Source organism: Pan troglodytes, chromosome 23 (genome assembly GCF_028858775.2).
Source record: "Pan troglodytes isolate AG18354 chromosome 23, NHGRI_mPanTro3-v2.0_pri, whole genome shotgun sequence".
Classification (NCBI taxonomy): Eukaryota; Metazoa; Chordata; class Mammalia; order Primates; family Hominidae; genus Pan; species Pan troglodytes.
Window position 1 is genome coordinate 10,216,284 of NC_086016.1, and position 72,089 is coordinate 10,288,372.

The following is a 72,089-nucleotide window of genomic DNA, read 5'->3' on the forward strand; positions in this document are numbered from 1 at the left end:
ACAGATTCTGTGTAAATATGTACCTGTTCATACAGATTCTGTGTAAATATTTACATGTTCATACACATTCTGTGTAACTATTTACATGTTTATGCAGGTTCTGTGTAAATATTTACATGTTTATACAGATTCTGTGTAAATATTTTCATGTTTTTACAGATTCTGTGTAAATATTAACATGTTCATACAGATTCTGTGTAAATATTTACATGTTTATACAGATTCTGTGTAAATATTGACATGCTCATACAGATTCTGTGTAAATATTTACATGTTTATACAGATTCTGTGTAAATATTGACATGTTTATACAGATTCTGTGTAAACATTTACATGTTTATACAGATTCTGTGTAAATATTGACATGTTTATACAGATTCTGTGTAAATATTGACATGTTTATACATATTCTGTGTGAATATTTACATGTTTATACAGATTCTGTGTAAATATTGACATGCTCATACAGATTCTGTGTAAATATTTACGTGTTTATACAGATTCTGTGTAAATATTGACATGTTTATACAGATTCTGTGTAAACATTTACATGTTTATACAGATTCTGTGTAAATATTAACATGTTCATACAGATTCTGTGTAAATATTGACATGTTCATACAGATTCTGTGTAAATATTTACGAGTTTGTACAGATTTTGTGTAAATATTGACATGTTTATACAGATTCTGTGTAAACATTTACATGTTTATACAGATTCTGTGTAAATATTGACATGTTTATACAGATTCTGTGTAAATATTGACATGTTTATACAGATTCTGTGTAAATATTGACATGTTTATACATATTCTGTGTGAATATTTACATGTTTATAAACATTCTGTGTAAATATTGACATGCTCATACAGATTCTGTGTAAATATTTACGTGTTTATACAGATACTGTGTAAATATTGACATGTTTATACAGATTCTGTGTAAACATTTACATATTTATACAGATTCTGTGTAAATATTGACATGTTTATACAGGTTCTGTGTAAATATTGACATGTTGATACAGATTCTGTGTAAATATTTACGTGTTTGTACAGATTTTGTGTAAATATTGACATGTTTATACAGATTCTGCGTAAACATTTACATGTTTATACAGATTCTGTGTAAATATTGACATGTTTATACAGATTCTGTGTAAATATTTACATGTTTATACAGATGCTGTGTAAATATTTACATGTTTATACAGATGCTGTGTAAATATTGACATGTTTATAGAGATTCTGTGTGAATATTTACATGTTTGTGCAGATTCTGTGTAAATATTTACATGTTTATACAGATTCTGTGTAAATATTTACATGTTTATACAGATTCTGTGTAAACATTTACATTTTTATACAGATTCTGTGTAAAGATTTACATGTTTATACAGATTCTGCGTAAATATTTACATGTTGATGCAGACTCTGTGTAAATATGTACCTGTTCATTCAGATTCTGTGTAAATATGTACCTGTTCATACAGATTCTGTGTAAATATTTACATGTTCATACACATTCTGTGTAACTATATACATGTTTATGCAGATTCTGTGTAAATATTTACATGTTTATACAGATTCTGTGTAAATATTTTCATGTTTTTACAGATTCTGTGTAAATATTAACATGTTCATACAGATTCTGTGTAAATATTTACATGTTCATAACGATTCTGTGTAGATATATACATATTCATACAGATTCTGTGTAAATATTTACATGTTCATACAGTTTCTGTGTAAATATTTACATGTTCATACAGAATCTGTGAAAATATCTACATGTTCATACAGATTCTGAGTAAATATTTTCATGTTCATACAGATTCTGTGTAAATACATACATGTTCCTACAGATTCTGTGTAAATATGTACATGTTCCTACGGATTCTGTGTAAATATTTACATGTTTATACACATTCTGTGTTAATATTTACATGTTCATACACATTCTATGTAAATATTTACATGTTCATACAGTTTCTGTGTAAATATTTACATGTTTATACGGATTCTGTGTATACATTTACATGTTTACACAGATTCTGGTAAATATTTACAAGTTTATACAGTTTCTGTGTAAATATTTACATGTTCATACAGATTCTGTGTAAATATTTAAATGTTCATACAGATTCTGTGTAAATATTTACAGGTATATACATATTCTGTGTAAATATTTACTGGTTTTTACAGATTCTGTGTAAATATTTACATGTTTATACACATTCTGTGTAAATATTTACATGTTCATATATATTCTGTGTAAATATGTACATGTTCATATATATTCTGTGTAAATATTTACATGTTTATACAGATTCTGTGTAAATATATTCATGTTTATATATATTCTGTGTAAATATTAGCATGTTCATAGAGATTCTGTGTAAATATTTACAAGTTTGTACAGAATCTGTGTAAATATTTACATGTTCATACAGATTCTGTGTAAATATTTACATGTTTATACAGATTCTGTGTAAATATTGACATGTTTACACAGATTCTGGTAAATATTTACATTTTTATACAGTTTCTGTGTAAATATTTACATGTTCATGCAGATTCTGTGTAAATATTTAAATGTTCATACATATTCTGTGTAAATATTTATAGGTATACACAGATTCTGTGTAAATATTTACTGGTTTTTACAGATTCTGTGTAAATATTTACATGTTTATACAAATTCTGTGTAAATATTTACATGTTTATTCATATTCTGTGTAAATATTTTCATGTTTATACAGATTCTCTGTAAATATTAACATGTTCATACAGATCCTGTGTAAATATTTATATGTTTATACAGATTCTGTGTAAATATTTTCATTTTTATACTGATTCTGTGTAAATATTGACATGTTTATACAGATTCTGTGTAAATATTGACATGTTTATACAGATTCTGTGTAAATATTTACAGGTTTTTAAAGATTCTGCATAAATATTTACATCTTTATACAGATTCTGTGTAAATATTTACATGTTTATACAGATTCTGTGTAAATATGTACCTGTTCATAAAGATTCTGTGTAAATATGTACCTGTTCATACAGATTCTGTGTAAATATTTACATGTTCATACACATTCTGTGTAAATATATACATGTTCATACGGATTCTGTGTAATTATTTACAAGTTTATATAGATTCTGTGTAACTATTCACATGTTTATACAGATTCTTGGTAAATATTTAAATGATTATGCAGATTCTGTGTAAATATTTACATGTTTATACAGATTATGTGTAAATATTTAAATGTTTATACAGATTCTGTGTAAATATTTACATATTTATAACGATTCAGAGTTTACATTTACATGCTCGTAGAGATTCTGTGTAAATTTTTACATGTTTATACAGATGCTGTGTAAATATTTACATGTTTATACAGATTCTGTGTAAATATTGACATGTTTATAGAGATTCTGTGTTAATATTTACATGTTTGTACAGATTCTGTGTAAATATTTACATGTTTATACAGATTCTCTGTAAATATTTACATGTTTATACAGATTCTGTGTAAATATTTACATGTTTATACAGATTCTGTGTAAATATTTACATGTTTATACAGATTCTGTGTAAATATTTACATTTTTGTACAGATTCTGTGTAAATATTTACATGTTTATACAGATTCTGTGTAAATATTTACATGTTGATGCAGATTCTGTGTAAATATGTACCTGTTCATACAGATTCTGTGTAAATATGTACCTGTTCATACAGATTCTGTGTAAATATTTACATGTTCATACACATTCTGTGTAACTATTTACATGTTTATGCAGGTTCTGTGTAAATATTTACATGTTTATACAGATTCTGTGTAAATATTTTCATGTTTTTACAGATTCTTTGTAAATATTAACATGTTCATACAGATTCTGTGTAAATATTTACATGTTTATACAGATTCTGTGTAAATATTGACATGCTCATACAGATTCTGTGTAAATATTTACATGTTTATACAGATTCTGTGTAAATATTGACATGTTAATACAGATTCTGTGTAAACATTTACATGTTTATACAGATTCTGTGTAAATATTGACATGTTTATACAGATTCTGTGTAAATATTGACATGTTTATACATATTCTGTGTGAATATTTACATGTTTATACAGATTCTGTGTAAATATTGACATGCTCATACAGATTCTGTGTAAATATTTACGTGTTTATACAGATTCTGTGTAAATATTGACATGTTTATACAGATTCTGTGTAAACATTTACATGTTTATACAGATTCTGTGTAAATATTGACATGTTTATACAGATTCTGTGTAAATATTGACATGTTCATACAGATTCTGTGTAAATATTTACGTGTTTGTACAGATTTTGTGTAAATATTGACATGTTTATACAGATTCTGTGTAAACATTTACATGTTTATACAGATTCTGTGTAAATATTGACATGTTTATACAGATTCTGTGTAAATATTGACATGTTTACACAGATTATGTGTAAATATTTAAATGTTTATACAGATTCTGTGTAAATATTTATATATTTATGAGGATTCGGTGTTAATATTTACATGCTCGTACAGATTCTGTGTAAATATTTACATGTTTATACAGATGCTGTGTAAATATTTACATGTTTATACACATGCTGTGTAAATATTGACATGTTTATACAGATTCTTGGTAAATATTTAAATGATTATACAGATTCTGTGTAAATATTTACATGTTTATACAGATTATGTGTAAATATTTAAATGTTTATACAGATTCTGTGTAAATATTTACATATTTATAACGATTCGGAGTTAACATTTACATGCTCGTACAGATTCTGTGTAAATTTTTACATGTTTATACAGATGCTGTGTAAATATTTACATGTTTATACAGATTCTGTGTAAATATTGACATGTTTATAGAGATTCTGTGTTAATATTTACATGTTTGTACAGATTCTGTGTAAATATTTACATGTTTATACAGATTCTGTGTAAATATTTACATGTTTATACAGATTCTGTGTAAATATTTACATTTTTGTACAGATTCTGTGTAAATATTTACATGTTTATACAGATTCTGTGTAAATATTTACATGTTGATGCAGATTCTGTGTAAATATGTACCTGTTCATACAGATTCTGTGTAAATATGTACCTGTTCATACAGATTCTGCGTAAATATTTACATGTTCATACACATTCTGTGTAACTATTTACATGTTTATGCAGATTCTGTGTAAATATTTACATGTTGATGCAGATTCTGTGTAAATATGTACCTGTTCATACAGATTCTGTGTAAATATGTACCTGTTCATACAGATTCTGTGTAAATATTTACATGTTCATACACATTCTGTGTAACTATTTACATGTTTATGCAGGTTGTGTGTAAATATTTACATGTTTATACAGATTCTGTGTAAATATTTTCATGTTTTTACAGATTCTGTGTAAATATTAACATGTTCATACAGATTCTGTGTAAATATTTACATGTTTATACAGATTCTGTGTAAATATTGACATGCTCATACAGATTCTGTGTAAATATTTACATGTTTATACAGATTCTGTGTAAATATTGACATGTTTATACAGATTCTGTGTAAACATTTACATGTTTATACAGATTCTGTGTAAATATTGTCATGTTTATACAGATTCTGTGTAAATATTGACATGTTTATACATATTCTGTGTGAATATTTACATGTTTATACAGATTCTGTGTAAATATTGACATGCTCATACAGATTCTGTGTAAATATTTACGTGTTTATACAGATTCTGTGTAAATATTGACATGTTTATACAGATTCTGTGTAAACATTTACATGTTTACACAGATTCTGTGTAAATATTAACATGTTCATACAGATTCTGTGTAAATATTGACATGTTCATACAGATTCTGTGTAAATATTTATGAGTTTGTACAGATTCTGTGTAAATATTGACATGTTTATACAGATTCTGTGTAAACATTTACATGTTTATTCAGATTCTGTGTAAATATTGACATGTTTATACAGATTCTGTGTAAATATTGACAAGTTTACACAGATTATGTGTAAATATTTAAATGTTTATACAGATTCTGTGTAAATATTTATATATTTATGAGGATTCGGTGTTAACATTTACATGCTCGTACAGATTCTGTGTAAATATTTACATGTTTATACAGATGCTGTGTAAATATTGACATGTTTATACAGATTCTGTGTAAACATTTACAGGTTTTTAAAGATTCTGCGTAAATATTTACATGTTTATACAGATTCTGTGTAAATATGTACCAGTTCATAAAGATTCTGTGTAAATATGTACCTGTTCATACAGATTCTGTGTAAATATTTATATGTTCATACACATTCTGTGTAAATATATACATGTTCATATGTATTCTGTGTAATTATTTACATGTTTATATAGATTCTGTGTAAATATTGACAGGTTTATACAGATTCTTGGTAAATATTTAAATGATTATACAGATTCTGTGTAAATATTTACATGTTTATACAGATTGTGTGTAAATATCTAAATGTTTATACAGATTCTGTGTAAATATTTACATATTTATAACGATCTGGAGTTAACATTTACATGCTCGTACAGATTCTGTGTAAATGTTTACATGTTTATACAGATTCTGTGTAAATATTTACATGTTTATACAGATTCTGTGTAAATATTTACATGTTCATACAGATTCTGTGTAGATATTTACATGTTTATACAGATTCTGTGTAAATATTTACATGTTTATACAGATTCTGTGTAAATATTTACATGTTGATGCAGATTCTGTGTAAATATGTACCTGTTAATACAGATTCTGTGTAAATATTTACCTGTTCATACAGATTCTGTGTAAATATTTACATGTTCATACACATTCTGTTTAACTATTTACATGTTTATGCAGGTTCTGTGTAAATATTTACATGTTTATACAGATTCTGTGTAAATATTTTCATGTTTTTACAGATTCTTTGTAAATATTAACATGTTCATACAGATTCTGTGTAAATATTTACATGTTTATACAGATTCTGTGTAAATATTGACATGCTCATACAGATTCTGTGTAAATATTTACATGTTTATACAGATTCTGTGTAAATATTGACATGTTAATACAGATTCTGTGTAAACATTTAAATGTTTATACAGATTCTGTGTAAATATTGACATGTTTATACAGATTCTGTGTAAATATTGACATGTTTATACATATTCTGTGTGAATATTTACATGTTTATACAGATTCTGTGTAAATATTGACATGCTCATACAGATTCTGTGTAAATATTTACGTGTTTATACAGATTCTGTGTAAATATTGACATGTTTATACAGATTCTGTGTAAACATTTACATGTTTATACAGATTCTGTGTAAATATTGACATGTTTATACAGATTCTGTGTAAATATTGACATGTTCATACAGATTCTGTGTAAATATTTACGTGTTTGTACAGATTTTGTGTAAATATTGACATGTTTATACAGATTCTGTGTAAACATTTACATGTTTATACAGATTCTGTGTAAATATTGACATGTTTATACAGATTCTGTGTAAATATTGACATGTTTATACATATTCTGTGTGAATATTTACATGTTTATACAGATTCTGTGTAAATATTGACATGCTCATACAGATTCTGTGTAAATATTTACGTGTTTATACAGATTCTGTGTAAATATTGACATGTTTATACAGATTCTGTGTAAACATTTACATGTTTATACAGATTCTGTGTAAATATTGACATGTTTATACAGATTCTGTGTAAATATTGACATGTTCATACAGATTCTGTGTAAATATTTACGTGTTTGTACAGATTTTGTGTAAATATTGACATGTTTATACAGATACTGTGTAAACATTTACATGTTTATACAGATTCTGTGTAAATATTGACATGTTTATACAGATTCTATGTAAATATTGACATGTTTACACAGATTATGTGTAAATATTTAAATGTTTATACAGATTCTGTGTAAATATTTATATATTTATGAGGATTCGGTGTTAACATTTACATGCTCGTACAGATTCTGTGTAAATATTTACATGTTTATACAGATGCTGTGTAAATATTTACATGTTTATACACATGCTGTGTAAATATTGACATGTTTATACAGATTCTTGGTAAATATTTAAATGATTATACAGATTCTGTGTAAATATTTACATGTTTATACAGATTATGTGTAAATATTTAAATGTTTATACAGATTCTGTGTAAATATTTACATATTTATAACGATTCGGAGTTAACATTTACATGCTCGTACAGATTCTGTGTAAATTTTTACATGTTTATACAGATGCTGTGTAAATATTTACATGTTTATACAGATTCTGTGTAAATATTGACATGTTTATAGAGATTCTGTGTGAATATTTACATGTTTGTACAGATTCTGTGTAAATATTTACATGTTTATACAGATTCTGTGTAAATATTTACATGTTTATACAGATTCTGTGTAAATATTTACATTTTTGTACAGATTCTGTGTAAATATTTACATGTTTATACAGATTCTGTGTAAATATTTACATGTTGATGCAGATTCTGTGTAAATATGTACCTGTTCATACAGATTCTGTGTAAATATGTACCTGTTCATACAGATTCTGCGTAAATATTTACATGTTCATACACATTCTGTGTAACTATTTACATGTTTATGCAGATTCTGTGTAAATATTTACATGTTTATGCAGATTCTGTGTAAATATTTTCATGTTTTTACAGATTCTGTGTAAATATTAACATGTTCATACAGATTCTGTGTAAATATTGACATGTTTATAGAGATTCTGTGTGAATATTTACATGTTTGTACAGATTCTGTGTAAATATTTACATGTTTATACAGATTCTCTGTAAATATTTACATGTTTATACAGATTCTGTGTAAATATTTACATGTTTATACAGATTCTGTGTAAATATTTACATGTTTATACAGATTCTGTGTAAATATTTACATTTTTGTACAGATTCTGTGTAAATATTTACATGTTTATACAGATTCTGTGTAAATATTTACATGTTGATGCAGATTCTGTGTAAATATGTACCTGTTCATACAGATTCTGTGTAAATATGTACCTGTTCATACAGATTCTGTGTAAATATTTACATGTTCATACACATTCTGTGTAACTACATGTTTATGCAGGTTCTGTGTAAATATTTACATGTTTATACAGATTCTGTGTAAATATTTTCATGTTTTTACAGATTCTGTGTAAATATTAACATGTTCATACAGATTCTGTGTAAATATTTACATGTTTATACAGATTCTGTGTAAATATTGACATGCTCATACAGATTCTGTGTAAATATTTACATGTTTATACAGATTCTGTGTAAATATTGACATGTTTATACAGATTCTGTGTAAACATTTACATGTTTATACAGATTCTGTGTAAATATTGACATGTTTATACAGATTCTGTGTAAATATTGACATGTTTATACATATTCTGTGTGAATATTTACATGTTTATACAGATTCTGTGTAAATATTGACATGCTCATACAGATTCTGTGTAAATATTTACGTGTTTATACAGATTCTGTGTAAATATTGACATGTTTATACAGATTCTGTGTGAATATTTACATGTTTATACAGATTCTGTGTAAATATTGACATGCTCATACAGATTCTGTGTAAATATTTACGTGTTTATACAGATTCTGTGTAAATATTGACATGTTTATACAGATTCTGTGTAAACATTGACATGTTTATACAGATTCTGTGTAAACATTGACATGTTTATACAGATTCTGTGTAAATATTGACATGTTTATACAGATTCTGTGTAAATATTGACATGTTCATACAGATTCTGTGTAAATATTTACGTGTTTGTACAGATTTTGTGTAAATATTGACATGTTTATACAGATTCTGTGTAAACATTTACATGTTTATACAGATTCTGTGTAAATATTGACATGTTTATACAGATTCTGTGTAAATATTGACATGTTTACACAGATTATGTGTAAATATTTAAATGTTTATACAGATTCTGTGTAAATATTTATATATTTATGAGGATTCGGTGTTAACATTTACATGCTCGTACAGATTCTGTGTAAATATTTACATGTTTATACAGATGCTGTGTAAATATGTACATGTTTATACACATGCTGTGTAAATATTGACATGTTTATACAGATTCTTGGTAAATATTTAAATGATTATACAGATTCTGTGTAAATATTTACATGTTTATACAGATTATGTGTAAATATTTAAATGTTTATACAGATTCTGTGTAAATATTTACATATTTATAACGATTCGGAGTTAACATTTACATGCTCGTACAGATTCTGTGTAAATTTTTACATGTTTATACAGATGCTGTGTAAATATTTACATGTTTATACAGATTCTGTGTAAATATTGACATGTTTATAGAGATTCTGTGTGAATATTTACATGTTTGTACAGATTCTGTGTAAATATTTACATGTTTATACAGATTCTGTGTAAATATTTACATGTTTATACAGATTCTGTGTAAATATTTACATTTTTGTACAGATTCTGTGTAAATATTTACATGTTTATACAGATTCTGTGTAAATATTTACATGTTGATGCAGATTCTGTGTGAATATGTACCTGTTCATACAGATTCTGTGTAAATATGTACCTGTTCATACAGATTCTGCGTAAATATTTACATGTTCATACACATTCTGTGTAACTATTTACATGTTTATGCAGATTCTGTGTAAATATTTACATGTTGATGCAGATTCTGTGTAAATATGTACCTGTTCATACAGATTCTGTGTAAATATGTACCTGTTCATACAGATTCTGTGTAAATATTTACATGTTCATACACATTCTGTGTAACTATTTACATGTTTATGCAGGTTGTGTGTAAATATTTACATGTTTATACAGATTCTGTGTAAATATTTTCATGTTTTTACAGATTCTGTGTAAATATTAACATGTTCATACAGATTCTGTGTAAATATTTACATGTTTATACAGATTCTGTGTAAATATTGACATGCTCATACAGATTCTGTGTAAATATTTACATGTTTATACAGATTCTGTGTAAATATTGACATGTTTATACAGATTCTGTGTAAACATTTACATGTTTATACAGATTCTGTGTAAATATTGACATGTTTATACAGATTCTGTGTAAATATTGACATGTTTATACATATTCTGTGTGAATATTTACATGTTTATACAGATTCTGTGTAAATATTGACATGCTCATACAGATTCTGTGTAAATATTTACGTGTTTATACAGATTCTGTGTAAATATTGACATGTTTATACAGATTCTGTGTAAACATTTACATGTTTATACAGATTCTGTGTAAATATTAACATGTTCATACAGATTCTGTGTAAATATTGACATGTTCATACAGATTCTGTGTAAATATTTACGAGTTTGTACAGATTCTGTGTAAATATTGACATGTTTATACAGATTCTGTGTAAACATTTACATGTTTATTCAGATTCTGTGTAAATATTGACATGTTTATACAGATTCTGTGTAAATATTGACATGTTTACACAGATTATGTGTAAATATTTAAATGTTTATACAGATTCTGTGTAAATATTTATATATTTATGAGGATTCGGTGTTAACATTTACATGCTCGTACAGATTCTGTGTAAATATTTACATGTTTATACAGATGCTGTGTAAATATTGACATGTTTATACAGATTCTGTGTAAACACTTACAGGTTTTTAAAGATTCTGCGTAAATATTTACATGTTTATACAGATTCTGTGTAAATATGTACCAGTTCATAAAGATTCTGTGTAAATATGTACCTGTTCATACAGATTCTGTGTAAATATTTACATGTTCATACACATTCTGTGTAAATATATACATGTTCATATGTATTCTGTGTAATTATTTACATGTTTATATAGATTCTGTGTAAATATTGACAGGTTTATACAGATTCTTGGTAAATATTTAAATGATTATACAGATTCTGTGTAAATATTTACATGTTTATACAGATTGTGTGTAAATATCTAAATGTTTATACAGATTCTGTGTAAATATTTACATATTTATAACGATCTGGAGTTAACATTTACATGCTCGTACAGATTCTGTGTAAATGTTTACATGTTTATACAGATTCTGTGTAAATATTTACATGTTTATACAGATTCTGTGTAAATATTTACATGTTTATACAGATTCTGTGTAAATATTTTAATGTTTATGCAGATTCTGTGTAAATATTGACATGTTTATACAGATTCTGTGTAAATATTTACATGTTCATACAGATTCTGTGTAGATATTTACATGTTTATACAGATTCTGTGTAAATATTTACATGTTTATACAGATTCTGTGTAAATATTTACATGTTGATGCCGATTCTGTGTAAATATGTACCTGTTCATACAGATTCTGTGTAAATATGTACCTGTTCATACAGATTCTGTGTAAATATTTACATGTTCATACACATTCTGTGTAACTATTTACATGTTTATGCAGGTTCTGTGTAAATATTTACATGTTTATACAGATTCTGTGTAAATATTTTCATGTTTTTACAGATTCTTTGTAAATATTAACATGTTCATACAGATTCTGTGTAAATATTTACATGTTTGTACAGATTCTGTGTAAATATTGACATGCTCATACAGATTCTGTGTAAATATTTACATGTTTATACAGATTCTGTGTAAATATTGACATGTTAATACAGATTCTGTGTAAACATTTACATGTTTATACAGATTCTATGTAAATATTGACATGTTTATACAGATTCTGTGTAAATATTGACATGTTTATACATATTCTGTGTGAATATTTACATGTTTATACAGATTCTGTGTAAATATTGACATGCTCATACAGATTCTGTGTAAATATTTACGTGTTTATACAGATTCTGTGTAAATATTGACATGTTTATACAGATTCTGTGTAAACATTTACATGTTTATACAGATTCTGTGTAAATATTGACATGTTTATACAGATTCTGTGTAAATATTGGCATGTTCATACAGATTCTGTGTAAATATTTACGTGTTTGTAAAGATTTTGTGTAAATATTGACATGTTTATACAGATTCTGTGTAAACATTTACATGTTTATACAGATTCTGTGTAAATATTGACATGTTTATACAGATTCTGTGTAAATATTGACATGTTTACACAGATTATGTGTAAATATTTAAATGTTTATACAGATTCTGTGTAAATATTTATATATTTATGAGGATTCGGTGTCAACATTTACATGCTCGTACAGATTCTGTGTAAATATTTACATGTTTATACAGATGCTGTGTAAATATTTACATGTTTATACACATGCTGTGTAAATATTGACATGTTTATACAGATTCTTGGTAAATATTTAAATGATTATACAGATTCTGTGTAAATATTTACATGTTTATACAGATTATGTGTAAATATTTAAATGTTTATACAGATTCTGTGTAAATATTTACATATTTATAACGATTCGGAGTTAACATTTACATGCTCGTACAGATTCTGTGTAAATTTTTACATGTTTATACAGATGCTGTGTAAATATTTACATGTTTATACAGATTCTGTGTAAATATTGACATGTTTATAGAGATTCTGTGTGAATATTTACATGTTTGTACAGATTCTGTGTAAATATTTACATGTTTATACAGATTCTGTGTAAATATTTACATGTTTATACAGATTCTGTGTAAATATTTACATTTTTGTACAGATTCTGTGTAAATATTTACATGTTTATACAGATTCTGTGTAAATATTTACATGTTGATGCAGATTCTGTGTAAATATGTACCTGTTCATACAGATTCTGTGTAAATATGTACCTGTTCATACAGATTCTGCGTAAATATTTACATGTTCATACACATTCTGTGTAACTATTTACATGTTTATGCAGATTCTGTGTAAATATTTACATGTTGATGCAGATTCTGTGTAAATATGTACCTGTTCATACAGATTCTGTGTAAATATGTACCTGTTCATACAGATTCTGTGTAAATATTTACATGTTCATACACATTTTGTGTAACTATTTACATGTTTATGCAGGTTGTGTGTAAATATTTACATGTTTATACAGATTCTGTGTAAATATTTTCATGTTTTTACAGATTCTGTGTAAATATTAACATGTTCATACAGATTCTGTGTAAATATTTACATGTTTATACAGATTCTGTGTAAATATTGACATGCTCATACAGATTCTGTGTAAATATTTACATGTTTATACAGATTCTGTGTAAATATTGACATGTTTATACAGATTCTGTGTAAACATTTACATGTTTATACAGATTCTGTGTAAATATTGACATGTTTATACAGATTCTGTGTAAATATTGACATGTTTATACAGATTCTGTGTGAATATTTACATGTTTATACAGATTCTGTGTAAATATTGACATGCTCATACAGATTCTGTGTAAATATTTACGTGTTTATACAGATTCTGTGTAAATATTGACATGTTTATACAGATTCTGTGTAAACATTTACATGTTTATACAGATTCTGTGTAAATATTAACATGTTCATACAGATTCTGTGTAAATATTGACATGTTCATACAGATTCTGTGTAAATATTTACGAGTTTGTACAGATTCTGTGTAAATATTGACATGTTTATACAGATTCTGTGTAAACATTTACATGTTTATTCAGATTCTGTGTAAATATTGACATGTTTATACAGATTCTGTGTAAATATTGACATGTTTACACAGATTATGTGTAAATATTTAAATGTTTATACAGATTCTGTGTAAATATTTATATATTTATGAGGATTCGGTGTTAACATTTACATGCTCGTACAGATTCTGTGTAAATATTTACATGTTTATACAGATGCTGTGTAAATATTGACATGTTTATACAGATTCTGTGTAAACACTTACAGGTTTTTAAAGATTCTGCGTAAATATTTACATGTTTATACAGATTCTGTGTAAATATGTACCAGTTCATAAAGATTCTGTGTAAATATGTACCTGTTCATACAGATTCTGTGTAAATATTTACATGTTCATACACATTCTGTGTAAATATATACATGTTCATATGTATTCTGTGTAATTATTTACATGTTTATATAGATTCTGTGTAAATATTGACAGGTTTATACAGATTCTTGGTAAATATTTAAATGATTATACAGATTCTGTGTAAATATTTACATGTTTATACAGATTGTGTGTAAATATCTAAATGTTTATACAGATTCTGTGTAAATATTTACATATTTATAACGATCTGGAGTTAACATTTACATGCTCGTACAGATTCTGTGTAAATGTTTACATGTTTATACAGATTCTGTGTAAATATTTACATGTTTATACAGATTCTGTGTAAATATTTACATGTTTATACAGATTCTGTGTAAATATTTTAATGTTTATGCAGATTCTGTGTAAATATTGACATGTTTATACAGATTCTGTGTAAATATTTACATGTTCATACAGATTCTGTGTAGATATTTACATGTTTATACAGATTCTGTGTAAATATTTACATGTTTATACAGATTCTGTGTAAATATTTACATGTTGATGCAGATTCTGTGTAAATATGTACCTGTTAATACAGATTCTGTGTAAATATGTACCTGTTCATACAGATTCTGTGTAAATATTTACATGTTCATACACATTCTGTGTAACTATTTACATGTTTATGCAGGTTCTGTGTAAATATTTACATGTTTATACAGATTCTGTGTAAATATTTTCATGTTTTTACAGATTCTTTGTAAATATTAACATGTTCATACAGATTCTGTGTAAATATTTACATGTTTATACAGATTCTGTGTAAATATTGACATGCTCATACAGATTCTGTGTAAATATTTACATGTTTATACAGATTCTGTGTAAATATTGACATGTTAATACAGATTCTGTGTAAACATTTACATGTTTATACAGATTCTGTGTAAATATTGACATGTTTATACAGATTCTCTGTAAATATTGACATGTTTATACATATTTTGTGTGAATATTTACATGTTTATACAGATTTTGTGTAAATATTGACATGCTCATACAGATTCTGTGTAAATATTTACGTGTTTATACAGATTCTGTGTAAATATTGACATGTTTATACAGATTCTGTGTAAACATTTACATGTTTATACAGATTCTGTGTAAATATTGACATGTTTATACAGATTCTGTGTAAATATTGACATGTTCATACAGATTCTGTGTAAATATTTACGAGTTTGTACAGATTTTGTGTAAATATTGACATGTTTATACAGATTCTGTGTAAACATTTACATGTTTATACAGATTCTGTGTAAATATTGACATGTTTATACAGATTCTGTGTAAATATTGACATGTTTACACAGATTATGTGTAAATATTTAAATGTTTATACAGATTCTGTGTAAATATTTATATATTTATGAGGATTCGGTGTTAACATTTACATGCTCGTACAGATTCTGTGTAAATATTTACATGTTTATACAGATGCTGTGTAAATATTGACATGTTTATACAGATTCTGTGTAAACATTTACAGGTTTTTAAAGATTCTGCGTAAATATTTACATGTTTATACAGATTCTGTGTAAATATTTACATGTTTATACAGATTCTGTGTAAATATGTACCAGTTCATAAAGATTCTGTGTAAATATGTACCTGTTCATACAGATTCTGTGTAAATATTTACATGTTTATACACATTCTATGTAAATATATACATGTTCATATGTATTCTGTGTAATTATTTACATGTTTATATAGATTCTGTGTAAATATTGACAGGTTTATACAGATTCTTGGTAAATATTTAAATGATTATACAGATTCTGTGTAAATATTTACATGTTTATACAGATTATGTGTAAATATCTAAATGTTTATACAGATACTGTGTAAATATTTACATATTTATAACGATTTGGAGTTAACATTTACATGCTCGTACAGATTCTGTGTAAATATTTACATGTTTATACAGATTCTGTGTAAATATTTACATGTTTATACAGATTCTGTGTAAATATTTACATGTTTATACAGATTCTGTGTAAATATTTTCATGTTCATACAGATTCTGTGTAGATATTTACATGTTTATACAGATTCTGTGTAAATATTTACATGTTTATACAGATTCTGTGTAAATATTTACATGTTGATGCCGATTCTGTGTAAATATGTACCTGTTCATACAGATTCTGTGTAAATCTGTACCTGTTCATACAGATTCTGTGTAAATATTTACATGTTCATACACATTCTGTGTAACTATTTACATGTTTATGCAGGTTCTGTGTAAATATTTACATGTTTATACAGATTCTGTGTAAATATTTTCATGTTTTTACAGATTCTTTGTAAATATTAACATGTTCATACAGATTCTGTGTAAATATTTACATGTTTGTACAGATTCTGTGTAAATATTGACATGCTCATACAGATTCTGTGTAAATATTTACATGTTTATACAGATTCTGTGTAAATATTGACATGTTAATACAGATTCTGTGTAAACATTTACATGTTTATACAGATTCTATGTAAATATTGACATGTTTATACAGATTCTGTGTAAATATTGACATGTTTATACATATTCTGTGTGAATATTTACATGTTTATACAGATTCTGTGTAAATATTGACATGCTCATACAGATTCTGTGTAAATATTTACGTGTTTATACAGATTCTGTGTAAATATTGACATGTTTATACAGATTCTGTGTAAACATTTACATGTTTATACAGATTCTGTGTAAATATTGACATGTTTATACAGATTCTGTGTAAATATTGGCATGTTCATACAGATTCTGTGTAAATATTTACGTGTTTGTAAAGATTTTGTGTAAATATTGACATGTTTATACAGATTCTGTGTAAACATTTACATGTTTATACAGATTCTGTGTAAATATTGACATGTTTATACAGATTCTGTGTAAATATTGACATGTTTACACAGATTATGTGTAAATATTTAAATGTTTATACAGATTCTGTGTAAATATTTATATATTTATGAGGATTCGGTGTCAACATTTACATGCTCGTACAGATTCTGTGTAAATATTTACATGTTTATACAGATGCTGTGTAAATATTTACATGTTTATACACATGCTGTGTAAATATTGACATGTTTATACAGATTCTTGGTAAATATTTAAATGATTATACAGATTCTGTGTAAATATTTACATGTTTATATAGATTATGTGTAAATATTTAAATGTTTATACAGATTCTGTGTAAATATTTACATATTTATAACGATTCGGAGTTAACATTTACATGCTCGTACAGATTCTGTGTAAATTTTTACATGTTTATACAGATGCTGTGTAAATATTTACATGTTTATACAGATTCTGTGTAAATATTGACATGTTTATAGAGATTCTGTGTGAATATTTACATGTTTGTACAGATTCTGTGTAAATATTTACATGTTTATACAGATTCTGTGTAAATATTTACATGTTTATACAGATTCTGTGTAAATATTTACATTTTTGTACAGATTCTGTGTAAATATTTACATGTTTATACAGATTCTGTGTAAATATTTACATGTTGATGCAGATTCTGTGTAAATATGTACCTGTTCATACAGATTCTGTGTAAATATGTACCTGTTCATACAGATTCTGCGTAAATATTTACATGTTCATACACATTCTGTGTAACTATTTACATGTTTATGCAGATTCTGTGTAAATATTTACATGTTTATGCAGATTCTGTGTAAATATTTTCATGTTTTTACAGATTCTGTGTAAATATTAACATGTTCATACAGATTCTGTGTAAATATTGACATGTTTATAGAGATTCTGTGTGAATATTTACATGTTTGTACAGATTCTCTGTAAATATTTACATGTTTATACAGATTCTCTGTAAATATTTACATGTTTATACAGATTCTGTGTAAATATTTACATGTTTATACAGATTCTGTGTAAATATTTACATGTTTATACAGATTCTGTGTAAATATTTACATTTTTGTACAGATTCTGTGTAAATATTTACATGTTTATACAGATTCTGTGTAAATATTTACATGTTGATGCAGATTCTGTGTAAATATGCACCTGTTCATACAGATTCTGTGTAAATATGTACCTGTTCATACAGATTCTGTGTAAATATTTACATGTTCATACACATTCTGTGTAACTATTTACATGTTTATGCAGTTTCTGTGTAAATATTTACATGTTTATACAGATTCTGTGTAAATATTTTCATGTTTTTACAGATTCTGTGTAAATATTAACATGTTCATACAGATTCTGTGTAAATATTGACATGTTTATACAGATTCTGTGTAAATATTGACATGCTCCTACAGATTCTGTGTAAATATTTACATGTTTATACAGATTCTGTGTAAATATTGACATGTTTATACAGATTCTGTGTAAACATTTACATGTTTATACAGATTCTGTGTAAATATTGACATGTTTATACAGATTCTGTGTAAATATTGACATGTTTATACATATTCTGTGTGAATATTTACATGTTTATACAGATTCTGTGTAAATATTGACATGCTCATACAGATTCTGTGTAAATATTTACGTGTTTATACAGATTCTGTGTAAATATTGACATGTTTATACAGATTCTGTGTAAACATTTACATGTTTATACAGATTCTATGTAAATATTGACATGTTTATACAGATTCTGTGTAAATATTGACATGTTCATACAGCTTCTGTGTAAATATTTACGAGTTTGTACAGATTTTGTGTAAATATTGACATGTTTATACAGATTCTGTGTAAACATTTACATGTTTATTCAGATTCTGTGTAAATATTGACATGTTTATACAGATTCTGTGTAAATATTTACATGTTTGTACAGATTCTGTGTAAATATTGACATGCTCATACAGATTCTGTGTAAATATTTACATGTTTATACAGATTCTGTGTAAATATTGACATGTTAATACAGATTCTGTGTAAACATTTACATGTTTATACAGATTCTGTGTAAATATTGACATGTTTATACAGATTCTGTGTAAATATTGACATGTTTATACATATTCTGTGTGAATATTTACATGTTTATACAGATTCTGTGTAAATATTGACATGCTCATACAGATTCTGTGTAAATATTTACGTGTTTATACAGATTCTGTGTAAATATTGACATGTTTATACAGATTCTGTGTAAACATTTACATGTTTATACAGATTCTGTGTAAACATTTACATGTTTATACAGATTCTGTGTAAATATTGACATGTTTATACAGATTCTGTGTAAATATTGGCATGTTCATACAGATTCTGTGTAAATAATTACGTGTTTGTACAGATTTTGTGTAAATATTGACATGTTTATAGAGATTCTGTGTGAATATTTACATGTTTGTACAGATTCTGTGTAAATATTTACATGTTTATACAGATTCTGTGTAAATATTTACATGTTTATACAGATTCTGTGTAAATATTTACATTTTTGTACAGATTCTGTGTAAATATTTACATGTTTATACAGATTCTGTGTAAATATTTACATGTTGATGCAGATTCTGTGTAAATATGTACCTGTTCATACAGATTCTGTGTAAATATGTACCTGTTCATACAGATTCTGCGTAAATATTTACATGTTCATACACATTCTGTGTAACTATTTACATGTTTATGCAGATTCTGTGTAAATATTTACATGTTTATGCAGATTCTGTGTAAATATTTTCATGTTTTTACAGATTCTGTGTAAATATTAACATGTTCATACAGATTCTGTGTAAATATTGACATGTTTATAGAGATTCTGTGTGAATATTTACATGTTTGTACAGATTCTCTGTAAATATTTACATGTTTATACAGATTCTCTGTAAATATTTACATGTTTATACAGATTCTGTGTAAATATTTACATGTTTATACAGATTCTGTGTAAATATTTACATGTTTATACAGATTCTGTGTAAATATTTACATTTTTGTACAGATTCTTTGTAAATATTTACATGTTTATACAGATTCTGTGTAAATATTTACATGTTGATGCAGATTCTGTGTAAATATGTACCTGTTCATACAGATTCTGTGTAAATATGTACCTGTTCATACAGATTCTGTGTAAATATTTACCTGTTCATACACATTCTGTGTAACTATTTACATGTTTATGCAGGTTCTGTGTAAATATTTACATGTTTATACAGATTCTGTGTAAATATTTTCATGTTTTTACAGATTCTGTGTAAATATTAACATGTTCATACAGATTCTGTGTAAATATTTACATGTTTATACAGATTCTGTGTAAATATTGACATGCTCATACAGATTCTGTGTAAATATTTACATGTTTATACAGATTCTCTGTAAATATTTACATGTTTATACAGATTCTGTGTAAATATTTACATGTTTATACAGATTCTGTGTAAATATTTACATGTTTATACAGATTCTGTGTAAATATTTACATTTTTGTACAGATTCTGTGTAAATATTTACATGTTTATACAGATTCTGTGTAAATATTTACATGTTGATGCAGATTCTGTGTAAATATGCACCCGTTCATACAGATTCTGTGTAAATATGTACCTGTTCATACAGATTCTGTGTAAATATTTACATGTTCATACACATTCTGTGTAACTATTTACATGTTTATGCAGGTTCTGTGTAAATATTTACATGTTTATACAGATTCTGTGTAAATATTTTCATGTTTTTACAGATTCTGTGTAAATATTAACATGTTCATACAGATTCTGTGTAAATATTTACATGTTTATACAGATTCTGTGTAAATATTGACATGCTCATACAGATTCTGTGTAAATATTTACATGTTTATACATATTCTGTGTAAATATTGACATGTTTATACAGATTCTGTGTAAACATTTACATGTTTATACAGATTCTGTGTAAATATTGACATGTTTATACAGATTCTGTGTAAATATTGACATGTTTATACATATTCTGTGTGAATATTTACATGTTTATACAGATTCTGTGTAAATATTGACATGCTCATACAGATTCTGTGTAAATATTTACGTGTTTATACAGATTCTGTGTAAATATTGACATGTTTATACAGATTCTGTGTAAACATTTACATGTTTATACAGATTCTGTGTAAATATTGACATGTTTATACAGATTCTGTGTAAATATTGACATGTTCATACAGATTCTGTGTAAATATTTCCGGGTTTGTACAGATTTTGTGTAAATATTGATATGTTTATACAGATTCTGTGTAAACATTTACATGTTTATTCAGATTCTGTGTAAATATTGACATGTTTATACAGATTCTGTGTAAATATTTACATGTTTGTACAGATTCTGTGTAAATATTGACATGCTCATACAGATTCTGTGTAAATATTTACATGTTTATACAGATTCTGTGTAAATATTGACATGTTAATACAGATTCTGTGTAAACATTTACATGTTTATACAGATTCTGTGTAAATATTGACATGTTTATACAGATTCTGTGTAAATATTGACATGTTTATACATATTCTGTGTGAATATTTACATGTTTATACAGATTCTGTGTAAATATTGACATGCTCATACAGATTCTGTGTAAATATTTACGTGTTTATACAGATTCTGTGTAAATATTGACATGTTTATACAGATTCTGTGTAAACATTTACATGTTTATACAGATTCTGTGTAAACATTTACATGTTTATACAGATTCTGTGTAAATATTGACATGTTTATACAGATTCTGTGTAAATATTGGCATGTTCATACAGATTCTGTGTAAATATTTACGTGTTTGTACAGATTTTGTGTGAATATTGACATGTTTATACAGATTCTGTGTAAACATTTACATGTTTATACAGATTCTGTGTAAATATTGACATGTTTATACAGATTCTGTGTAAATATTGACATGTTTACACAGAGTATGTGTAAATATTTAAATGTTTATACAGATTCTGTGTAAATATTTATATATTTATGAGGATTCGGTGTTAACATTTACATGCTCGTACAGATTCTGTGTAAATATTTACATGTTTATACAGATGCTGTGTAAATATTTACATGTTTATACACATGCTGTGTAAATATTGACATGTTTATACAGATTCTTGGTAAATATTTAAATGATTATACAGATTCTGTGTAAATATTTACATGTTTATACAGATTATGTGTAAATATTTAAATGTTTATACAGATTCTGTGTAAATATTTACATATTTATAACGATTCGGAGTTAACATTTACATGCTCGTACAGATTCTGTGTAAATTTTTACATGTTTATACAGATGCTGTGTAAATATTTACATGTTTATACAGATTCTGTGTAAATATTGACATGTTTATAGAGATTCTGTGTGAATATTTACATGTTTGTACAGATTCTGTGTAAATATTTACATGTTTATACAGATTCTGTGTAAATATTTACATGTTTATACAGATTCTGTGTAAATATTTACATGTTTGTACAGATTCTGTGTAAATATTTACATGTTTATACAGATTCTGTGTAAATATTTACATGTTGATGCAGATTCTGTGTAAATATGTACCGGTTCACACAGATTCTGTGTAAATATGTACCTGTTCATACAGATTCTGCGTAAATATTTACATGTTCATACACATTCTGTGTAACTATTTACATGTTTATGCAGATTCTGTGTAAATATTTACATGTTTATGCAGATTCTGTGTAAATATTTTCATGTTTTTACAGATTCTGTGTAAATATTAACATGTTCATACAGATTCTGTGTAAATATTGACATGTTTATAGAGATTCTGTGTGAATATTTACATGTTTGTACAGATTCTGTGTAAATATTTACATGTTTATACAGATTCTCTGTAAATATTTACATGTTTATACAGATTCTGTGTAAATATTTACATGTTTATACAGATTCTGTGTAAATATTGACATGCTCATACAGATTCTGTGTAAATATTTACATGTTTATACAGATTCTGTGTAAATATTGACATGTTTATACAGATTCTGTGTAAACATTTACATGTTTATACAGATTCTGTGTAAATATAGACATGTTTATACAGATTCTGTGTAAATATTGACATGTTTATACATATTCTGTGTGAATATTTACATGTTTATACAGATTCTGTGTAAATATTGACATGCTCATACAGATTCTGTGTAAATATTTACGTGTTTATACAGATTCTGTGTAAATATTGACATGTTTATACAGATTCTGTGTAAACATTTACATGTTTATACAGATTCTGTGTAAATATTGACATGTTTATACAGATTCTGTGTAAATATTGACATGTTCATACAGATTCTGTGTAAATATTTTCGAGTTTGTACAGATTTTGTGTAAATATTGACATGTTTATACAGATTCTGTGTAAACATTTACATGTTTATTCAGATTCTGTGTAAATATTGACATGTTTATACAGATTCTGTGTAAATATTGACATGTTTACACAGATTATGTGTAACTATTTAAATGTTTATACAGATTCTGTGTAAATATTTATATATTTATGAGGATTCGGTGTTAACATTTACATGCTCGTACAGATTCTGTGTAAATATTTACATGTTTATACAGATGCTGTGTAAATATTGACATGTTTATACAGATTCTGTGTAAACATTTACAGGTTTTTAAAGATTCTGCGTAAATATTTACATGTTTATACAGATTCTGTGTAAATATGTACCAGTTCATAAAGATTCTGTGTAAATATGTACCTGTTCATACAGATTCTGTGTAAATATTTACATGTTCACACACATTCTGTGTAAATATATACATGTTCATATGTATTCTGTGTAATTATTTACATGTTTATATAGATTCTGTGTAAATATTGACAGGTTTATACAGATTCTTGGTAAATATATAAATGATTATACAGATTCTGTGTAAATATTTACATGTTTATACAGATTGTGTGTAAATATCTAAATGTTTATACAGATTCTGTGTAAATATTTACATATTTATAACGATTTGGAGTTAACATTTACATGCTCGTACAGATTCTGTGTAAATGTTTACATGTTTATACAGATTCTGTGTAAATATTTACATGTTTATACAGATTCTGTGTAAATATTTACATGTTTATACAGATTCTGTGTAAATATTTTCATGTTTATGCAGATTCTGTGTAAATATTGACATGTTTATACAGATTCTGTGTAAATATTTACATGTTCATACAGATTCTGTGTAGATATTTACATGTTTATACAGATTCTGTGTAAATATTTACATGTTTATACAGATTCTGTGTAAATATTTACATGTTTATACAGATTCTGTGTAAATATGTACCTGTTCATACAAATTCTGTGTAAATATGTACCTGTTCATACAGATTCTGTGTAAATATTTACATGTTCATACACATTCTGTGTAACTATTTACATGTTTATGCAGGTTCTGTGTAAATATTTACATGTTTATACAGATTCTGTGTAAATATTTTCATGTTTTTACAGATTCTTTGTAAATATTAACATGTTCATACAGATTCTGTGGAAATATTTACATGTTTATACAGATTCTGTGTAAATATTGACATGCTCATACAGATTCTGTGTAAATATTTACATGTTTATACAGATTCTGTGTAAATATTGACATGTTAATACTGATTCTGTGTAAACATTTACATGTTTATACAGATTCTGTGTAAATATTGACATGTTTATACAGATTCTGTGTAAATATTGACATGTTTATACATATTCTGTGTGAATATTTACATGTTTATACAGATTCTGTGTAAATATTGACATGCTCATACAGATTCTGTGTAAATATTTATGTGTTTATACAGATTCTGTGTAAATATTGACATGTTTATACAGATTCTGTGTAAACATTTACATGTTTATACAGATTCTGTGTAAATATTGACATGTTTATACAGATTCTGTGTAAATATTGACATGTTCATACAGATTCTGTGTAAATATTTACGTGTTTGTACAGATTTTGTGTAAATATTGACATGTTTATACAGATTCTGTGTAAACATTTACATGTTTATACAGATTCTGTGTAAATATTGACATGTTTATACAGATTCTGTGTAAATATTGACATGTATACACAGATTATGTGTAAATATTTAAATGTTTATACAGATTCTGTGTAAATATTTATATATTTATGAGGATTCGGTGTTAACATTTACATGCTCGTACAGATTCTGTGTAAATATTTACATGTTTATACAGATGCTGTGTAAATATTTACATGTTTATACACATGCTGTGTAAATATTTGCATGTTTATACAGATTCTGTGTAAATATTTACATGTTGATGCAGATTCTGTGTAAATATGTACCTGTTCATACAGATTCTGTGTAAATATGTACCTGTTCATACAGATTCTGTGTAAATATTTACATGTTCATACACATTCTGTGTAACTATTTACATGTTTATGCAGGTTCTGTGTAAATATTTACATGTTTATACAGATTCTGTGTAAATATTTTCATATTTTTACAGATTCTGTGTAAATATTAACATGTTCATACAGATTCTGTGTAAATATTTACATGTTTATACAGATTCTGTGTAAATATTGACATGCTCATACAGATTCTGTGTAAATATTTACATGTTTATACAGATTCTGTGTAAATATTGACATGTTTATACAGATTCTGTGTAAACATTTACATGTTTATACAGATTCTGTGTAAATATTGACATGTTTATACAGATTCTGTGTAAATATTGACATGTTTATACATATTCTGTGTGAATATTTACATATTTATACAGATTCTGTGTAAATATTGACATGCTCATACAGATTCTGTGTAAATATTTACGTGTTTATACACATTCTGTGTAAATATTGACATGTTTATACAGATTCTGTGTAAACATTGACATGTTTATACAGATTCTGTGTAAATATTGACATGTTTATACACATTCTGTGTAAATATTGACATGTTCATACAGATTCTGTGTAAATATTTACGAGTTTGTACAGATTTTGTGTAAATATTGACATGTTTATACAGATTCTGTGTAAACATTTACATGTTTATACAGATTCTGTGTAAATATTGACATGTTTATACAGATTATGTGTAAATATTGACATGTTTACACAGATTATGTGTAAATATTTAAATGTTTATACAGATTCTGTGTAAATATTTATATATTTATGAGGATTCGGTGTTAACATTTACATGCTCGTACAGATTCTGTGTAAATATTTACATGTTTATACAGATTCTGTGTAAATATGTACCAGTTCATAAAGATTCTGTGTAAATATGTACCTGTTCATACAGATTCTGTGTAAATATTTACATGTTCATACACATTCTGTGTAAATATATACATGTTCATATGTATTCTGTGTAATTATTTACATGTTTATATAGATTCTGTGTAAATATTGACATGTTTATACAGATTCTGTGTAAATATTGACATGTTTACACAGATTATGTGTAAATATTTAAATGTTTATACAGATTCTGTGTAAATATTTATATATTTATGAGGATTCGGTGTTAACATTTACATGCTCGTACAGATTCTGTGTAAATATTTACATGTTTATACAGATGCTGTGTAAATATTTACATGTTTATACACATGCTGTGTAAATATTGACATGTTTATACAGATTCTTGGTAAATATTTAAATGATTATACAGATTCTGTGTAAATATTTACATGTTTATATTGATTATGTGTAAATATTTAAATGTTTATACAGATTCTGTGTAAATATTTACATATTTATAACGATTCGGAGTTAACATTTACATGCTCGTACAGATTCTGTGTAAATTTTTACATGTTTATACAGATGCTGTGTAAATATTTACATGTTTATACAGATTCTGTGTAAATATTGACATGTTTATAGAGATTCTGTGTGAATATTTACATGTTTGTACAGATTCTGTGTAAATATTTACATGTTTATACAGATTCTGTGTAAATATTTACATGTTTATACAGATTCTGTGTAAATATTTACATTTTTGTACAGATTCTGTGTAAATATTTACATGTTTATACAGATTCTGTGTAAATATTTACATGTTGATGCAGATTCTGTGTAAATATGTACCTGTTCATACAGATTCTGTGTAAATATGTACCTGTTCATACAGATTCTGCGTAAATATTTACATGTTCATACACATTCTGTGTAACTATTTACATGTTTATGCAGATTCTGTGTAAATATTTACATGTTTATGCAGATTCTGTGTAAATATTTTCATGTTTTTACAGATTCTGTGTAAATATTAACATGTTCATACAGATTCTGTGTAAATATTGACATGTTTATAGAGATTCTGTGTGAATATTTACATGTTTGTACAGATTCTCTGTAAATATTTACATGTTTATACAGATTCTCTGTAAATATTTACATGTTTATACAGATTCTGTGTAAATATTTACATGTTTATACAGATTCTGTGTAAATATTTACATGTTTATACAGATTCTGTGTAAATATTTACATTTTTGTACAGATTCTGTGTAAATATTTACATGTTTATACAGATTCTGTGTAAATATTTACATGTTGATGCAGATTCTGTGTAAATATGCACCTGTTCATACAGATTCTGTGTAAATATGTACCTGTTCATACAGATTCTGTGTAAATATTTACATGTTCATACACATTCTGTGTAACTATTTACATGTTTATGCAGGTTCTGTGTAAATATTTACATGTTTATACAGATTCTGTGTAAATATTTTCATGTTTTTACAGATTCTGTGTAAATATTAACATGTTCATACAGATTCTGTGTAAATATTTACATGTTTATACAGATTCTGTGTAAATATTGACATGCTCATACAGATTCTGTGTAAATATTTACATGTTTACACAGATTCTGTGTAAATATTGACATGTTTATACAGATTCTGTGTAAACATTTACATGTTTATACAGATTCTGTGTAAATATTGACATGTTTATACAGATTCTGTGTAAATATTGACATGTTTATACATATTCTGTGTGAATATTTACATGTTTATACAGATTCTGTGTAAATATTGACATGCTCATACAGATTCTGTGTAAATATTTACGTGTTTATACAGATTCTGTGTAAATATTGACATGTTTATACAGATTCTGTGTAAACATTTACATGTTTATACAGATTCTGTGTAAATATTGACATGTTTATACAGATTCTGTGTAAATATTGACATGTTCATACAGATTCTTTGTAAATATTTACGAGTTTGTACAGATTTTGTGTAAATATTGACATGTTTATACAGATTCTGTGTAAACATTTACATGTTTATTCAGATTCTGTGTAAATATTGACATGTTTATACAGATTCTGTGTAAATATTTACATGTTTGTACAGATTCTGTGTAAATATTGACATGCTCATACAGATTCTGTGTAAATATTTACATGTTCATACACATTCTGTGTAACTATTTACATGTTTATGCAGGTTCTGTGTAAATATTTACATGTTTATACAGATTCTGTGTAAATATTTTCATATTTTTACAGATTCTGTGTAAATATTAACATGTTCATACAGATTCTGTGTAAATATTTACATGTTTATACAGATTCTGTGTAAATATTGACATGCTCATACAGATTCTGTGTAAATATTTACATGTTTATACAGATTCTGTGTAAATATTGACATGTTTATACAGATTCTGTGTAAACATTTACATGTTTATACAGATTCTGTGTAAATATTGACATGTTTATACAGATTCTGTGTAAATATTGACATGTTTATACATATTCTGTGTGAATATTTACATATTTATACAGATTCTGTGTAAATATTGACATGCTCATACAGATTCTGTGTAAATATTTACGTGTTTATACACATTCTGTGTAAATATTGACATGTTTATACAGATTCTGTGTAAACATTGACATGTTTATACAGATTCTGTGTAAATATTGACATGTTTATACACATTCTGTGTAAATATTGACATGTTCATACAGATTCTGTGTAAATATTTACGAGTTTGTACAGATTTTGTGTAAATATTGACATGTTTATACAGATTCTGTGTAAACATTTACATGTTTATACAGATTCTGTGTAAATATTGACATGTTTATACAGATTATGTGTAAATATTGACATGTTTACACAGATTATGTGTAAATATTTAAATGTTTATACAGATTCTGTGTAAATATTTATATATTTATGAGGATTCGGTGTTAACATTTACATGCTCGTACAGATTCTGTGTAAATATTTACATGTTTATACAGATTCTGTGTAAATATGTACCAGTTCATAAAGATTCTGTGTAAATATGTACCTGTTCATACAGATTCTGTGTAAATATTTACATGTTCATACACATTCTGTGTAAATATATACATGTTCATATGTATTCTGTATAATTATTTACATGTTTATATAGATTCTGTGTAAATATTGACATGTTTATACAGATTCTGTGTAAATATTGACATGTTTACACAGATTATGTGTAAATATTTAAATGTTTATACAGATTCTGTGTAAATATTTATATATTTATGAGGATTCGGTGTTAACATTTACATGCTCGTACAGATTCTGTGTAAATATTTACATGTTTATACAGATGCTGTGTAAATATTTACATGTTTATACACATGCTGTGTAAATATTGACATGTTTATACAGATTCTTGGTAAATATTTAAATGATTATACAGATTCTGTGTAAATATTTACATGTTTATATAGATTATGTGTAAATATTTAAATGTTTATACAGATTCTGTGTAAATATTTACATATTTATAACGATTCGGAGTTAACATTTACATGCTCGTACAGATTCTGTGTAAATTTTTACATGTTTATACAGATGCTGTGTAAATATTTACATGTTTATACAGATTCTGTGTAAATATTGACATGTTTATACAGATTCTGTGTAAATATTGACATGTTCATACAGATTCTTTGTAAATATTTACGAGTTTGTACAGATTTTGTGTAAATATTGACATGTTTATACAGATTCTGTGTAAACATTTACATGTTTATTCAGATTCTGTGTAAATATTGACATGTTTATACAGATTCTGTGTAAATATTTACATGTTTGTACAGATTCTGTGTAAATATTGACATGCTCATACAGATTCTGTGTAAATATTTACATGTTCATACACATTCTGTGTAACTATTTACATGTTTATGCAGGTTCTGTGTAAATATTTACATGTTTATACAGATTTTGTGTAAATATTTTCATGTTTTTACAGATTCTGTGTAAATATTAACATGTTCATACAGATTCTGTGTAAATATTTACATGTTTATACAGATTCTGTGTAAATATTGACATGCTCATACAGATTCTGTGTAAATATTTACATGTTTACACAGATTCTGTGTAAATATTGACATGTTTATACAGATTCTGTGTAAACATTTACATGTTTATACAGATTCTGTGTAAATATTGACATGTTTATACAGATTCTGTGTAAATATTGACATGTTTATACATATTCTGTGTGAATATTTACATGTTTATACAGATTCTGTGTAAATATTGACATGCTCATACAGATTCTGTGTAAATATTTACGTGTTTATACAGATTCTGTGTAAATATTGACATGTTTATACAGATTCTGTGTAAACATTTACATGTTTATACAGATTCTGTGTAAATATTGACATGTTTATACAGATTCTGTGTAAATATTGACATGTTCATACAGATTCTGTGTAAATATTTACGAGTTTGTACAGATTTTGTGTAAATATTGACATGTTTATACAGATTCTGTGTAAACATTTACATGTTTATTCAGATTCTGTGTAAATATTGACATGTTTATACAGATTCTGTGTAAATATTTACATGTTAGTACAGATTCTGTGTAAATATTGACATGCTCATACAGATTCTGTGTAAATATTTACATGTTTATACAGATTCTGTGTAAATATTGACATGTTAATACAGATTCTGTGTAAACATTTACATGTTTATACAGATTCTGTGTAAATATTGACATGTTTATACAGATTCTGTGTAAATATTGACATGTTTATACATATTCTGTGTGAATATTTACATGTTTATATAGATTCTGTGTAAATATTGACATGCTCATACAGATTCTGTGTAAATATTTACGTGTTTATACAGATTCTGTGTAAATATTGACATGTTTATACAGATTCTGTGTAAACATTTACATGTTTATACAGATTCTGTGTAAATATTGACATGTTTATACAGATTCTGTGTAAATATTGGCATGTTCATACAGATTCTGTGTAAATATTTACGTGTTTGTACAGATTTTGTGTGAATATTGACATGTTTATACAGATTCTGTGTAAACATTTACATGTTTATACAGATTCTGTGTAAATATTGACATGTTTATACAGATTCTGTGTAAATATTGACATGTTTACACAGAGTATGTGTAAATATTTAAATGTTTATACAGATTCTGTGTAAATATTTATATATTTATGAGGATTCGGTGTTAACATTTACATGCTCGTACAGATTCTGTGTAAATATTTACATGTTTATACAGATTCTGTGTAAATATTTACATGTTTATACACATGCTGTGTAAATATTGACATGTTTATACAGATTCTTGGTAAATATTTAAATGATTATACAGATTCTGTGTAAATATTTACATGTTTATACAGATTATGTGTAAATATTTAAATGTTTATACAGATTCTGTGTAAATATTTACATATTTATAACGATTCGGAGTTAACATTTACATGCTCGTACAGATTCTGTGTAAATTTTTACATGTTTATACAGATGCTGTGTAAATATTTACATGTTTATACAGATTCTGTGTAAATATTGACATGTTTATAGAGATTCTGTGTGAATATTTACATGTTTGTACAGATTCTGTGTAAATATTTACATGTTTATACAGATTCTCTGTAAATATTTACATGTTTATACAGATTCTGTGTAAATATTTACATTTTTGTACAGATTCTGTGTAAATATTTACATGTTTATACAGATTCTGTGTAAATATTTACATGTTGATGCAGATTCTGTGTAAATATGTACCTGTTCATACAGATTCTGTGTAAATATGTACCTGTTCATACAGATTCTGCGTAAATATTTACATGTTCATACACATTCTGTGTAACTATTTACATGTTTATGCAGATTCTGTGTAAATATTTACATGTTTATGCAGATTCTGTGTAAATATTTTCATGTTTTTACAGATTCTGTGTAAATATTAACATGTTCATACAGATTCTGTGTAAATATTGACATGTTTATAGAGATTCTGTGTGAATATTTACATGTTTGTACAGATTCTGTGTAAATATTTACATGTTTATACAGATTCTCTGTAAATATTTACATGTTTATACAGATTCTGTGTAAATATTTACATGTTTATACAGATTCTGTGTAAATATTTACATGTTTATACAGATTCTGTGTAAATATTTACATTTTTGTACAGATTCTTTGTAAATATTTACATGTTTATACAGATTCTGTGTAAATATTTACATGTTGATGCAGATTCTGTGTAAATATGTACCTGTTCATACAGATTCTGTGTAAATATGTACCTGTTCATACAGATTCTGTGTAAATATTTACATGTTCATACACATTCTGTGTAACTATTTACATGTTTATGCAGGTTCTGTGTAAATATTTACATGTTTATACAGATTCTGTGTAAATATTTTCATGTTTTTACAGATTCTGTGTAAATATTAACATGTTCATACAGATTCTGTGTAAATATTTACATGTTTATACAGATTCTGTGTAAATATTGACATGCTCATACAGATTCTGTGTAAATATTTACATGTTTATACAGATTCTCTGTAAATATTTACATGTTTATACAGATTCTGTGTAAATATTTACATGTTTATACAGATTCTGTGTAAATATTTACATGTTTATACAGATTCTGTGTAAATATTTACATTTTTGTACAGATTCTGTGTAAATATTTACATGTTTATACAGATTCTGTGTAAATATTTACATGTTGATGCAGATTCTGTGTAAATATGCACCTGTTCATACAGATTCTGTGTAAATATGTACCTGTTCATACAGATTCTGTGTAAATATTTACATGTTCATACACATTCTGTGTAACTATTTACATGTTTATGCAGGTTCTGTGTAAATATTTACATGTTTATACAGATTCTGTGTAAATATTTTCATGTTTTTACAGATTCTGTGTAAATATTAACATGTTCATACAGATTCTGTGTAAATATTTACATGTTTATACAGATTCTGTGTAAATATTGACATGCTCATACAGATTCTGTGTAAATATTTACATGTTTATACAGATTCTGTGTAAATATTGACATGTTTATACAGATTCTGTGTAAACATTTACATGTTTATACAGATTCTGTGTAAATATTGACATGTTTATACAGATTCTGTGTAAATATTGACATGTTTATACATATTCTGTGTGAATATTTACATGTTTATACAGATTCTGTGTAAATATTGACATGCTCATACAGATTCTGTGTAAATATTTACGTGTTTATACAGATTCTGTGTAAATATTGACATGTTTATACAGATTCTGTGTAAACATTTACATGTTTATACAGATTCTGTGTAAATATTGACATGTTTATACAGATTCTGTGTAAATATTGGCATGTTCATACAGATTCTGTGTAAATATTTACGTGTTTGTACAGATTTTGTGTGAATATTGACATGTTTATACAGATTCTGTGTAAACATTTACATGTTTATACAGATTCTGTGTAAATATTGACATGTTTATACAGATTCTGTGTAAATATTGACATGTTTACACAGAGTATGTGTAAATATTTAAATGTTTATACAGATTCTGTGTAAATATTTATATATTTATGAGGATTCGGTGTTAACATTTACATGCTCGTACAGATTCTGTGTAAATATTTACATGTTTATACAGATTCTGTGTAAATATTTACATGTTTATACACATGCTGTGTAAATATTGACATGTTTATACAGATTCTTGGTAAATATTTAAATGATTATATAGATTCTGTGTAAATATTTACATGTTTATACAGATTATGTGTAAATATTTAAATGTTTATACAGATTCTGTGTAAATATTTACATATTTATAACGATTCGGAGTTAACATTTACATGCTCGTACAGATTCTGTGTAAATTTTTACATGTTTATACAGATGCTGTGTAAATATTTACATGTTTATACAGATTCTGTGTAAATATTGACATGTTTATAGAGATTCTGTGTGAATATTTACATGTTTGTACAGATTCTGTGTAAATATTTACATGTTTATACAGATTCTGTGTAAATATTTACATGTTTATACAGATTCTGTGTAAATATTTACATTTTTGTACAGATTCTGTGTAAATATTTACATGTTTATACAGATTCTGTGTAAATATTTACATGTTGATGCAGATTCTGTGTAAATATGTACCTGTTCATACAGATTCTGTGTAAATATTTACATGTTCATACACATTCTGTGTAACTATTTACATGTTTATGCAGATTCTGTGTAAATATTTACATGTTTATGCAGATTCTGTGTAAATATTTTCATGTTTTTACAGATTCTGTGTAAATATTAACATGTTCATACAGATTCTGTGTAAATATTGACATGTTTATAGAGATTCTGTGTGAATATTTACATGTTTGTACAGATTCTGTGTAAATATTTACATGTTTATACAGATTCTCTGTAAATATTTACATGTTTATACAGATTCTGTGTAAATATTTACATGTTTATACCGATTCTGTGTAAATATTGACATGCTCATACAGATTCTGTGTAAATATTTACATGTTTATACAGATTCTGTGTAAATATTGACATGTTTATACAGATTCTGTGTAAACATTTACATGTTTATACAGATTCTGTGTAAATATTGACATGTTTATACAGATTCTGTGTAAATATTGACATGTTTATACATATTCTGTGTGAATATTTACATGTTTATACAGATTCTGTGTAAATATTGACATGCTCATACAGATTCTGTGTAAATATTTACGTGTTTATACAGATTCTGTGTAAATATTGACATGTTTATACAGATTCTGTGTAAACATTTACATGTTTATACAGATTCTGTGTAAATATTGACATGTTTATACAGATTCTGTGTAAATATTGACATGTTCATACAGATTCTGTGTAAATATTTTCGAGTTTGTACAGATTTTGTGTAAATATTGACATGTTTATACAGATTCTGTGTAAACATTTACATGTTTATTCAGATTCTGTGTAAATATTGACATGTTTATACAGATTCTGTGTAAATATTGACATGTTTACACAGATTATGTGTAAATATTTAAATGTTTATACAGATTCTGTGTAAATATTTATATATTTATGAGGATTCGGTGTTAACATTTACATGCTCGTACAGATTCTGTGTAAATATTTACATGTTTATACAGATGCTGTGTAAATATTGACATGTTTATACAGATTCTGTGTAAACATTTACAGGTTTTTAAAGATTCTGCGTAAATATTTACATGTTTATACAGATTCTGTGTAAATATGTACCAGTTCATAAAGATTCTGTGTAAATATGTACCTGTTCATACAGATTCTGTGTAAATATTTACATGTTCATACACATTCTGTGTAAATATATACATGTTCATATGTATTCTGTGTAATTATTTACATGTTTATATAGATTCTGTGTAAATATTGACAGGTTTATACAGATTCTTGGTAAATATTTAAATGATTATACAGATTCTGTGTAAATATTTACATGTTTATACAGATTGTGTGTAAATATCTAAATGTTTATACAGATTCTGTGTAAATATTTACATATTTATAACGATTTGGAGTTAACATTTACATGCTCGTACAGATTCTGTGTAAATGTTTACATGTTTATACAGATTCTGTGTAAATATTTACATGTTTATACAGATTCTGTGTAAATATTTTCATGTTTATGCAGATTCTGTGTAAATATTGACATGTTTATACAGATTCTGTGTAAATATTTACATGTTCATACAGATTCTGTGTAGATATTTACATGTTTATACAGATTCTGTGTAGATATTTACATGTTTATACAGATTCTGTGTAAATATTTACATGTTTATACAGATTCTGTGTAAATATGTACCTGTTCATACAGATTCTGTGTAAATATGTACCTGTTCATACAGATTCTGTGTAAATATTTACATGTTCATACACATTCTGTGTAACTATTTACATGTTTATGCAGGTTCTGTGTAAATATTTACATGTTTATACAGATTCTGTGTAAATATTTTCATGTTTTTACAGATTCTTTGTAAATATTAACATGTTCATACAGATTCTGTGTAAATATTTACATGTTTATACAGATTCTGTGTAAATATTGACATGCTCATACAGATTCTGTGTAAATATTTACATGTTTATACAGATTCTGTGTAAATATTGACATGTTAATACTGATTCTGTGTAAACATTTACATGTTTATACAGATTCTGTGTAAATATTGACATGTTTATACAGATTCTGTGTAAATATTGACATGTTTATACATATTCTGTGTGAATATTTACATGTTTATACAGATTCTGTGTAAATATTTACATGTTTATACAGATTCTGTGTAAATATTGACATGTTTATACAGATTCTGTGTAAACATTTACATGTTTATACAGATTCTGTGTAAATATTGACATGTTTATACAGATTCTGTGTAAATATTGGCATGTTCATACAGATTCTGTGTAAATATTTACGTGTTTGTACAGATTTTGTGTGAATATTGACATGTTTATACAGATTCTGTGTAAACATTTACATGTTTATACAGATTCTGTGTAAATATTGACATGTTTATACAGATTCTGTGTAAATATTGACATGTTTACACAGAGTATGTGTAAATATTTAAATGTTTATACAGATTCTGTGTAAATATTTATATATTTATGAGGATTCGGTGTTAACATTTACATGCTCGTACAGATTCTGTGTAAATATTTACATGTTTATACAGATTCTGTGTAAATATTTACATGTTTATACACATGCTGTGTAAATATTGACATGTTTATACAGATTCTTGGTAAATATTTAAATGATTATATAGATTCTGTGTAAATATTTACATGTTTATACAGATTATGTGTAAATATTTAAATGTTTATACAGATTCTGTGTAAGTATTTACATATTTATAACGATTCGGAGTTAACATTTACATGCTCGTACAGATTCTGTGTAAATTTTTACATGTTTATACAGATGCTGTGTAAATATTTACATGTTTATACAGATTCTGTGTAAATATTGACATGTTTATAGAGATTCTGTGTGAATATTTACATGTTTGTACAGATTCTGTGTAAATATTTACATGTTTATACAGATTCTGTGTAAATATTTACATGTTTATACAGATTCTGTGTAAATATTTACATTTTTGTACAGATTCTGTGTAAATATTTACATGTTTATACAGATTCTGTGTAAATATTTACATGTTGATGCAGATTCTGTGTAAATATGTACCTGTTCATACAGATTCTGTGTAAATATGTACCTGTTCATACAGATTCTGCGTAAATATTTACATGTTCATACACATTCTGTGTAACTATTTACATGTTTATGCAGATTCTGTGTAAATATTTACATGTTTATGCAGATTCTGTGTAAATATTTTCATGTTTTTACAGATTCTGTGTAAATATTAACATGTTCATACAGATTCTGTGTAAATATTGACATGTTTATAGAGATTCTGTGTGAATATTTACATGTTTGTACAGATTCTGTGTAAATATTTACATGTTTATACAGATTCTCTGTAAATATTTACATGTTTATACAGATTCTGTGTAAATATTTACATGTTTATACCGATTCTGTGTAAATATTGACATGCTCATACAGATTCTGTGTAAATATTTACATGTTTATACAGATTCTGTGTAAATATTGACATGTTTATACAGATTCTGTGTAAACATTTACATGTTTATACACATTCTGTGTAAATATTGACATGTTTATACAGATTCTGTGTAAATATTGACATGTTTATACAGATTCTGTGTGAATATTTACATGTTTATACAGATTCTGTGTAAATATTGACATGCTCATACAGATTCTGTGTAAATATTTACGTGTTTATACAGATTCTGTGTAAATATTGACATGTTTATACAGATTCTGTGTAAACATTTACATGTTTATACAGATTCTGTGTAAATATTGACATGTTTATACAGATTCTGTGTAAATATTGACATGTTCATACAGATTCTGTGTAAATATTTTCGAGTTTGTACAGATTTTGTGTAAATATTGACATGTTTATACAGATTCTGTGTAAACATTTACATGTTTATTCAGATTCTGTGTAAATATTGACATGTTTATACAGATTCTGTGTAAATATTGACATGTTTACACAGATTATGTGTAAATATTTAAATGTTTATACAGATTCTGTGTAAATATTTATATATTTATGAGGATTCGGTGTTAACATTTACATGCTCGTACATATTCTGTGTAAATATTTACATGTTTATACAGATGCTGTGTAAATATTGACATGTTTATACAGATTCTGTGTAAACATTTACAGGTTTTTAAAGATTCTGCGTAAATATTTACATGTTTATACAGATTCTGTGTAAATATGTACCAGTTCATAAAGATTCTGTGTAAATATGTACCTGTTCATACAGATTCTGTGTAAATATTTACATGTTCATACACATTCTGTGTAAATATATACATGTTCATATGTATTCTGTGTAATTATTTACATGTTTATATAGATTCTGTGTAAATATTGACAGGTTTATACAGATTCTTGGTAAATATTTAAATGATTATACAGATTCTGTGTAAATATTTACATGTTTATACAGATTGTGTGTAAATATCTAAATGTTTATACAGATTCTGTGTAAATATTTACATATTTATAACGATTTGGAGTTAACATTTACATGCTCGTACAGATTCTGTGTAAATGTTTACATGTTTATACAGATTCTGTGTAAATATTTACATGTTTATACAGATTCTGTGTAAATATTTACATGTTTATACAGATTCTGTGTAAATATTTTCATGTTTATGCAGATTCTGTGTAAATATTTACATGTTTATACAGATTCTGTGTAAATATTTACATGTTCATACAGATTCTGTGTAGATATTTACATGTTTATACAGATTCTGTGTAAATATTTACATGTTTATACAGATTCTGTGTAAATATTTACATGTTGATGCAGATTCTGTGTAAATATGTACCTGTTCATACAAATTCTGTGTAAATATGTACCTGTTCATACAGATTCTGTGTAAATATTTACATGTTCATACACATTCTGTGTAACTATTTACATGTTTATGCAGATTCTGTGTAAATATTTACATGTTTATGCAGATTCTGTGTAAATATTTTCATGTTTTTACAGATTCTGTGTAAATATTAACATGTTCATACAGATTCTGTGTAAATATTGACATGTTTATAGAGATTCTGTGTGAATATTTACATGTTTGTACAGATTCTCTGTAAATATTTACATGTTTATACAGATTCTCTGTAAATATTTACATGTTTATACAGATTCTGTGTAAATATTTACATGTTTATACAGATTCTGTGTAAATATTTACATGTTTATACAGATTCTGTGTAAATATTTACATTTTTGTACAGATTCTGTGTAAATATTTACATGTTTATACAGATTCTGTGTAAATATTTACATGTTGATGCAGATTCTGTGTAAATATGCACCTGTTCATACAGATTCTGTGTAAATATGTACCTGTTCATACAGATTCTGTGTAAATATTTACATGTTCATACACATTCTGTGTAACTATTTACATGTTTATGCAGGTTCTGTGTAAATATTTACATGTTTATACAGATTCTGTGTAAATATTTTCATGTTTTTACAGATTCTGTGTAAATATTAACATGTTCATACAGATTCTGTGTAAATATTTACATGTTTATACAGATTCTGTGTAAATATTGACATGCTCATACAGATTCTGTGTAAATATTTACATGTTTACACAGATTCTGTGTAAATATTGACATGTTTATACAGATTCTGTGTAAACATTTACATGTTTATACAGATTCTGTGTAAATATTGACATGTTTATACAGATTCTGTGTAAATATTGACATGTTTATACATATTCTGTGTGAATATTTACATGTTTATACAGATTCTGTGTAAATATTGACATGCTCATACAGATTCTGTGTAAATATTTACGTGTTTATACAGATTCTGTGTAAATATTGACATGTTTATACAGATTCTGTGTAAACATTTACATGTTTATACAGATTCTGTGTAAATATTGACATGTTTATACAGATTCTGTGTAAATATTGACATGTTCATACAGATTCTGTGTAAATATTTACGAGTTTGTACAGATTTTGTGTAAATATTGACATGTTTATACAGATTCTGTGTAAACATTTACATGTTTATTCAGATTCTGTGTAAATATTGACATGTTTATACAGATTCTGTGTAAATATTTACATGTTTGTACAGATTCTGTGTAAATATTGACATGCTCATACAGATTCTGTGTAAATATTTACATGTTTATACAGATTCTGTGTAAATATTGACATGTTAATACAGATTCTGTGTAAACATTTACATGTTTATACAGATTCTGTGTAAATATTGACATGTTTATACAGATTCTGTGTAAATATTGACATGTTTATACAGATTCTGTGTAAATATTGACATGTTTATACATATTCTGTGTGAATATTTACATGTTTATACAGATTCTGTGTAAATATTGACATGCTCATACAGATTCTGTGTAAATATTTACGTGTTTATACAGATTCTGTGTAAATATTGACATGTTTATACAGATTCTGTGTAAACATTTACATGTTTATACAGATTCTGTGTAAACATTTACATGTTTATACAGATTCTGTGTAAATATTGACATGTTTATACAGATTCTGTGTAAATATTGGCATGTTCATACAGATTCTGTGTAAATATTTACGTGTTTGTACAGATTTTGTGTAAATATTGACATGTTTATACAGATTCTGTGTAAACATTTACATGTTTATACAGATTCTGTGTAAATATTGACATGTTTATACAGATTCTGTGTAAATATTGACATGTTTACACAGAGTATGTGTAAATATTTAAATGTTTATACAGATTCTGTGTAAATATTTATATATTTATGAGGATTCGGTGTTAACATTTACATGCTCGTACAGATTCTGTGTAAATATTTACATGTTTATACAGATTCTGTGTAAATATTTACATGTTTATACACATGCTGTGTAAATATTGACATGTTTATACAGATTCTTGGTAAATATTTAAATGATTATACAGATTCTGTGTAAATATTTACATGTTTATACAGATTATGTGTAAATATTTAAATGTTTATACAGATTCTGTGTAAATATTTACATATTTATAACGATTCGGAGTTAACATTTACATGCTCGTACAGATTCTGTGTAAATTTTTACATGTTTATACAGATGCTGTGTAAATATTTACATGTTTATACAGATTCTGTGTAAATATTGACATGTTTATAGAGATTCTGTGTGAATATTTACATGTTTGTACAGATTCTGTGTAAATATTTACATGTTTATACAGATTCTGTGTAAATATTTACATGTTTATACAGATTCTGTGTAAATATTTACATTTTTGTACAGATTCTGTGTAAATATTTACATGTTTATACAGATTCTGTGTAAATATTTACATGTTGATGCAGATTCTGTGTAAATATGTACCTGTTCATACAGATTCTGTGTAAATATGTACCTGTTCATACAGATTCTGCGTAAATATTTACATGTTCATACACATTCTGTGTAACTATTTACATGTTTATGCAGATTCTGTGTAAATATTTACATGTTTATGCAGATTCTGTGTAAATATTTTCATGTTTTTACAGATTCTGTGTAAATATTAACATGTTCATACAGATTCTGTGTAAATATTGACATGTTTATAGAGATTCTGTGTGAATATTTACATGTTTGTACAGATTCTGTGTAAATATTTACATGTTTATACAGATTCTCTGTAAATATTTACATGTTTATACAGATTCTGTGTAAATATTTACATGTTTATACAGATTCTGTGTAAATATTTACATGTTTATACAGATTCTGTGTAAATATTTACATTTTTGTACAGATTCTTTGTAAATATTTACATGTTTATACAGATTCTGTGTAAATATTTACATGTTGATGCAGATTCTGTGTAAATATGTACCTGTTCATACAGATTCTGTGTAAATATGTACCTGTTCATACAGATTCTGTGTAAATATTTACATGTTCATACACATTCTGTGTAACTATTTACATGTTTATGCAGGTTCTGTGTAAATATTTACATGTTTATACGGATTCTGTGTAAATATTTTCATGTTTTTACAGATTCTGTGTAAATATTAACATGTTCATACAGATTCTGTGTAAATATTTACATGTTTATACAGATTCTGTGTAAATATTGACATGCTCATACAGATTCTGTGTAAATATTTACATGTTTATACAGATTCTCTGTAAATATTTACATGTTTATACAGATTCTGTGTAAATATTTACATGTTTATACAGATTCTGTGTAAATATTTACATGTTTATACAGATTCTGTGTAAATATTTACATTTTTGTACAGATTCTGTGTAAATATTTACATGTTTATACAGATTCTGTGTAAATATTTACATGTTGATGCAGATTCTGTGTAAATATGCACCTGTTCATACAGATTCTGTGTAAATATGTACCTGTTCATACAGATTCTGTGTAAATATTTACATGTTCATACACATTCTGTGTAACTATTTACATGTTTATGCAGGTTCTGTGTAAATATTTACATGTTTATACAGATTCTGTGTAAATATTTTCATGTTTTTACAGATTCTGTGTAAATATTAACATGTTCATACAGATTCTGTGTAAATATTTACATGTTTATACAGATTCTGTGTAAATATTGACATGCTCATACAGATTCTGTGTAAATATTTACATGTTTATACATATTCTGTGTAAATATTGACATGTTTATACAGATTCTGTGTAAACATTTACATGTTTATACAGATTCTGTGTAAATATTGACATGTTTATACAGATTCTGTGTAAATATTGACATGTTTATACATATTCTGTGTGAATATTTACATGTTTATACAGATTCTGTGTAAATATTGACATGCTCATACAGATTCTGTGTAAATATTTACGTGTTTATACAGATTCTGTGTAAATATTGACATGTTTATACAGATTCTGTGTAAACATTTACATGTTTATACAGATTCTGTGTAAATATTGACATGTTTATACAGATTCTGTGTAAATATTGGCATGTTCATACAGATTCTGTGTAAATATTTACGTGTTTGTACAGATTTTGTGTGAATATTGACATGTTTATACAGATTCTGTGTAAACATTTACATGTTTATACAGATTCTGTGTAAATATTGACATGTTTATACAGATTCTGTGTAAATATTGACATGTTTACACAGAGTATGTGTAAATATTTAAATGTTTATACAGATTCTGTGTAAATATTTATATATTTATGAGGATTCGGTGTTAACATTTACATGCTCGTACAGATTCTGTGTAAATATTTACATGTTTATACAGATTCTGTGTAAATATTTACATGTTTATACACATGCTGTGTAAATATTGACATGTTTATACAGATTCTTGGTAAATATTTAAATGATTATATAGATTCTGTGTAAATATTTACATGTTTATACAGATTATGTGTAAATATTTAAATGTTTATACAGATTCTGTGTAAATATTTACATATTTATAACGATTCGGAGTTAACATTTACATGCTCGTACAGATTCTGTGTAAATTTTTACATGTTTATACAGATGCTGTGTAAATATTTACATGTTTATACAGATTCTGTGTAAATATTGACATGTTTATAGAGATTCTGTGTGAATATTTACATGTTTGTACAGATTCTGTGTAAATATTTACATGTTTATACAGATTCTGTGTAAATATTTACATGTTTATACAGATTCTGTGTAAATATTTACATTTTTGTACAGATTCTGTGTAAATATTTACATGTTTATACAGATTCTGTGTAAATATTTACATGTTGATGCAGATTCTGTGTAAATATGTACCTGTTCATACAGATTCTGTGTAAATATGTACCTGTTCATACAGATTCTGCGTAAATATTTACATGTTCATACACATTCTGTGTAACTATTTACATGTTTATGCAGATTCTGTGTAAATATTTACATGTTTATGCAGATTCTGTGTAAATATTTTCATGTTTTTACAGATTCTGTGTAAATATTAACATGTTCATACAGATTCTGTGTAAATATTGACATGTTTATAGAGATTCTGTGTGAATATTTACATGTTTGTACAGATTCTGTGTAAATATTTACATGTTTATACAGATTCTCTGTAAATATTTACATGTTTATACAGATTCTGTGTAAATATTTACATGTTTATACCGATTCTGTGTAAATATTGACATGCTCATACAGATTCTGTGTAAATATTTACATGTTTATACAGATTCTGTGTAAATATTGACATGTTTATACAGATTCTGTGTAAACATTTACATGTTTATACAGATTCTGTGTAAATATTGACATGTTTATACAGATTCTGTGTAAATATTGACATGTTTATACATATTCTGTGTGAATATTTACATGTTTATACAGATTCTGTGTAAATATTGACATGCTCATACAGATTCTGTGTAAATATTTACGTGTTTATACAGATTCTGTGTAAATATTGACATGTTTATACAGATTCTGTGTAAACATTTACATGTTTATACAGATTCTGTGTAAATATTGACATGTTTATACAGATTCTGTGTAAATATTGACATGTTCATACAGATTCTGTGTAAATATTTTCGAGTTTGTACAGATTTTGTGTAAATATTGACATGTTTATACAGATTCTGTGTAAACATTTACATGTTTATTCAGATTCTGTGTAAATATTGACATGTTTATACAGATTCTGTGTAAATATTGACATGTTTACACAGATTATGTGTAAATATTTAAATGTTTATACAGATTCTGTGTAAATATTTATATATTTATGAGGATTCGGTGTTAACATTTACATGCTCGTACAGATTCTGTGTAAATATTTACATGTTTATACAGATGCTGTGTAAATATTGACATGTTTATACAGATTCTGTGTAAACATTTACAGGTTTTTAAAGATTCTGCGTAAATATTTACATGTTTATACAGATTCTGTGTAAATATGTACCAGTTCATAAAGATTCTGTGTAAATATGTACCTGTTCATACAGATTCTGTGTAAATATTTACATGTTCATACACATTCTGTGTAAATATATACATGTTCATATGTATTCTGTGTAATTATTTACATGTTTATATAGATTCTGTGTAAATATTGACAGGTTTATACAGATTCTTGGTAAATATTTAAATGATTATACAGATTCTGTGTAAATATTTACATGTTTATACAGATTGTGTGTAAATATCTAAATGTTTATACAGATTCTGTGTAAATATTTACATATTTATAACGATTTGGAGTTAACATTTACATGCTCGTACAGATTCTGTGTAAATGTTTACATGTTTATACAGATTCTGTGTAAATATTTACATGTTTATACAGATTCTGTGTAAATATTTACATGTTTATACAGATTCTGTGTAAATATTTACGTGTTTATACAGATTCTGTGTAAATATTGACATGTTTATACAGATTCTGTGTAAACATTTACATGTTTATACAGATTCTGTGTAAACATTTACATGTTTATACAGATTCTGTGTAAATATTGACATGTTTATACAGATTCTGTGTAAATATTGGCATGTTCATACAGATTCTGTGTAAATATTTACGTGTTTGTACAGATTTTGTGTAAATATTGACATGTTTATACAGATTCTGTGTAAACATTTACATGTTTATACAGATTCTGTGTAAATATTGACATGTTTATACAGATTCTGTGTAAATATTGACATGTTTACACAGAGTATGTGTAAATATTTAAATGTTTATACAGATTCTGTGTAAATATTTATATATTTATGAGGATTCAGTGTTAACATTTACATGCTCGTACAGATTCTGTGTAAATATTTACATGTTTATACAGATTCTGTGTAAATATTTACATGTTTATACACATGCTGTGTAAATATTGACATGTTTATACAGATTCTTGGTAAATATTTAAATGATTATACAGATTCTGTGTAAATATTTACATGTTTATACAGATTATGTGTAAATATTTAAATGTTTATACAGATTCTGTGTAAATATTTACATATTTATAACGATTCGGAGTTAACATTTACATGCTCGTACAGATTCTGTGTAAATTTTTACATGTTTATACAGATGCTGTGTAAATATTTACATGTTTATACAGATTCTGTGTAAATATTGACATGTTTATAGAGATTCTGTGTGAATATTTACATGTTTGTACAGATTCTGTGTAAATATTTACATGTTTATACAGATTCTGTGTAAATATTTACATGTTTATACAGATTCTGTGTAAATATTTACATTTTTGTACAGATTCTGTGTAAATATTTACATGTTTATACAGATTCTGTGTAAATATTTACATGTTGATGCAGATTCTGTGTAAATATGTACCTGTTCATACAGATTCTGTGTAAATATGTACCTGTTCATACAGATTCTGCGTAAATATTTACATGTTCATACACATTCTGTGTAACTATTTACATGTTTATGCAGATTCTGTGTAAATATTTACATGTTTATGCAGATTCTGTGTAAATATTTTCATGTTTTTACAGATTCTGTGTAAATATTAACATGTTCATACAGATTCTGTGTAAATATTGACATGTTTATAGAGATTCTGTGTGAATATTTACATGTTTGTACAGATTCTGTGTAAATATTTACATGTTTATACAGATTCTCTGTAAATATTTACATGTTTATACAGATTCTGTGTAAATATTTACATGTTTATACAGATTCTGTGTAAATATTTACATGTTTATACAGATTCTGTGTAAATATTTACATTTTTGTACAGATTCTTTGTAAATATTTACATGTTTATACAGATTCTGTGTAAATATTTACATGTTGATGCAGATTCTGTGTAAATATGTACCTGTTCATACAGATTCTGTGTAAATATGTACCTGTTCATACAGATTCTGTGTAAATATTTACATGTTCATACACATTCTGTGTAACTATTTACATGTTTATGCAGGTTCTGTGTAAATATTTACATGTTTATACGGATTCTGTGTAAATATTTTCATGTTTTTACAGATTCTGTGTAAATATTAACATGTTCATACAGATTCTGTGTAAATATTTACATGTTTATACAGATTCTGTGTAAATATTGACATGCTCATACAGATTCTGTGTAAATATTTACATGTTTATACAGATTCTCTGTAAATATTTACATGTTTATACAGATTCTGTGTAAATATTTACATGTTTATACAGATTCTGTGTAAATATTTACATGTTTATACAGATTCTGTGTAAATATTTACATTTTTGTACAGATTCTGTGTAAATATTTACATGTTTATACAGATTCTGTGTAAATATTTACATGTTGATGCAGATTCTGTGTAAATATGCACCTGTTCATACAGATTCTGTGTAAATATGTACCTGTTCATACAGATTCTGTGTAAATATTTACATGTTCATACACATTCTGTGTAACTATTTACATGTTTATGCAGGTTCTGTGTAAATATTTACATGTTTATACAGATTCTGTGTAAATATTTTCATGTTTTTACAGATTCTGTGTAAATATTAACATGTTCATACAGATTCTGTGTAAATATTTACATGTTTATTCAGATTCTGTGTAAATATTGACATGCTCATACAGATTCTGTGTAAATATTTACATGTTTATACATATTCTGTGTAAATATTGACATGTTTATACAGATTCTGTGTAAACATTTACATGTTTATACAGATTCTGTGTAAATATTGACATGTTTATACAGATTCTGTGTAAATATTGACATGTTTATACATATTCTGTGTGAATATTTACATGTTTATACAGATTCTGTGTAAATATTGACATGCTCATACAGATTCTGTGTAAATATTTACGTGTTTATACAGATTCTGTGTAAATATTGACATGTTTATACAGATTCTGTGTAAACATTTACATGTTTATACAGATTCTGTGTAAATATTGACATGTTTATACAGATTCTGTGTAAATATTGGCATGTTCATACAGATTCTGTGTAAATATTTACGTGTTTGTACAGATTTTGTGTGAATATTGACATGTTTATACAGATTCTGTGTAAACATTTACATGTTTATACAGATTCTGTGTAAATATTGACATGTTTATACAGATTCTGTGTAAATATTGACATGTTTACACAGAGTATGTGTAAATATTTAAATGTTTATACAGATTCTGTGTAAATATTTATATATTTATGAGGATTCGGTGTTAACATTTACATGCTCGTACAGATTCTGTGTAAATATTTACATGTTTATACAGATTCTGTGTAAATATTTACATGTTTATACACATGCTGTGTAAATATTGACATGTTTATACAGATTCTTGGTAAATATTTAAATGATTATATAGATTCTGTGTAAATATTTACATGTTTATACAGATTATGTGTAAATATTTAAATGTTTATACAGATTCTGTGTAAATATTTACATATTTATAACGATTCGGAGTTAACATTTACATGCTCGTACAGATTCTGTGTAAATTTTTACATGTTTATACAGATGCTGTGTAAATATTTACATGTTTATACAGATTCTGTGTAAATATTGACATGTTTATAGAGATTCTGTGTGAATATTTACATGTTTGTACAGATTCTGTGTAAATATTTACATGTTTATACAGATTCTGTGTAAATATTTACATGTTTATACAGATTCTGTGTAAATATTTACATTTTTGTACAGATTCTGTGTAAATATTTACATGTTTATACAGATTCTGTGTAAATATTTACATGTTGATGCAGATTCTGTGTAAATATGTACCTGTTCATACAGATTCTGTGTAAATATGTACCTGTTCATACAGATTCTGCGTAAATATTTACATGTTCATACACATTCTGTGTAACTATTTACATGTTTATGCAGATTCTGTGTAAATATTTACATGTTTATGCAGATTCTGTGTAAATATTTTCATGTTTTTACAGATTCTGTGTAAATATTAACATGTTCATACAGATTCTGTGTAAATATTGACATGTTTATAGAGATTCTGTGTGAATATTTACATGTTTGTACAGATTCTGTGTAAATATTTACATGTTTATACAGATTCTCTGTAAATATTTACATGTTTATACAGATTCTGTGTAAATATTTACATGTTTATACCGATTCTGTGTAAATATTGACATGCTCATACAGATTCTGTGTAAATATTTACATGTTTATACAGATTCTGTGTAAATATTGACATGTTTATACAGATTCTGTGTAAACATTTACATGTTTATACAGATTCTGTGTAAATATTGACATGTTTATACAGATTCTGTGTAAATATTGACATGTTTATACATATTCTGTGTGAATATTTACATGTTTATACAGATTCTGTGTAAATATTGACATGCTCATACAGATTCTGTGTAAATATTTACGTGTTTATACAGATTCTGTGTAAATATTGACATGTTTATACAGATTCTGTGTAAACATTTACATGTTTATACAGATTCTGTGTAAATATTGACATGTTTATACAGATTCTGTGTAAATATTGACATGTTCATACAGATTCTGTGTAAATATTTTCGAGTTTGTACAGATTTTGTGTAAATATTGACATGTTTATACAGATTCTGTGTAAACATTTACATGTTTATTCAGATTCTGTGTAAATATTGACATGTTTATACAGATTCTGTGTAAATATTGACATGTTTACACAGATTATGTGTAAATATTTAAATGTTTATACAGATTCTGTGTAAATATTTATATATTTATGAGGATTCGGTGTTAACATTTACATGCTCGTACAGATTCTGTGTAAATATTTACATGTTTATACAGATGCTGTGTAAATATTGACATGTTTATACAGATTCTGTGTAAACATTTACAGGTTTTTAAAGATTCTGCGTAAATATTTACATGTTTATACAGATTCTGTGTAAATATGTACCAGTTCATAAAGATTCTGTGTAAATATGTACCTGTTCATACAGATTCTGTGTAAATATTTACATGTTCATACACATTCTGTGTAAATATATACATGTTCATATGTATTCTGTGTAATTATTTACATGTTTATATAGATTCTGTGTAAATATTGACAGGTTTATACAGATTCTTGGTAAATATTTAAATGATTATACAGATTCTGTGTAAATATTTACATGTTTATACAGATTGTGTGTAAATATCTAAATGTTTATACAGATTCTGTGTAAATATTTACATATTTATAACGATTTGGAGTTAACATTTACATGCTCGTACAGATTCTGTGTAAATGTTTACATGTTTATACAGATTCTGTGTAAATATTTACATGTTTATACAGATTCTGTGTAAATATTTACATGTTTATACAGATTCTGTGTAAATATTTTCATGTTTATGCAGATTCTGTGTAAATATTGACATGTTTATACAGATTCTGTGTAAATATTTACATGTTCATACAGATTCTGTGTAGATATTTACATGTTTATACAGATTCTGTGTAAATATTTACATGTTTATACAGATTCTGTGTAAATATTTACATGTTTATACAGATTCTGTGTAAATATGTACCTGTTCATACAAATTCTGTGTAAATATGTACCTGTTCATACAGATTCTGTGTAAATATTTACATGTTCATACACATTCTGTGTAACTATTTACATGTTTATGCAGGTTCTGTGTAAATATTTACATGTTTATACAGATTCTGTGTAAATATTTTCATGTTTTTACAGATTCTTTGTAAATATTAACATGTTCATACAGATTCTGTGTAAATATTTACATGTTTATACAGATTCTGTGTAAATATTGACATGCTCATACAGATTCTGTGTAAATATTTACATGTTTATACAGATTCTGTGTAAATATTGACATGTTAATACTGATTCTGTGTAAACATTTACATGTTTATACAGATTCTGTGTAAATATTGACATGTTTATACAGATTCTGTGTAAATATTGACATGTTTATACATATTCTGTGTGAATATTTACATGTTTATACAGATTCTGTGTAAATATTTACATGTTTATACAGATTCTGTGTAAATATTGACATGTTTATACAGATTCTGTGTAAACATTTACATGTTTATACAGATTCTGTGTAAATATTGACATGTTTATACAGATTCTGTGTAAATATTGGCATGTTCATACAGATTCTGTGTAAATATTTACGTGTTTGTACAGATTTTGTGTGAATATTGACATGTTTATACAGATTCTGTGTAAACATTTACATGTTTATACAGATTCTGTGTAAATATTGACATGTTTATACAGATTCTGTGTAAATATTGACATGTTTACACAGAGTATGTGTAAATATTTAAATGTTTATACAGATTCTGTGTAAATATTTATATATTTATGAGGATTCGGTGTTAACATTTACATGCTCGTACAGATTCTGTGTAAATATTTACATGTTTATACAGATTCTGTGTAAATATTTACATGTTTATACACATGCTGTGTAAATATTGACATGTTTATACAGATTCTTGGTAAATATTTAAATGATTATATAGATTCTGTGTAAATATTTACATGTTTATACAGATTATGTGTAAATATTTAAATGTTTATACAGATTCTGTGTAAATATTTACATATTTATAACGATTCGGAGTTAACATTTACATGCTCGTACAGATTCTGTGTAAATTTTTACATGTTTATACAGATGCTGTGTAAATATTTACATGTTTATACAGATTCTGTGTAAATATTGACATGTTTATAGAGATTCTGTGTGAATATTTACATGTTTGTACAGATTCTGTGTAAATATTTACATGTTTATACAGATTCTGTGTAAATATTTACATGTTTATACAGATTCTGTGTAAATATTTACATGTTTATACAGATTCTGTGTAAATATTTACATTTTTGTACAGATTCTGTGTAAATATTTACATGTTTATACAGATTCTGTGTAAATATTTACATGTTGATGCAGATTCTGTGTAAATATGTACCTGTTCATACAGATTCTGTGTAAATATGTACCTGTTCATACAGATTCTGCGTAAATATTTACATGTTCATACACATTCTGTGTAACTATTTACATGTTTATGCAGATTCTGTGTAAATATTTACATGTTTATGCAGATTCTGTGTAAATATTTTCATGTTTTTACAGATTCTGTGTAAATATAAACATGTTCATACAGATTCTGTGTAAATATTGACATGTTTATAGAGATTCTGTGTGAATATTTACATGTTTGTACAGATTCTGTGTAAATATTTACATGTTTATACAGATTCTCTGTAAATATTTACATGTTTATACAGATTCTGTGTAAATATTTACATGTTTATACAGATTCTGTGTAAATATTGACATGCTCATACAGATTCTGTGTAAATATTTACATGTTTATACAGATTCTGTGTAAATATTGACATGTTTATACAGATTCTGTGTAAACATTTACATGTTTATACAGATTCTGTGTAAATATTGACATGTTTATACAGATTCTGTGTAAATATTGACATGTTTATACATATTCTGTGTGAATATTTACATGTTTATACAGATTCTGTGTAAATATTGACATGCTCATACAGATTCTGTGTAAATATTTACGTGTTTATACAGATTCTGTGTAAATATTGACATGTTTATACAGATTCTGTGTAAACATTTACATGTTTATACAGATTCTGTGTAAATATTGACATGTTTATACAGATTCTGTGTAAATATTGACATGTTCATACAGATTCTGTGTAAATATTTTCGAGTTTGTACAGATTTTGTGTAAATATTGACATGTTTATACAGATTCTGTGTAAACATTTACATGTTTATTCAGATTCTGTGTAAATATTGACATGTTTATACAGATTCTGTGTAAATATTTACATGTTTGTACAGATTCTGTGTAAATATTGACATGCTCATACAGATTCTGTGTAAATATTTACATGTTTATACAGATTCTGTGTAAATATTGACATGTTAATACAGATTCTGTGTAAACATTTACATGTTTATACAGATTCTGTGTAAATATTGACATGTTTATACAGATTCTGTGTAAATATTGACATGTTTATACAGATTCTGTGTAAATATTGACATGTTTATACATATTCTGTGTGAATATTTACATGTTTATACAGATTCTGTGTAAATATTGACATGCTCATACAGATTCTGTGTAAATATTTACGTGTTTATACAGATTCTGTGTAAATATTGACATGTTTATACAGATTCTGTGTAAACATTTACATGTTTATACAGATTCTGTGTAAACATTTACATGTTTATACAGATTCTGTGTAAATATTGACATGTTTATACAGATTCTGTGTAAATATTGGCATGTTCATACAGATTCTGTGTAAATATTTACGTGTTTGTACAGATTTTGTGTAAATATTGACATGTTTATACAGATTCTGTGTAAACATTTACATGTTTATACAGATTCTGTGTAAATATTGACATGTTTATACAGATTCTGTGTAAATATTGACATGTTTACACAGAGTATGTGTAAATATTTAAATGTTTATACAGATTCTGTGTAAATATTTATATATTTATGAGGATTCAGTGTTAACATTTACATGCTCGTACAGATTCTGTGTAAATATTTACATGTTTATACAGATTCTGTGTAAATATTTACATGTTTATACACATGCTGTGTAAATATTGACATGTTTATACAGATTCTTGGTAAATATTTAAATGATTATACAGATTCTGTGTAAATATTTACATGTTTATACAGATTATGTGTAAATATTTAAATGTTTATACAGATTCTGTGTAAATATTTACATATTTATAACGATTCGGAGTTAACATTTACATGCTCGTACAGATTCTGTGTAAATTTTTACATGTTTATACAGATGCTGTGTAAATATTTACATGTTTATACAGATTCTGTGTAAATATTGACATGTTTATAGAGATTCTGTGTGAATATTTACATGTTTGTACAGATTCTGTGTAAATATTTACATGTTTATACAGATTCTGTGTAAATATTTACATGTTTATACAGATTCTGTGTAAATATTTACATTTTTGTACAGATTCTGTGTAAATATTTACATGTTTATACAGATTCTGTGTAAATATTTACATGTTGATGCAGATTCTGTGTAAATATGTACCTGTTCATACAGATTCTGTGTAAATATGTACCTGTTCATACAGATTCTGCGTAAATATTTACATGTTCATACACATTCTGTGTAACTATTTACATGTTTATGCAGATTCTGTGTAAATATTTACATGTTTATGCAGATTCTGTGTAAATATTTTCATGTTTTTACAGATTCTGTGTAAATATTAACATGTTCATACAGATTCTGTGTAAATATTGACATGTTTATAGAGATTCTGTGTGAATATTTACATGTTTGTACAGATTCTGTGTAAATATTTACATGTTTATACAGATTCTCTGTAAATATTTACATGTTTATACAGATTCTGTGTAAATATTTACATGTTTATACAGATTCTGTGTAAATATTTACATGTTTATACAGATTCTGTGTAAATATTTACATTTTTGTACAGATTCTTTGTAAATATTTACATGTTTATACAGATTCTGTGTAAATATTTACATGTTGATGCAGATTCTGTGTAAATATGTACCTGTTCATACAGATTCTGTGTAAATATGTACCTGTTCATACAGATTCTGTGTAAATATTTACATGTTCATACACATTCTGTGTAACTATTTACATGTTTATGCAGGTTCTGTGTAAATATTTACATGTTTATACGGATTCTGTGTAAATATTTTCATGTTTTTACAGATTCTGTGTAAATATTAACATGTTCATACAGATTCTGTGTAAATATTTACATGTTTATACAGATTCTGTGTAAATATTGACATGCTCATACAGATTCTGTGTAAATATTTACATGTTTATACAGATTCTCTGTAAATATTTACATGTTTATACAGATTCTGTGTAAATATTTACATGTTTATACAGATTCTGTGTAAATATTTACATGTTTATACAGATTCTGTGTAAATATTTACATTTTTGTACAGATTCTGTGTAAATATTTACATGTTTATACAGATTCTGTGTAAATATTTACATGTTGATGCAGATTCTGTGTAAATATGCACCTGTTCATACAGATTCTGTGTAAATATGTACCTGTTCATACAGATTCTGTGTAAATATTTACATGTTCATACACATTCTGTGTAACTATTTACATGTTTATGCAGGTTCTGTGTAAATATTTACATGTTTATACAGATTCTGTGTAAATATTTTCATGTTTTTACAGATTCTGTGTAAATATTAACATGTTCATACAGATTCTGTGTAAATATTTACATGTTTATACAGATTCTGTGTAAATATTGACATGCTCATACAGATTCTGTGTAAATATTTACATGTTTATACATATTCTGTGTAAATATTGACATGTTTATACAGATTCTGTGTAAACATTTACATGTTTATACAGATTCTGTGTAAATATTGACATGTTTATACAGATTCTGTGTAAATATTGACATGTTTATACATATTCTGTGTGAATATTTACATGTTTATACAGATTCTGTGTAAATATTGACATGCTCATACAGATTCTGTGTAAATATTTACGTGTTTATACAGATTCTGTGTAAATATTGACATGTTTATACAGATTCTGTGTAAACATTTACATGTTTATACAGATTCTGTGTAAATATTGACATGTTTATACAGATTCTGTGTAAATATTGGCATGTTCATACAGATTCTGTGTAAATATTTACGTGTTTGTACAGATTTTGTGTGAATATTGACATGTTTATACAGATTCTGTGTAAACATTTACATGTTTATACAGATTCTGTGTAAATATTGACATGTTTATACAGATTCTGTGTAAATATTGACATGTTTACACAGAGTATGTGTAAATATTTAAATGTTTATACAGATTCTGTGTAAATATTTATATATTTATGAGGATTCGGTGTTAACATTTACATGCTCGTACAGATTCTGTGTAAATATTTACATGTTTATACAGATTCTGTGTAAATATTTACATGTTTATACACATGCTGTGTAAATATTGACATGTTTATACAGATTCTTGGTAAATATTTAAATGATTATATAGATTCTGTGTAAATATTTACATGTTTATACAGATTATGTGTAAATATTTAAATGTTTATACAGATTCTGTGTAAATATTTACATATTTATAATGATTCGGAGTTAACATTTACATGCTCGTACAGATTCTGTGTAAATTTTTACATGTTTATACAGATGCTGTGTAAATATTTACATGTTTATACAGATTCTGTGTAAATATTGACATGTTTATAGAGATTCTGTGTGAATATTTACATGTTTGTACAGATTCTGTGTAAATATTTACATGTTTATACAGATTCTGTGTAAATATTTACATGTTTATACAGATTCTGTGTAAATATTTACATTTTTGTACAGATTCTGTGTAAATATTTACATGTTTATACAGATTCTGTGTAAATATTTACATGTTGATGCAGATTCTGTGTAAATATGTACCTGTTCATACAGATTCTGTGTAAATATGTACCTGTTCATACAGATTCTGCGTAAATATTTACATGTTCATACACATTCTGTGTAACTATTTACATGTTTATGCAGATTCTGTGTAAATATTTACATGTTTATGCAGATTCTGTGTAAATATTTTCATGTTTTTACAGATTCTGTGTAAATATTAACATGTTCATACAGATTCTGTGTAAATATTGACATGTTTATAGAGATTCTGTGTGAATATTTACATGTTTGTACAGATTCTGTGTAAATATTTACATGTTTATACAGATTCTCTGTAAATATTTACATGTTTATACAGATTCTGTGTAAATATTTACATGTTTATACCGATTCTGTGTAAATATTGACATGCTCATACAGATTCTGTGTAAATATTTACATGTTTATACAGATTCTGTGTAAATATTGACATGTTTATACAGATTCTGTGTAAACATTTACATGTTTATACAGATTCTGTGTAAATATTGACATGTTTATACAGATTCTGTGTAAATATTGACATGTTTATACATATTCTGTGTGAATATTTACATGTTTATACAGATTCTGTGTAAATATTGACATGCTCATACAGATTCTGTGTAAATATTTACGTGTTTATACAGATTCTGTGTAAATATTGACATGTTTATACAGATTCTGTGTAAACATTTACATGTTTATACAGATTCTGTGTAAATATTGACATGTTTATACAGATTCTGTGTAAATATTGACATGTTCATACAGATTCTGTGTAAATATTTTCGAGTTTGTACAGATTTTGTGTAAATATTGACATGTTTATACAGATTCTGTGTAAACATTTACATGTTTATTCAGATTCTGTGTAAATATTGACATGTTTATACAGATTCTGTGTAAATATTGACATGTTTACACAGATTATGTGTAAATATTTAAATGTTTATACAGATTCTGTGTAAATATTTATATATTTATGAGGATTCGGTGTTAACATTTACATGCTCGTACAGATTCTGTGTAAATATTTACATGTTTATACAGATGCTGTGTAAATATTGACATGTTTATACAGATTCTGTGTAAACATTTACAGGTTTTTAAAGATTCTGCGTAAATATTTACATGTTTATACAGATTCTGTGTAAATATGTACCAGTTCATAAAGATTCTGTGTAAATATGTACCTGTTCATACAGATTCTGTGTAAATATTTACATGTTCATACACATTCTGTGTAAATATATACATGTTCATATGTATTCTGTGTAATTATTTACATGTTTATATAGATTCTGTGTAAATATTGACAGGTTTATACAGATTCTTGGTAAATATTTAAATGATTATACAGATTCTGTGTAAATATTTACATGTTTATACAGATTGTGTGTAAATATCTAAATGTTTATACAGATTCTGTGTAAATATTTACATATTTATAACGATTTGGAGTTAACATTTACATGCTCGTACAGATTCTGTGTAAATGTTTACATGTTTATACAGATTCTGTGTAAATATTTACATGTTTATACAGATTCTGTGTAAATATTTACATGTTTATACAGATTCTGTGTAAATATTTTCATGTTTATGCAGATTCTGTGTAAATATTGACATGTTTATACAGATTCTGTGTAAATATTTACATGTTCATACAGATTCTGTGTAGATATTTACATGTTTATACAGATTCTGTGTAAATATTTACATGTTTATACAGATTCTGTGTAAATATTTACATGTTTATACAGATTCTGTGTAAATATGTACCTGTTCATACAAATTCTGTGTAAATATGTACCTGTTCATACAGATTCTGTGTAAATATTTACATGTTCATACACATTCTGTGTAACTATTTACATGTTTATGCAGGTTCTGTGTAAATATTTACATGTTTATACAGATTCTGTGTAAATATTTTCATGTTTTTACAGATTCTTTGTAAATATTAACATGTTCATACAGATTCTGTGTAAATATTTACATGTTTATACAGATTCTGTGTAAATATTGACATGCTCATACAGATTCTGTGTAAATATTTACATGTTTATACAGATTCTGTGTAAATATTGACATGTTAATACTGATTCTGTGTAAACATTTACATGTTTATACAGATTCTGTGTAAATATTGACATGTTTATACAGATTCTGTGTAAATATTGACATGTTTATACATATTCTGTGTGAATATTTACATGTTTATACAGATTCTGTGTAAATATTTACATGTTTATACAGATTCTGTGTAAATATTGACATGTTTATACAGATTCTGTGTAAACATTTACATGTTTATACAGATTCTGTGTAAATATTGACATGTTTATACAGATTCTGTGTAAATATTGGCATGTTCATACAGATTCTGTGTAAATATTTACGTGTTTGTACAGATTTTGTGTGAATATTGACATGTTTATACAGATTCTGTGTAAACATTTACATGTTTATACAGATTCTGTGTAAATATTGACATGTTTATACAGATTCTGTGTAAATATTGACATGTTTACACAGAGTATGTGTAAATATTTAAATGTTTATACAGATTCTGTGTAAATATTTATATATTTATGAGGATTCGGTGTTAACATTTACATGCTCGTACAGATTCTGTGTAAATATTTACATGTTTATACAGATTCTGTGTAAATATTTACATGTTTATACACATGCTGTGTAAATATTGACATGTTTATACAGATTCTTGGTAAATATTTAAATGATTATATAGATTCTGTGTAAATATTTACATGTTTATACAGATTATGTGTAAATATTTAAATGTTTATACAGATTCTGTGTAAATATTTACATATTTATAACGATTCGGAGTTAACATTTACATGCTCGTACAGATTCTGTGTAAATTTTTACATGTTTATACAGATGCTGTGTAAATATTTACATGTTTATACAGATTCTGTGTAAATATTGACATGTTTATAGAGATTCTGTGTGAATATTTACATGTTTGTACAGATTCTGTGTAAATATTTACATGTTTATACAGATTCTGTGTAAATATTTACATGTTTATACAGATTCTGTGTAAATATTTACATGTTTATACAGATTCTGTGTAAATATTTACATTTTTGTACAGATTCTGTGTAAATATTTACATGTTTATACAGATTCTGTGTAAATATTTACATGTTGATGCAGATTCTGTGTAAATATGTACCTGTTCATACAGATTCTGTGTAAATATGTACCTGTTCATACAGATTCTGCGTAAATATTTACATGTTCATACACATTCTGTGTAACTATTTACATGTTTATGCAGATTCTGTGTAAATATTTACATGTTTATGCAGATTCTGTGTAAATATTTTCATGTTTTTACAGATTCTGTGTAAATATTAACATGTTCATACAGATTCTGTGTAAATATTGACATGTTTATAGAGATTCTGTGTGAATATTTACATGTTTGTACAGATTCTGTGTAAATATTTACATGTTTATACAGATTCTCTGTAAATATTTACATGTTTATACAGATTCTGTGTAAATATTTACATGTTTATACAGATTCTGTGTAAATATTGACATGCTCATACAGATTCTGTGTAAATATTTACATGTTTATACAGATTCTGTGTAAATATTGACATGTTTATACAGATTCTGTGTAAACATTTACATGTTTATACAGATTCTGTGTAAATATTGACATGTTTATACAGATTCTGTGTAAATATTGACATGTTTATACATATTCTGTGTGAATATTTACATGTTTATACAGATTCTGTGTAAATATTGACATGCTCATACAGATTCTGTGTAAATATTTACGTGTTTATACAGATTCTGTGTAAATATTGACATGTTTATACAGATTCTGTGTAAACATTTACATGTTTATACAGATTCTGTGTAAATATTGACATGTTTATACAGATTCTGTGTAAATATTGACATGTTCATACAGATTCTGTGTAAATATTTTCGAGTTTGTACAGATTTTGTGTAAATATTGACATGTTTATACAGATTCTGTGTAAACATTTACATGTTTATTCAGATTCTGTGTAAATATTGACATGTTTATACAGATTCTGTGTAAATATTGACATGTTTACACAGATTATGTGTAAATATTTAAATGTTTATACAGATTCTGTGTAAATATTTATATATTTATGAGGATTCGGTGTTAACATTTACATGCTCGTACATATTCTGTGTAAATATTTACATGTTTATACAGATGCTGTGTAAATATTGACATGTTTATACAGATTCTGTGTAAACATTTACAGGTTTTTAAAGATTCTGCGTAAATATTTACATGTTTATACAGATTCTGTGTAAATATGTACCAGTTCATAAAGATTCTGTGTAAATATGTACCTGTTCATACAGATTCTGTGTAAATATTTACATGTTCATACACATTCTGTGTAAATATATACATGTTCATATGTATTCTGTGTAATTATTTACATGTTTATATAGATTCTGTGTAAATATTGACAGGTTTATACAGATTCTTGGTAAATATTTAAATGATTATACAGATTCTGTGTAAATATTTACATGTTTATACAGATTGTGTGTAAATATCTAAATGTTTATACAGATTCTGTGTAAATATTTACATATTTATAACGATTTGGAGTTAACATTTACATGCTCGTACAGATTCTGTGTAAATGTTTACATGTTTATACAGATTCTGTGTAAATATTTACATGTTTATACAGATTCTGTGTAAATATTTACATGTTTATACAGATTCTGTGTAAATATTTTCATGTTTATGCAGATTCTGTGTAAATATTGACATGTTTATACAGATTCTGTGTAAATATTTACATGTTCATACAGATTCTGTGTAGATATTTACATGTTTATACAGATTCTGTGTAAATATTTACATGTTTATACAGATTCTGTGTAAATATTTACATGTTTATACAGATTCTGTGTAAATATGTACCTGTTCATACAAATTCTGTGTAAATATGTACCTGTTCATACAGATTCTGTGTAAATATTTACATGTTCATACACATTCTGTGTAACTATTTACATGTTTATGCAGGTTCAGAGTAAATATTTACATGTTTATACAGATTCTGTGTAAATATTTTCATGTTTTTACAGATTCTTTGTAAATATTAACATGTTCATACAGATTCTGTGTAAATATTTACATGTTTATACAGATTCTGTGTAAATATTGACATGCTCATACAGATTCTGTGTAAATATTTACATGTTTATACAGATTCTGTGTAAATATTGACATGTTAATACTGATTCTGTGTAAACATTTACATGTTTATACAGATTCTGTGTAAATATTGACATGTTTATACAGATTCTGTGTAAATATTGACATGTTTATACATATTCTGTGTGAATATTTACATGTTTATACAGATTCTGTGTAAATATTGACATGCTCATACAGATTCTGTGTAAATATTTATGTGTTTATACAGATTCTGTGTAAATATTGACATGTTTATACAGATTCTGTGTAAACATTTACATGTTTATACAGATTCTGTGTAAATATTGACATGTTTATACAGATTCTGTGTAAATATTGACATGTTCATACAGATTCTGTGTAAATATTTACGTGTTTGTACAGATTTTGTGTAAATATTGACATGTTTATACAGATTCTGTGTAAACATTTACATGTTTATACAGATTCTGTGTAAATATTGACATGTTTATACAGATTCTGTGTAAATATTGACATGTTTACACAGATTATGTGTAAATATTTAAATGTTTATACAGATTCTGTGTAAATATTTATATATTTATGAGGATTCGGTGTTAACATTTACATGCTCGTACAGATTCTGTGTAAATATTTACATGTTTATACAGATGCTGTGTAAATATTTACATGTTTATACACATGCTGTGTAAATATTTGCATGTTTATACAGATTCTGTGTAAATATTTACATGTTGATGCAGATTCTGTGTAAATATGTACCTGTTCATACAGATTCTGTGTAAATATGTACCTGTTCATACAGATTCTGTGTAAATATTTACATGTTCATACACATTCTGTGTAACTATTTACATGTTTATGCAGGTTCTGTGTAAATATTTACATGTTTATACAGATTCTGTGTAAATATTTTCATATTTTTACAGATTCTGTGTAAATATTAACATGTTCATACAGATTCTGTGTAAATATTTACATGTTTATACAGATTCTGTGTAAATATTGACATGCTCATACAGATTCTGTGTAAATATTTACATGTTTATACAGATTCTGTGTAAATATTGACATGTTTATACAGATTCTGTGTAAACATTTACATGTTTATACAGATTCTGTGTAAATATTTACATGTTTATACAGATTCTGTGTAAATATTGACATGTTTATACATATTCTGTGTGAATATTTACATGTTTATACAGATTCTGTGTAAATATTGACATGCTCATACAGATTCTGTGTAAATATTTACGTGTTTATACACATTCTGTGTAAATATTGACATGTTTATACAGATTCTGTGTAAACATTGACATGTTTATACAGATTCTGTGTAAATATTGACATGTTTATACACATTCTGTGTAAATATTGACATGTTCATACAGATTCTGTATAAATATTTACGAGTTTGTACAGATTTTGTGTAAATATTGACATGTTTATACAGATTCTGTGTAAACATTTACATGTTTATACAGATTCTGTGTAAATATTGACATGTTTATACAGATTCTGTGTAAACATTTACATGTTTATTCAGATTCTGTGTAAATATTGACATGTTTATACAGATTCTGTGTAAATATTGACATGTTTACACAGATTATGTGTAAATATTTAAATGTTTATACAGATTCTGTGTAAATATTTATATATTTATGAGGATTCGGTGTTAACATTTACATGCTCGTACAGATTCTGTGTAAATATTTACATGTTTATACAGATGCTGTGTAAATATTGACATGTTTATACAGATTCTGTGTAAACATTTACAGGTTTTTAAAGATTCTGCGTAAATATTTACATGTTTATACAGATTCTGTGTAAATATGTACCAGTTCATAAAGATTCTGTGTAAATATGTACCTGTTCATACAGATTCTGTGTAAATATTTACATGTTCATACACATTCTGTGTAAATATATACATGTTCATATGTATTCTGTGTAATTATTTACATGTTTATATAGATTCTGTGTAAATATTGACAGGTTTATACAGATTCTTGGTAAATATTTAAATGATTATACAGATTCTGTGTAAATATTTACATGTTTATACAGATTGTGTGTAAATATCTAAATGTTTATACAGATTCTGTGTAAATATTTACATATTTATAACGATTTGGAGTTAACATTTACATGCTCGTACAGATTCTGTGTAAATGTTTACATGTTTATACAGATTCTGTGTAAATATTTACATGTTTATACAGATTCTGTGTAAATATTTACATGTTTATACAGATTCTGTGTAAATATTTTCATGTTTATGCAGATTCTGTGTAAATATTGACATGTTTATACAGATTCTGTGTAAATATTTACATGTTCATACAGATTCTGTGTAGATATTTACATGTTTATACAGATTCTGTGTAAATATTTACATGTTTATACAGATTCTGTGTAAATATTTACATGTTTATACAGATTCTGTGTAAATATGTACCTGTTCATACAAATTCTGTGTAAATATCTACCTGTTCATACAGATTCTGTGTAAATATTTACATGTTCATACACATTCTGTGTAACTATTTACATGTTTATGCAGGTTCTGTGTAAATATTTACATGTTTATACAGATTCTGTGTAAATATTTTCATGTTTTTACAGATTCTTTGTAAATATTAACATGTTCATACAGATTCTGTGTAAATATTTACATGTTTATACAGATTCTGTGTAAATATTGACATGCTCATACAGATTCTGTGTAAATATTTACATGTTTATACAGATTCTGTGTAAATATTGACATGTTAATACTGATTCTGTGTAAACATTTACATGTTTATACAGATTCTGTGTAAATATTGACATGTTTATACAGATTCTGTGTAAATATTGACATGTTTATACATATTCTGTGTGAATATTTACATGTTTATACAGATTCTGTGTAAATATTTACATGTTTATACAGATTCTGTGTAAATATTGACATGTTTATACAGATTCTGTGTAAACATTTACATGTTTATACAGATTCTGTGTAAATATTGACATGTTTATACAGATTCTGTGTAAATATTGGCATGTTCATACAGATTCTGTGTAAATATTTACGTGTTTGTACAGATTTTGTGTGAATATTGACATGTTTATACAGATTCTGTGTAAACATTTACATGTTTATACAGATTCTGTGTAAATATTGACATGTTTATACAGATTCTGTGTAAATATTGACATGTTTACACAGAGTATGTGTAAATATTTAAATGTTTATACAGATTCTGTGTAAATATTTATATATTTATGAGGATTCGGTGTTAACATTTACATGCTCGTACAGATTCTGTGTAAATATTTACATGTTTATACAGATTCTGTGTAAATATTTACATGTTTATACACATGCTGTGTAAATATTGACGTGTTTATACAGATTCTTGGTAAATATTTAAATGATTATATAGATTCTGTGTAAATATTTACATGTTTATACAGATTATGTGTAAATATTTAAATGTTTATACAGATTCTGTGTAAATATTTACATATTTATAACGATTCGGAGTTAACATTTACATGCTCGTACAGATTCTGTGTAAATTTTTACATGTTTATACAGATGCTGTGTAAATATTTACATGTTTATACAGATTCTGTGTAAATATTGACATGTTTATAGAGATTCTGTGTGAATATTTACATGTTTGTACAGATTCTGTGTAAATATTTACATGTTTATACAGATTCTGTGTAAATATTTACATGTTTATACAGATTCTGTGTAAATATTTACATTTTTGTACAGATTCTGTGTAAATATTTACATGTTTATACAGATTCTGTGTAAATATTTACATGTTGATGCAGATTCTGTGTAAATATGTACCTGTTCATACAGATTCTGTGTAAATATGTACCTGTTCATACAGATTCTGCGTAAATATTTACATGTTCATACACATTCTGTGTAACTATTTACATGTTTATGCAGATTCTGTGTAAATATTTACATGTTTATGCAGATTCTGTGTAAATATTTTCATGTTTTTACAGATTCTGTGTAAATATTAACATGTTCATACAGATTCTGTGTAAATATTGACATGTTTATAGAGATTCTGTGTGAATATTTACATGTTTGTACAGATTCTGTGTAAATATTTACATGTTTATACAGATTCTCTGTAAATATTTACATGTTTATACAGATTCTGTGTAAATATTTACATGTTTATACAGATTCTGTGTAAATATTGACATGCTCATACAGATTCTGTGTAAATATTTACATGTTTATACAGATTCTGTGTAAATATTGACATGTTTATACAGATTCTGTGTAAACATTTACATGTTTATACAGATTCTGTGTAAATATTGACTTGTTTATACAGATTCTGTGTAAATATTGACATGTTTATACATATTCTGTGTGAATATTTACATGTTTATACAGATTCTGTGTAAATATTGACATGCTCATACAGATTCTGTGTAAATATTTACGTGTTTATACAGATTCTGTGTAAATATTGACATGCTTATACAGATTCTGTGTAAACATTTACATGTTTATACAGATTCTGTGTAAATATTGACATGTTTATACAGATTCTGTGTAAATATTGACATGTTCATACAGATTCTGTGTAAATATTTTCGAGTTTGTACAGATTTTGTGTAAATATTGACATGTTTATACAGATTCTGTGTAAACATTTACATGTTTATTCAGATTCTGTGTAAATATTGACATGTTTATACAGATTCTGTGTAAATATTGACATGTTTACACAGATTATGTGTAAATATTTAAATGTTTATACAGATTCTGTGTAAATATTTATATATTTATGAGGATTCGGTGTTAACATTTACATGCTCGTACATATTCTGTGTAAATATTTACATGTTTATACAGATGCTGTGTAAATATTGACATGTTTATACAGATTCTGTGTAAACATTTACAGGTTTTTAAAGATTCTGCGTAAATATTTACATGTTTATACAGATTCTGTGTAAATATGTACCAGTTCATAAAGATTCTGTGTAAATATGTACCTGTTCATACAGATTCTGTGTAAATATTTACATGTTCATACACATTCTGTGTAAATATATACATGTTCATATGTATTCTGTGTAATTATTTACATGTTTATATAGATTCTGTGTAAATATTGACAGGTTTATACAGATTCTTGGTAAATATTTAAATGATTATACAGATTCTGTGTAAATATTTACATGTTTATACAGATTGTGTGTAAATATCTAAATGTTTATACAGATTCTGTGTAAATATTTACATATTTATAACGATTTGGAGTTAACATTTACATGCTCGTACAGATTCTGTGTAAATGTTTACATGTTTATACAGATTCTGTGTAAATATTTACATGTTTATACAGATTCTGTGTAAATATTTACATGTTTATACAGATTCTGTGTAAATATTTTCATGTTTATGCAGATTCTGTGTAAATATTGACATGTTTATACAGATTCTGTGTAAATATTTACATGTTCATACAGATTCTGTGTAGATATTTACATGTTTATACAGATTCTGTGTAAATATTTACATGTTTATACAGATTCTGTGTAAATATTTACATGTTTATACAGATTCTGTGTAAATATGTACCTGTTCATACAAATTCTGTGTAAATATGTACCTGTTCATACAGATTCTGTGTAAATATTTACATGTTCATACACATTCTGTGTAACTATTTACATGTTTATGCAGGTTCTGTGTAAATATTTACATGTTTATACAGATTCTGTGTTAATATTTTCATGTTTTTACAGATTCTTTGTAAATATTAACATGTTCATACAGATTCTGTGTAAATATTTACATGTTTATACAGATTCTGTGTAAATATTGACATGCTCATACAGATTCTGTGTAAATATTTACATGTTTATACAGATTCTGTGTAAATATTGACATGTTAATACTGATTCTGTGTAAACATTTACATGTTTATACAGATTCTGTGTAAATATTGACATGTTTATACAGATTCTGTGTAAATATTGACATGTTTATACATATTCTGTGTGAATATTTACATGTTTATACAGATTCTGTGTAAATATTGACATGCTCATACAGATTCTGTGTAAATATTTATGTGTTTATACAGATTCTGTGTAAATATTGACATGTTTATACAGATTCTGTGTAAACATTTACATGTTTATACAGATTCTGTGTAAATATTGACATGTTTATACAGATTCTGTGTAAATATTGACATGTTCATACAGATTCTGTGTAAATATTTACGTGTTTGTACAGATTTTGTGTAAATATTGACATGTTTATACAGATTCTGTGTAAACATTTACATGTTTATACAGATTCTGTGTAAATATTGACATGTTTATACAGATTCTGTGTAAATATTGACATGTTTACACAGATTATGTGTAAATATTTAAATGTTTATACAGATTCTGTGTAAATATTTATATATTTATGAGGATTCGGTGTTAACATTTACATGCTCGTACAGATTCTGTGTAAATATTTACATGTTTATACAGATGCTGTGTAAATATTTACATGTTTATACACATGCTGTGTAAATATTTGCATGTTTATACAGATTCTGTGTAAATATTTACATGTTGATGCAGATTCTGTGTAAATATGTACCTGTTCATACAGATTCTGTGTAAATATGTACCTGTTCATACAGATTCTGTGTAAATATTTACATGTTCATACACATTCTGTGTAACTATTTACATGTTTATGCAGGTTCTGTGTAAATATTTACATGTTTATACAGATTCTGTGTAAATATTTTCATATTTTTACAGATTCTGTGTAAATATTAACATGTTCATACAGATTCTGTGTAAATATTTACATGTTTATACAGATTCTGTGTAAATATTGACATGCTCATACAGATTCTGTGTAAATATTTACATGTTTATACAGATTCTGTGTAAATATTGACATGTTTATACAGATTCTGTGTAAACATTTACATGTTTATACAGATTCTGTGTAAATATTGACATGTTTATACAGATTCTGTGTAAATATTGACATGTTTATACATATTCTGTGTGAATATTTACATGTTTATACAGATTCTGTGTAAATATTGACATGCTCATACAGATTCTGTGTAAATATTTACGTGTTTATACACATTCTGTGTAAATATTGACATGTTTATACAGATTCTGTGTAAACATTGACATGTTTATACAGATTCTGTGTAAATATTGACATGTTTATACACATTCTGTGTAAATATTGACATGTTCATACAGATTCTGTGTAAATACTTACGAGTTTGTACAGATTTTGTGTAAATATTGACATGTTTATACAGATTCTGTGTAAACATTTACATGTTTATACAGATTCTGTGTAAATATTGACATGTTTATACAGATTATGTGTAAATATTGACATGTTTACACAGATTATGTGTAAATATTTAAATGTTTATACAGATTCTGTGTAAATATTTATATATTTATGAGGATTCGGTGTTAAAATTTACATGCTCGTACAGATTCTGTGTAAATATTTACATGTTTATACAGATTCTGTGTAAATATGTACCAGTTCATAAAGATTCTGTGTAAATATGTACCTGTTCATACAGATTCTGTGTAAATATTTACATGTTCATACACATTCTGTGTAAATATATACATGTTCATATGTATTCTGTGTAATTATTTACAGGTTTATATAGATTCTGTGTAAATATTGACATGTTTATACAGATTCTGTGTAAATATTGACATGTTTACACAGATTATGTGTAAATATTTAAATGTTTATACAGATTCTGTGTAAATATTTATATATTTATGAGGATTCGGTGTTAACATTTACATGCTCGTACAGATTCTGTGTAAATATTTACATGTTTATACAGATGCTGTGTAAATATTTACATGTTTATACACATGCTGTGTAAATATTGACATGTTTATACAGATTCTTGGTAAATATTTAAATGATTATACAGATTCTGTGTAAATATTTACATGTTTATATAGATTATGTGTAAATATTTAAATGTTTATACAGATTCTGTGTAAATATTTACATATTTATAACGATTCGGAGTTAACATTTACATGCTCGTACAGATTCTGTGTAAATTTTTACATGTTTATACAGATGCTGTGTAAATATTTACATGTTTATACAGATTCTGTGTAAATATTGACATGTTTATAGAGATTCTGTGTGAATATTTACATGTTTGTACAGATTTTGTGTAAATATTTACATGTTTATACAGATTCTGTGTAAATATTTACATGTTTATACAGATTCTGTGTAAATATTTACATTTTTGTACAGATTCTGTGTAAATATTTACATGTTTATACAGATTCTGTGTAAATATTTACATGTTGATGCAGATTCTGTGTAAATATGTACCTGTTCATACAGATTCTGTGTAAATATGTACCTGTTCATACAGATTCTGCGTAAATATTTACATGTTCATACACATTCTGTGTAACTATTTACATGTTTATGCAGATTCTGTGTAAATATTTACATGTTTATGCAGATTCTGTGTAAATATT